This window comes from Calypte anna, chromosome 1, assembly GCF_003957555.1.
Source record: "Calypte anna isolate BGI_N300 chromosome 1, bCalAnn1_v1.p, whole genome shotgun sequence".
Taxonomy (NCBI): domain Eukaryota; kingdom Metazoa; phylum Chordata; class Aves; order Apodiformes; family Trochilidae; genus Calypte; species Calypte anna.
Genome location: NC_044244.1, coordinates 171,820,525 through 171,878,366, shown reverse-complemented (window position 1 = coordinate 171,878,366; position 57,842 = coordinate 171,820,525). Strand labels below are relative to the sequence as shown.

The 57,842-nt window shown below is 44.2% G+C and overlaps 2 protein-coding genes across 3 annotated transcripts; one reads left to right on the top strand and one right to left on the bottom strand.

Moving 5' to 3' along the window:
* The first annotated feature begins 7,746 nt into the window (after positions 1 to 7,746).
* Positions 7,747 to 16,865, top strand: LOC103535587 (fibrinogen-like protein 1). The gene is made up of 9 exons (XM_008501654.2): positions 7,747 to 7,814; positions 7,993 to 8,051; positions 9,312 to 9,397; positions 10,684 to 10,894; positions 12,032 to 12,191; positions 13,749 to 13,846; positions 13,927 to 14,015; positions 15,461 to 15,651; positions 16,632 to 16,865. Exons 3-9 carry the CDS (start codon positions 9,323 to 9,325, stop codon positions 16,819 to 16,821), a joined length of 1,014 nt encoding a protein of 337 aa, XP_008499876.2. The 5' UTR covers positions 7,747 to 7,814; positions 7,993 to 8,051; positions 9,312 to 9,322; the 3' UTR covers positions 16,822 to 16,865.
* A 4,157-nt stretch (positions 16,866 to 21,022) lies between these two features.
* On the bottom strand, positions 21,023 to 48,576 carry THSD1 (thrombospondin type 1 domain containing 1). Of its 2 annotated transcripts, XM_030469430.1 has the most exons (5): positions 48,370 to 48,576; positions 41,674 to 41,814; positions 37,616 to 38,581; positions 26,552 to 26,710; positions 21,023 to 23,329 (listed from the first exon to the last, which is right to left on the bottom strand). In XM_030469430.1, exons 2-5 carry the CDS (start codon positions 41,729 to 41,731, stop codon positions 21,966 to 21,968), a joined length of 2,547 nt encoding a protein of 848 aa, XP_030325290.1. In that variant the 5' UTR covers positions 41,732 to 41,814; positions 48,370 to 48,576; the 3' UTR covers positions 21,023 to 21,965. The 2 variants fall into 2 exon arrangements, with proteins under 2 accessions (XP_030325290.1, XP_030325291.1); XM_030469431.1 differs by lacking the exon at positions 26,552 to 26,710.
* Positions 48,577 to 57,842: the final 9,266 nt, after the last annotated feature.

Here is a 57,842-nt window from a genome sequence, read left to right as displayed (position 1 = left end):
GCCCATAGCATTGAGCGTTTGTGGTTTTTTGCAGAATTCGGAGCTCAAAGAATTAGGAATTTCTGACCCTGTGCTCTGCTTCACACCCGCCTCACGGCTCACCGACAGTCAAACAGCCCCTGAGCAGGGATATCCCGGCTGCTGGAGAAGCCAGGGATGCGCTGGGAAGGGCTTCCGCAGGACGGTGGGCAGCAGAGGGAGCTCAAAGCGAGCTTTTGGGGGCTGCTCCCAGGGATGCTGGAGCTTGGTCAGGGATTAACCGATGGCGGGAGCCTTTCTGGGTGCCCCTTGCCCAAAAGAAAGAAAAATCTTCCAGATGATGCTGAGAGTAGAGAGCTTTCCTGGGCAGCAGGCTAAATATAAAGTTTCCCTTTCAAGTCGTCATATATATAAAATATACAAGTAGCTGTTACAGCAAGTAATGAGCTAAATATATTCATTCTGTATGTTCAGATAATTATCTCTTATAATGGATTATGTATAGAAGACTATAATCTTCTGTTACGTAGAAGCAGCTAAACATGGATTGAAACTGAGCTGGATGGTGAGAAGAAACATTTGATTAATTTACTCTTAGCTCTGAAAAAAAAATTTACATGTACTGTTTATTTAGTACAGACCTCATCCTGTGGATTACGTGGATATCCTGAGTTACTCTCAGCATGAGCTTCTGCCTATGGAGCACCTTTACAGGGAGGACCATATGAGAGGAGTGAAGAAATACAGGAGTCCAACTTCGCCTGTCCTGGGCTCTGAAAATACCAAGATGTGAAGACACTTTGGGTATTAAAGTGGACTTTTCACAGAATAACCTGTAACAACCAATCAGAGGAGGTGCTGGAAGCAGGAGGCTCCCAGTTTGGCACTCAAACTGAATGCCAGGGCTGTGGATGCTTGCTAGAGCCTGCAGATCCACTTAAAAAGGAAATACAGTTCTTCCCATTTTTCATCAAATAGGTAGATGCTGCATTGCCTGTGATAGCTGTGAACTGTCCCTTTCAGTGCTGCTAATATTAGAACATTGGTGATGCTGCAGAAGATTTGCCAGCTCTCCTGCGTCAGCAAGAGTTACCTGGTGGTTGCTCCATTTTCTTTAAAACTCTAATTTCTGGAGTCAGATAACTAAAATAAAGCCACTGCTTTTTAATTAATAAAATAAAATTTCTAGCCCTCAGGTGGTGGAGAAAAGCATAGAACAAGCTCCAATGCTTATAAAGAAAAAAAAAAAAAAAGCATTGGAAATATTCTGGTCTTAAAAAAAATTAAAGACTTGTAAATATTTTTCATTATATTTTGCTGGTCAGCTCCTGATACTTAAAAATCCCTTGGATTATTCATCAGTGTAGAATGGCAGAACTGTCAACAAAATGCAGACATGGTTGAAATGCTCAGTAAATAATCCCGTTACATACTGGGTAGAGAAGAAGATGAAGTATGCATATCTCAGAGGGGTGATGACATACTTTATATTCCAAAAATAACAGAGAGGGTGGTAAACAGAATCTTTTAACTTGATGGATTTTAAAATCCATAGGTATGGCTCATTTATATGTGATATTCTTAAAAAAGATAGCCAAGAAAAATAAGTTTATTTTTATTATGTCTTGGGATAGCAGAAGTAGAGAGTTAAGTGGGGAAAAATATCAATTTTCTGCTGATTATTAAAAGCAGGTGGATCAGATGATAGATCTTTCAGCTTGCTCCCAGAGGAAATGAGAGCAGAGAGGCTTCAATTAATAAAATATTAAATAAACTTGGTGATGATAATAATGATGATGATGACTATGATAATAATTTTTTTTTAAATAATGATGATGTAATCATTATCAGCATGCAAATCAGCATGGGTTAGGGAAAATAATTCCTGTAAAACATTTATTTTCTATAATAAGAAAAAAGTTTTACTGGTAAAATAAAGTATTTTGTGGCTTCTATAAGCAACTGTCTGGCTAAAAAAACACATTTTAACAAAACAGTAGAAGAATATAAACTCAATCTAGTTCAGATTGGTGAAAACTCAGCACACTAGTCTTAAAATAGCTAAAAGGAGAAGCATCCTTAAGCAGTTCATTTCTAGAGAGGCAGGGACTGGGTGGTGTTGTCTTATACTACTTAGTGTTGTGTTGTGTTGTTTTGTTTTAAACCATGGCCCAGATAAAATTTGGAGTGATGAAGTTTGTGGTGACACAGAGGTTGGAGAACTGGTTGTATGGAATGGCTGCCTAGCACTGAGTGAACTCACGTAAGGGCAGATGAGTGGGCAGTATGCACTGCCATACAAGCACTGTCAGTCTCAGAACAAAGGATGGTGCTTTTCAGCCCCTGATACCTGAAGGATTGTGGAAAATCTTGAAAAAAATCCCTGGGTTACTTACAGTGCTACTGAGAGGCACCCACCACCTTCATGGGGTATGTGTGTCTGTGTCAGGGAGCTGACAAGCATTTCCTAACTAAGTTCTCATGTGGTGCAAATCACAATCATCCTGACTGCAGGGAATAACACCATAGCAGGTCAGACTTGGAGCATCAGTGACTGTGTTATGAAAACAGGTAAATCTGAAAGGTCCTGAGGCAGGACTAGGGACTAGTCAGCCACAGGTCACTGTGGCAAGTGACTCTGTGGCAAAAGGGATAACAAGATCCCTGGATCCACAAACAAGAAAGATGTTGGGTTGGAAATCCAGCTTGAGCTCTTTACTTGTGTCCTGTGTGCCTTTAGGTCTCCAGTCCTGGTAACCACAACTCCAGAATAGGGAAGAGCCATGATGTGAGTAAAAGGCTGTGAAGTGCACCTCATGACACCCTGGTCAAGGAGCTCAAAGCTGGCTGTCTTCTGAAAGAAAAGATAAGGAATGACTTAATCATAGTCAGTCTGAAAAAAGATCTAGGTGCCCAAAAGGCCTGTAAGCAGATTTAAAGCTTAAAAATTTAGATCTAGAAATGTCCTTGTTCAGCAGCCGCTGGAACTAGAGGCACTTAAATTGATTTGGCACATTTCAGTGGAGCTGAAGAGATCACTCAAGAAACTGCACTTCTGCTCCTGTGCCCTGAACTGTCCTGGCCACATAGCTCTGCTGCTTATACCTGCCTTTGGTGGATCAGGATCAGGATCAGGATCTAGACAGAGGAGTATTGCATTCCCTTTAGCCCCTTCAGCAAACCCAGTGAGACTACCTCCACCACACACTGCCACACACCACCCACAGCTCTTCTCACCCCTGTGTATGTGTTGTGCATTAAACAACCATGAATAGAATCCCCACAGGAGCAGAAGTTGCTCTTGCCTTTCTTCCCTTGGTTCTCTCCCTCAAGATGTGCTTGTGCCATGGTGCCTGGCCTTGCCCAGGACAAGCAGCCCCTCACTCTCTGCTTGGTCTTCCCCAGCCTGTACACTGGCAGCTGAAGTAGTTTTCCAAGGTTTGTGTTCCCAGCCAGGGATAGGCACAGCTTGTACATACCTGGACCTAGCCTCAAGCAAGTAAAAAGACATTTGGCAGCAGAGGAATCTTCCCCTTCTCAGAGTAAGGCATCAGGAAATTAAAAGGTTGCTGGATGAGACTTGGCAGATTCAGACTCAGGAAAAAAAAAAAATAATAATTAACAAAGTGGGTAATTAAGCAGTGGAAGAGCATGCTAAGGTCTGCGGCTGGTTATTCAACTCTGAATATTTTACACCAAAATGTCTCTATAGCAAAGAGATGCTCTATTTCAAATGGGAGCGAATTAGATCAGGGGAGTCTGACCTGAGGTAGGTAGAAGATCATACAGATAATCCACATACTCTCTCTAGCCTTGTGAGTAATTCCCTTTGGTACAGCTATTCCTGATGTGAGATCCGCTCGGACCTGTGAATGCCCTCAGGAACTTATAAACTAATTACATTTGTTGTGTCAACCTATTAGATATTCATAGGCTGCATGCTGACTTGTTGGTTAGACTGAAGTATGACTTTGCTCTTTGAACGTTATCAGAATATTCAGATCTAGCGTGTTTCATGGTCTGCCACCTTTACTTCTTCTTTGTACACAGATTTCTGTGGTTATTCCTTGCTCACAAACCACAGACCTTCATTCACATATGCTGGTTTCGACTATTTTGTAGGTTGAAACTATGGTAGATGATGTCATCCTGATCTTTTAAATGTGTTCTACTTTTGATGAAGCCCTTTATTGTGAGATTAAAAAAAAATAACTATTTGTTTCATATCTCATCCCTTCACTTTGTTTTAAAAAAACTGGCAGCTCAGATTCCTACAGTAGCTCACCCATCAAGAGCCTGCAGTTCCTGGGTACCTCTGCACCTGCAATGCCTTCAAAGGAGCCTGGTCCACAGCCTCTCCCAGTGAGCAGAGTATTCATGGAATGTGGAATGTGATAGAGAGGTATAAAAATAATGGCGAATGTATAAAACACCTCATCAGTGAAAATGAAATGTTTTGCTTGGAGCTGGCTCTATACTACTCTGATTTTATCATCCAGAGGGACCTTGACAGGCTTCAGAAATATGCCTATGCCAACTTCATGAAGTTCAACAAGGCCAAGTGCTAGTGCTGGCAACCCAGAAAGAAAAATATACCCTGGGCTACACCAAAAGCATGACCAGAAGGTTGAAGGAGGTCATTCTCCCTGTCTGCTCTCTTGAGATCCCACCTGGAATTTCCTTCTGGAGCCCCTAACATAAGAAGTACACGGAGCTGTTGGTGCGAGTCCAGAAGAGGGCCATGAAGATCATCAGAGGGCTGGAGCCTCTTTCCTGTGACAACAGACTTTTGACAGAGAGATTTGAGGTTGTTCAGCCTGGAGAAGAGAAGACACTAAGGTGACCTTATGGCAGCCCTCCAGTACTGAAGGGACAGAATCCACCAGGAGAATGTGAATGAGAAGGGACGGAGAATCCACCACCTCCCTCGGCAGACCATTCCAATGATCACCCTCTCCGTTAAGGAAATTCTTTCTAATATCCAACCTAAACTTCCCCTGGCACAACTTGAGACCGTGTCCTCTTGTCTTGCTGAGAGTTGCCTGGCAAAAGAGACCAACGTCCACCCGGTTACACCCTCCTTTCAGGGAGTTGTAGAGAGTGATGAGGTCTCCTTGGAGCCTCCTCTTCTCCAGGCTGAACACCCCCAGCTCCCTCAGCCCTTCCTCACAGGACTTGTGCTGGATCCATTCACAGCCTCCTTGCTCTTCTCTGGACCTGCTCCAGGACCTCGATATCCTTCCTGAACTGAGGGGCCCAGAACTGGACACAGGACTCAAGATGTGGCCTCACCAGAGCTGAGTACAGGGGCAGAATCCCTTCCCTGGACCTGCTGGCCACGCTGTTCCTGATGCAGGCCAGGATGCCATTGGCCTTCTTGGCCACCTGGGCACACTGCTGGCTCATGTTCAGGTTCCTGTCAATCCAGACTCCCAGGTCCCTTTCTGCCTGGCTGCTCTCAGCCACTCTGTCCCCAGCCTGGAGCTCCCCGTGGGGTTATTGTGGCCAAAGTGCAGGACCCAGCACTTGGCCATGTTGAACCTCATCCCATTGGAATCAGCCCAGCTCTCCAGTCTGTCCAGGTCCCTCTGCAGAGCCCTCCTGCCTTCCAGCTGATCCACACTCCCCCACAACTTAGTATTGTCTGCAAATTTGCTAATGGTGGACCCAATCCCCTCATCTAAATCATCAATAAAGATATTGAACAGAACTGGGCCCAACACTGATCTCTGGGGGATACCAATTGGATTCAGCCTGGCCCTCCAGCAGTTCCTAACCCAGGACAGAGTGCTCCTGTCTGAGCCGTGGGCTGACAGTTTTTCCAGGAGAATTCATGCACATTTATCCACCAGTTTGCATTCTTGCTGTGCTGGCTGTGCATTTAATGCATGAATAATAGTTTGTATGACTGTTATTCAGCACCTACATGGTTTTTGCTGGAAGGAGGGTGGAGGAGAGCAGGGCGGGGAGGTTTTTATTTAATGAAACTGTTCTTTGCTGACAAGATCACTGAGTATCTTAAGAGAGGGAATTTGATCTCCTTCCAAGTAACTAAACAGGAACTTGCACTGCACAATTTGTGTGAAGCGTGTGTATTCCAGGGAATAATACAAGAAGATCATTACAGTCCCATTGCCTAGGGACTTCAACATCTGTGAGGAAACAACATCAGTGGTCACAATGTCCACATTCTTTATGATTACTTCATTATTTTAGCTCCAGGCCAGTGGAGCAGTACATGAACACACCCTCCCGATAGACCCACTTCACGTGAACTCAACCTCATAGTAACCTCTCTCTTGAGCTTGGTATTCCCAAAACTTCATTTACCCTGGGAAAACAAGTTCATTGTGATGCGGGTATGCAAGGATCACATTCCAGCTGACTGGACTTTTCACATGCAGACATTGCTGAGGATAACACTGGTGGAGTCCTTGAGAGAGCATGAGTGCTCCAGGTGTCTTGGCTCCGAGAGGCATTTGGGGGTCCCTGAAAGAGAAATTAACTGAGTCCTGCTCCTGCAAAATTCCAGTCACATAACATACACATGTGAGTCCCACCAGGACTGCAACTCCACTGTTCCCTCCTACCCAGCAACCAGCAGGAGTCAAAGATGTGTGGCCTGTTGCTCCCATGTTCCATATATCCCTGCAGACAGCCACAGGGGCTGACCATGATGCACACTGTGACCAATGCAGCCACCCCAGACCCAGGCCCATCATCAGTCCCAGCCATGATCAGGGCGTGCTCGTTGGTCAAGGAGGGTTTTGGACATAAAGGCAAGCGCATAACTTGTTGCCCAGTGTCCCAAGCACTGTCTTGCTGGCTGCAGTTAAGGAAGGGTCTGACAAGAATGAAAGCCCCAGGGGATGGTGTGCAGCCTCCCGGGTGCTGGGAGCACAGGTACCAAGCACCCTGCTGTTGGCTGCAGCTGCTGACCAAAGGGATGGAAGAAAGGGCTGAGAACCTACTAGGGAGGAGAGGAGAAGTTTCACTCATTTAATTTCACAGCTTCCAAAAAACAGCCTGAAACTGGGGATAGAAAACAAGTGAGAAGAAAAACCCTGTTTACATAATCCTTTGGCAGTGAACTGGGTCAGTGGTTCTTGTGGGAGAAGAGGAATGCAGTTTTTAAGAAATAAAGAGCTTTGTGGGACTTGGAAATAGCTGGGCAGTCTTGCTTTCGTGGCAATAAACACAGAAGTTTACAATGGGATTATATGCCTTGTCATTTTGCCTTATGGTCTCTCCTCTGAACACAGCTCTGAAAAATAGAACATTCCTGCTGTTGTCCATAAAATAATCTGTAATTCCTTGGCCATAATGCAAAGGGAGGCACCCATCTGCTTGGGTATTTTTTTTTTCTCTCTTCCACAAATGTGTTGTTTGTGTTAACCAGTAAATTTAATCATCCAGCTCAGAGGAGAGTTACACAACTGCAAACCTCCTGAGATTTTAGTTGACTAGCAAATCTTGCTTAATAGCCCCGTGTTTGCTTCTTGCTTCAATTTTGCTGCTCCTTTGGTGTTGCAGCTGTGCTGTGCTTCTACACATAAACCAGATAAAACAGCAAAAAAAAGGAATGCTGAATGGTTCCACTTTGCAGGACTTCCTGAAATGAACCTGGCTGTATTAAAAGTGAGATAAAACTCCCACAGGGAGCATTAGTCTGAGTGATTCATATAAACACTTAAAGTCAGTCTTGGTTGAGCTTCCTAGTCAAATAAGGTGGGTAATGGTGTGCACCCAGCAGAGCCCCTCTTCTTGGGAGAGCACTGGGGACAGAAACCCAGCTGTTGTTTATCCTCACTGGGAAGAAGCAGGATAAGAATTGGGTAAGAACAGATAACCCGGAGTTTGGGCAGCTCCTTCCTGCAAGGAATTGCGAGTGTCTTTTCTGTGGAACTGCCTAGTGCTGTGAAACATTTGCATGCTTGATGTGGGCCATCTGGAGAAGAAAATCTCACCAATGCCCAGAAGCACAGCCAGGTTTATGATCACTTCCTTTTGCAGTTGACTTCTGAGGGAGATAAACTTCCCAGGACGAGCTCTGAAGGGAAGACGAGTTATAGGTATGTGCATTTAATACGTGTTGGTAAAGGTATAAATGAAGTTGCTTGCTTTCCCTCTGGTCTTCTCTGCCTGGTTTTCAAGAGCCATCACTCAAACCTATCCTTCCTGTTAGATTTTTGCCTCCACCCACATGCTATAGGGCCCGGCTGACCTCGGTGCTGATGCTGCAGCCTCCAGCAGGGCTCTGAGGGGCAATGCGCTGACTGTCTCTGTATGAGCTGAAAAAATGCTGCATGTTGGGGCACCTGCTTGCATGACAGCTTTCATGGGTGACTTTCACAGGGCACGTCTTTTTTCAGCTTGCTTTGGGCTCTGCCTGCCCAGCTTGGCTTGAGAGGTCCCCTGTCAGAGTGGCTTTGCTGGCTCTGGAAGCATCAGCCACTGCGGGGATGCTAATAGAGCCCTAGCTGAAACTAAGCTGAAACAAAGCTGCAGGCATGGAGCTCAGTAGCCAAGCTCCAGCAGCACTTCCAGATGTGAAAGCAGGGGAGTTAATTTCAGCCTATTTTACAGATTTTTTTAATTCTTTCTCATTTATTTATTTATTTAATAAGCACTATGCAAGCACATTGTGAACAGTGTGTACTGTTTGCTCATGTTCAGCTGCATGTTCCCTGTGGCAGTCCCTTAGCATTTTTTCTAGCCAAGACTCTGCAATATCTCTGCAAGGCATCTGTATGCTGGGGCAGGTTGGCTCCACAAAGACATCCCTGACTGAAATTCAAGCACAAACCCATGCCCACTCTGTCCTATGTGTGACTTCTGCCATCCACCCCAAAGGGAATCCCACCCTGACAGACTGTTCCATGGGTTGATGAGGGGCAATGCCTGCACTCACTCAGCCAGAAGGCAAAATTCCTTTTAGCTTTGGGAACTTTGGGCTGAATAAAGACTGTGTGATTTTGACCAGTTTGGCAAGGAGAGCTCCAAGGAGACATTACTGCTGAGTAACTTCCTTTCTGTGTGGGCACATGAGAGAAAGGGCAGAGGCTGCCAGAGAGTTGCACTGAGTATTTATTTCTCCAGGGAAGCAAGAGCCTGGGTCACTCTGTCAGCACACTGTACTGATGCTTCAGCTTCTCCTTAACATGGATTTTAGGGATCCACATCACCAATTTTGTCCCGCCTGCAGTTTCAAGCAAACCCCTTAACACGTTGCAGCATTTTTTCAGGGGAATTAAACATGGTTGTGAGGGGTGGTTGAGTTATGAGAGGAATTAAATAAACCTTCAGTGCAGCCTGTCAATGCTTCTTTTCAGGTGATAAAAAAATGAGCATGATGATGCCCTGGTTGCTGCTGCTCCTTTTCCTGGTCAGCTTCAGTTCACCTGCACCCAGGCTGCCGGTGCGTATCTCTTAACCAGTACAACTCCTCAGTGGTTTATCCTTCCCAGACATGCAGAGGTAGCTGCTCCCCTCTGCAAGAGCAGAGCAAAAATTTGCCTGCCTGCACCTAAAGGAAGGTCACTGGTGGTCGTGATAATATGGGGTTTTCATGGCATTACAGGATGGATTGACACTACCAAGAATTAAAAACAGAAACAAAACACCCTAAAAGAAAAAAAAAAAAGAAAAAAGTTATTTTATGGCCACTGAAGAAATACTCTGCTCCATTCCCTCATGGAAAACTGGCTGCATTTATTCATAATGATTTAAAAAGAAGGAAAAGGAAAAAATGGTTGGTGTAGTCTGAGGCAATGTTCTCATCAGCAAATTACTCTTTGGGTCATCCCGAGGAAGTACAGAGGAAGAGTTTGGCCAGCTTGGGGCTGTCTGCAGCTAGGTCTCTGTGTGCCTCCAGCCTGTAAATCCTCTTTAGAGGAAAACCAACAGGCCTAGGAGGAGGAGGAGGCAGCTGGGGGGCCATGTTTCAGCATGCTCATCAGCCTGCTGTCCTGAGCAACTCCTTTTGTTTATGCTAAAACGAGTCCTGACCTGGTATCACTCAAGCCAGATTGCTCAGAGCAAAAATAGCAACTGATTCTTACTGCATGGATTTGCTTGATTGTCTCAGAAGAGATTTTGCTCCGTTTTGTTATGTTTTTAATGGAGTAGCACCAGCCACAGGCTGAAAGTATTTCTCCCAATCTGTGTGGGCCTGATTCTGGTCTTGGTTATGGTAAGGCAGCTCTGAAGTTACTCTGCTGATCCTGGTAGTCTCACTGCTTTCTGCTGATTTGCACCTAATACTTGCTCTTTTATCTTCCAGTTTTACAAGAAGATGTCTTTGAAACCTCACTGCTCTGGCCTGGCTGCAGTGCAAGAGCCAGTTTTTCCCCTTCTTACCACCCTGAGCAGTTTCATAGTCTGCAAACACTCCCTTTAACTTCACTAAATGGGAGTCAAGATGAATGATTTTTGTCCAAAGTAATTATCTGTGTATGTGATCATTTTCTGGGATGCTCTGTGCAGCACAAGATCATTATGGAAACCCCTTTTCCACTGAATTCAACTCCACAACCTGTGCTGTGCATGGTTCATGTATCCCAGAGGGACACCATCATCAAACCATCCTGATCCACAGAGGAAACGTGACACGATAGGATCAAGAGAAGACAGATTTTCTCTTTGTCTCACTTTTCTTACCACTGACTGAAACCTAGGCTTTTTTTTGTTTTATTTTCCCCACAGGAAAAAGATATCTGCCTCCTAGACAACAGTAAATTAAGACAAAGGTTAAAAGAGCTTCAAGACTTGCTTTACTTGTATGACCTGCAACTGAAGGACATCCTGGAAAACACTTACCATAGAACAAAAAGTGGGCTGTTCTCAGGCAACAGGACTGTGCAGCATGGGATGCTTTTACCCACAACCAGTGGAAATTTGATAGTCTATGATGAAGGTACAGTTTGGAGTAGCATATGTGGAAATCTTAGCTTGCCATAATGTTTATTTCTCCCTGGAGTGCCCCATGTGTAGCACTTTATTTCCGCTAAAAGTATTAGAATTTTTAGAGTGGATTGTGTTTTAAAATGCAGTCAGATACGGAAAGGAGAAGGGAAAAGTGGTGGCCCTAGTACAGGAAGATATTCCCTGGTGTCAGCTGGCCAAGCTACAGACAACTACACCCCAGATACCTGAAGCTGGGCTTCTGACCTGGCACAGAGAGGAACAGGCACCTTTCAGATGTGTTCCAACAGACCTCCTTTAGATACCTGCTTTAGGAAGGGATGGGTCTTGCTCTTGTTGAGCCCATTTTTCTTTCCCCACTTGTTTATTGGAGCCCAGAGTACTTGGTTTAGCTGTGGGCACTGAAACCTCTTTGGAGAAGCCCAGCCTCCCTGTTTCTTGGCTCCTCCATCACTTCAGAGACACAGCAAAAGGTGGGCACACTCTGTTTCTTGGTGTCACTTTAAGAAAATAGTCAGAACTGGAATAGTGACCTGTGGCCACGATTTTCTTCTTCATGGCTTTACATTGAAAGTATGAAGCACTGAGGTCTTGAAAGGCACTCTTCTTGATACAGCCCTGCTAGAGCTGGTCACAGGAGCTTATCCTCTTGCTTTAGAAATTTTGGGGCCTGTACTTTTGTAATTTTGTACTTCAAATTGGGCCCTGGTCCAATTTGAAGTACAGCTGAGGTTGCCTTCCACATGGACAGTAGCCTCCCCACAATGACCTTGCTGATAGTACTAGTCCTGGTCCTGGATCATTCCCATGCTATAGCCCCAGCCTGAGCTACAGCCTTGCTGCACCTCACCAAAGATTTGGGAATGGCTCCCTCAGAGGGCATGGCTGTCGAGGTTTTCAAGTCTTGTTGCTCTACATCAGGCCCAGCAGTTTGCAAACCATCACTGCTAGAACATTACTCAGCGATTTGCTTTGGCTTTGTGGGTCTTGCAGAGCTATTCCATGGGCTGACTGAGTGTCCCTGTCTCATACAACCTCCCAGCAATGTCTTCTCTTGGCTGCACATACCCCTTTGCTTCCCCATTCATTTCCCCAACTCCATTTAACAAATGGATCCCATTCTGCCTAGATTGCTCTGCAGTATATAATGGGAAGAAGACCAAAAGTGGCTACTACAGGATCAGGCCCAGAGCAGACCAAGAGCCTTTCCTGGCATACTGTGACATGTCTGATGGTGGGGGCTGGACTGTCATCCAGAGGAGAAGTAATGGCAGGGAGAACTTCAATAGGTGGGTACACACCATGGCTGCATCAGCAGGGCTTGGGGTCAGGCCCCCAGCTCCCACCCTTAATCCTGCTGCCTGCCAAACTCCAGCATCTAAGAAGAATCACAGAATCACAGATGGATCAAGAAGGATGCAAAGTAGCTTTAATGGCAATAACTCTGTGCATCAGTACAAGGAGGGGGTACATGTTAGTACCAGGAGGCCATTTTCAAAATGAACCTATAATTCCTTTCCCATGGCCTCCCTGCACAATGTGTGTCTGTTTTATCATTATTGGAGACTGTCAGAGGCTGCAGATTGACAGGTACCTGATGCCAGCACATAAATTGAGACCCATCTTATCAGTTTTCATATCAGAAATTATGTTCAGCGTGGTGTAACACTAATTTACTTCTTAAGATGATTCAAAAAGATGCCAAACCACTGGTCCAGACAGTCCTTTCTCTGTGCAGAGTCCCAGAGAGGTGACTTTCACCTGGAAATCTCAACAAGGAGAGATGCTCTGGGAGCACAGTAAAGAAGAAACAACCTCACAGAGATTTATTTGCTATCGCAGCACACAAATCCAGGGCATGTCTACGTGTCTGGTGTCTTACAGTGAGTTCAATCCATTGCTAAGCTACCTCAACTAGCTCTAACCTGGCTTGCCCAGGCAATGCTAGCTCTCTAGCCATGTTCATTCAGCTCTCAGCACAAATGAACAAAAAACATCCTGAAGATGAGCCCTGACAAGTATGAAGGCCAGGAAGAATTAAGATCCCTAGTAAGGATACGAGAAAGGGAATAAACACAGTTAGGAAAACTGGAAATGTTGATGCACAGGAAATATTGGTGAGTGTGAAAGGTAGCACAGAAACAACCAAGAAGCTTCTGAGAGACTGAGATTATGAAAAGAATGTAACAGCAGGAGATTCCTCTTAGAAAGGTGAAACCAGAGAATGCTGATGAAAAATAAGTATATATATTTGAAGGGCAAGTTGCCACATCCAAAGTTATTCTGCAAACAACAGAGGTGAGAGTGGTCAAAGAATCAAAAACAGGTTTAGGTGAAATGGGAGCACAAAACAGAACTAGTTATTTTCCTTTTAACTTCATCTTGAAGCTCTTGTTAGCAGATTCTATTCAGTTTCTGATTCTTCATCATACCACATCATACATCCAAGACTGTAGCATATTTTAGACAGCAACATTAACATCCAGCCAGGAGAATTAAGACTTGCTGAAGAACAGTATCAGATGTTTTGCTGAAGACCAATGTGACAGCTGCTGCTTTTCCCTCCCATCCAAATGACAATCTCACTCTGTGAGCACTGCATCTGGCAGCTTGAAGGGTTGAACCCAATATGTGTGTGTGCACAAGTTTAGCAGAAGTAGTAAGCTGTGAGTTGTGTTTAATTCTAAGGCAAAGTGACAAATCTCAGCTCAGCTTGCAATGATTCAGATGCTTTTAGAAAACAATGTATAGATGTGCAGCTGAAGTTTTAGATGTTATCACAGCCAAGTCTCACAAACTGTCTAATTCCTTCACGTGCTGAAATTGATATTTGTATCTCACTGCAGGAAATGGGATGATTACAAACTGGGATTTGGGAAATTCCAGGGCAAGAATGATGAATACTGGCTTGGCAATGACCACATTTATGACCTGCTTGCTAGAGGTGCAAATATTTTTCTTCCACAGATTTCTTTCTAATTCTGGTGAGATGGTTCATTTAACATGACACTGCTCTGTGTTTAGGAGAGAGCTCATTAAAGATTGACCTGATGGACTGGCATGGTGAAAGACGTTATGCAGTCTATGAAAATTTTCAGCTTGCAAATGAGGAGGTAAGAAATGGAGAGAGTGTTGATTTGCTTGTTGTATCTGTAAGAGTGGGGCATGTGCAACATCAGACTTCAGTAGCAGGGTTGTAATTACAGCTCTGAAAAAATTACCTCCTCTGGTTCCCTGGGGTTCCTGATTTGACTGAATGACAAACAGCCCTGGGAGCAGGGATGTGAGCCTGGGACATCTTCCTCACAGCCATGGAGTGCCCAAGCCCCTGGGTGACAGGATCATGTGCTCTCTTGCTGACTCTGCTGCTGCACTGAGGGCACCTTTCTGCCACAGGGCACAAGGTTTCCCAATGGCATTTGCCTCTGCTCATTGCTAAAAAAGTAGTTCATGGGGAAGCAGATAAGGGTTTGAACCTCTGCAAGGAAACTGAACCATATTCTCCTACTTGCTAGGAGAGTGTTTCAGGCTATCACATAAAAGACAATCACCAGAACAAGCCCTCTCTACTTTGTTTTAAAAGAAAAGAGCAAACTCTAATAAAAGGTTTGAAAGATCCGTTTTAAATTCCTGTCTTGAAGAGAAGTACTTTCAGCACTACACTTAGTGCTGCAGACAGACAGCCCAAAGGCAGACACATCCCTGTATTTTCATGTTTGCTTTCTAGCTTTAGATAATGTCCTGCCTTGTGCAGGTGCTGTTCTTTGCAGGCTTGAACACCACACAGCCCCAATACCCAAGAACATGAGTTCCATTCCATGAAACCATTCTAGTTCCAACTCCATCATGGCTCCAAAATGTAGGCAATATGCTCAGTTTGCAATTAGTTTTCTTACAAAATTTTGAACAGCTTCATTTTAATGCCATATTGCTGTTTTTCATAAACACAAATGTAATATGATGACAGGAAAAAACCCAAACCACAAAATGAATCACCCATCTCATACTAAATGTCCCTTAGATGTTAGCTGTGCACAATAGAACTATTATTCTAAGTATTCCTACCACGACAGAGCCATTTAGCTAGAAATCAGATGGCTTCTTGTTCTCAGAGGAGCAAAATTCCTAAGGAGTTATTCTTGCTGAACAATTTTGCCAAGTAGTTGCCTTCATAAACTGATCAAAAGATCGATCAGTTTATGAAGGCAACTACTTGGCAAAATTTCCTAGCAAGTCGTTCTTGGTGAGCTAGGAAGAGCCTTCCAGCTTGTTGTATAGTGTATCAAATGGTTATTGATTGGTTATTGAATGGTTATTGAAAGACAGTGATGCCTGAAGCCCCTTGTGGCAGCAGCAGCAATTAGCAATTCCTTCTGGAAGTTTAAATCCCATAGTGATCTACACTAGGACCTCTAAAGCATGGGGCCAAAAGCCACCCTTGACTCCAATAGTCACACCTTTGACAGGGGATACAATGGCCAGAGCAAATTTTACCTCAGAAATGTGTGAGAGGACAGAAAGAGTTGGTATCTAAGACACATTTCCCATATTCTTGTAGGACAATTACAGGCTGTGGTTTGGCACTTACTCTGGCAACGCTGGCGACGCTCTGTCTGGCGGGAGCAATTTTGAAGATCAGTGGTCAGCTTCACACAGAGGGATGGAGTTCACCACATCTGACAAGGATCATGATCGGTTCCTGGCAGGCAACTGTGCATTAGAGAACGAGGGTGGCTGGTGGTTTAACAGGTATGGAAAGCAGTGGAGAGGTCTCGGATGCATAGGGTGTGGGTGCTTGTACAGCTGAGAGGAGTTGCCTGCCTTACACCAGCTGGGGGTTGCTGTGGGCACATGGCAAATCTAAGGTGCTCACTCTTGCAGACCCTCAAAGGAAAGCAATCTGCTTGCTTCATTAGGAAGCAAAGTGGGTAAGTTGCATTCATTTTAAGAAAACAGGTCAGAATAAATGCACAAGGGAAAATTAACTGGAAGGGAAAGTGCCCAATTAAAATTCCTTAAAGAACTTTGGGTTATATCCCAGGAAAGAAATAATTGAAGTGTGTACCAAGGACATTCTTCTGTGGCAGAGGATGTCTAGGGGGTGAGCTCCCCCTGAACAATCCTAATGGTATGGTTTCTGGTTGGGCACAGCCTGCACATCAGCAGATAGCATCCTCAGGTTCAGGGTCACCAGCCCCAAGAGCATGGGCACACTCAGTTTGATTCTGCTTCAGTGTAGGGCGAGCCTCTTCTTTGACCAGGCTCTCTTCACGTACAAATTTCAGCTATGAAAATGTGCATCTATAGTGGGATTTACCTTAATTAGAAAAATCTGCATTTTTAGTTGTCAATACGTGTTTACACTTGAGCTAGAGCCTCCCAAACTGCACTACACTCCTCTGTTCAGGCAACTGAATCATGGCCCCAGTTAATACACTTGAAGGAGTCAACAGGTTGAATTATCTAACTCTTGGTGTTTACTTCAGGATGATCCTCAGACTTCTCTGGGCTCCATTAAACGTATTAACCAGCTCTCCACAGGCTGCTGTAGGACTTTAAATAATCAGTTCAGTACAGGCAGACACATGTAACTGTCTGAGCCTGTCAAGGAATCCCGCCCTGGTATTTCTAAATGTATGTTGTGTGAAAATTGTACTTCACTGTAATGATGCAAAGCCCTCCCACACTAAACCTTATCCCCTTTTTTGCCTCTTCTACCTGATTAAAAGGTGCCATGCTGTAAACCTCAATGGAAGATACTACAGAACAGGAAGATACAGTGGATCCCACGACAATGGTCTGGTGTGGTCTACATGGCATGGGACGTGGTACTCCCTAAAATACTCAGTCATGAAAATCAGGACTCCATTTTTTGTTGACAGTGAAAGTGGAGATGGTGAGAACACTCAGGGCAGCTGAAACCTGATGCTTTGGGAAGAAAAAAGTACCAGCTGAAAAAAAAAGTGCATACATTAATAGCCAGCTGCCTTCTGCTGTCAATTGCCAAACCTGCACTGTGATAATTGAGTTGCACCTATTCCTACTCGCTGAACCCTAATGTCACAGGTTGGTTGAGCACATCCAGCCAACATTTTAATGAAAAATGTATAGATTTCAGTCATGGAATAACCTGTTTTATTTTTCAGCAGTTTTCAGGATTTCATTGGAAAGTGTTTGGTTAAAGATCTCTGGCCCTTGAACAATCAAGATTCTTTTAGATAGCTCTTCAAGGATTAACTCTTATCTTAATTTTAACTGTTGGTGTTTTGGTTATGAGAAAATAATATTAAACACGAGGTGATGGGGAATTTGGCTTCATCTGGCATGCCTTCCTTAGTGCTTTGTTATGGATAGGAGAATATTTTTAAGTAACTCTCTCTATGGTCCCAAATTGCCACATTTCAGTTGCAGAATGCTTCTGGAGTGTGTGAAATCAAACCAGTGGATGGAAATGTTCCAGCTGCTGACGTGCATCCAGACTAAAGCTACTTCCAAGCAAACCCCCCCAGCATGGACAGCATGGACACTGGGACTCACTGCCAATAGCTTCCTGCTGCAGATCCACTTCTCCAGCACAATGAAAAACATCAACACAAAAACAATGCTGACAGCCAGATTTAAGCCTCAGATTAGAGTTAGGAAGATTTTACTAAATTAAAATGAACACAGATATTCTTAGGAGTTTACAAAATAACTCCTTTGTACATTCTCGTGTAATTTAGCTGACGACTTTGAGTTAGTGAAGAGAAATCAGAAAGCAGAAAGTGACTGAACCAGAAGGCACATTGCTTTCATTGTCTCATCAGAGTGAAATGAAAGAGCAACACAAATGGCTGAGAGAAATGGAATACTGAAAACTTATTTTCCACGAGCCATTAACAACAACAATTAAAAATGAACAGTAGAATCCGCTTGGTGCAGATCATTTAACTATCATGTTGTAGAATGAATGATTTTTTTTTTAACTGGCAGCTCTTTTCCATTTGTTTGCTTTTAGTTACACATACTGTAATTTGTATTGTATATCCATAGTGTGAAATAAAACGTCTGAGGAGGACCTAATTCTTTCTGTCTCTCTTTCAACTGTAAGAACTTGAACATATATTTAGATTAAAATCTTGAGGAAGCTCATAATGCAAGAATTTCATTATTCTAGGGTTGTCTCTGGTGCTTTTGCACCCACTGCCCTGGGTAGCTGAGAGGGTCTGCAAGGTAAGTTTAGTTTTTATGGCTCAAGCTGTCCTGGAGATGATGCAGAGTCATGTGCAGGTTCAGTATAAAATGTGGTTTGGCTCCTCTGCTTTGTTAAGAGGTAAATCCTCTTATCACTTCTTCGTAGACACCCCAATGATTGCAAACCAGAAACCAGAACACAAAGGCAAAGCACTCCAAGGAGCCATGTTCCTAAAGCCTGTGCCCTGGCAAGACTCCACTTCTGCCCTCTTCCCAAGCATTGGCACACACCTACTTGCAACAAAAATTGCATAGAAAATTTCTGAAATGAGGTTGCCCTTGTGAAGAAATGGCTGCCAACAATCAGCACTTATTATTTCCTTTCTGGTCATGAATTCTGCAGTTTACTATGGTAAAATGTTAGTCTAAGGTTGTAACTGCATGTTGGGAACATAAGGAATTGCTCTGAGCATCTTATAACCATGTGGCTACTGATGCAATGCTTAGGGCAGGGAGGACAGAGAAATGTGAGTGAAATGAGCTAATGCCTTCTGGCAGATGATGCTCAATCTCATTCTTCAGCAGGGGATCTGGGAAGCAGGGTGAAGATTACAGACTGGTGATGCTCAACTCTGCATGCTGAAAATCAGCTATGGCATCAAAGGGCCAGCATTACTGGTTTGACAGTCCACCAGGCAGACGATAACCCATCTGATAATGGAGTATCAAGATGGAGATAAAGTCAACAGGCCTCAGTCAGACAACTACTGCCCAGTCCAGTTCCCCAGTGAACAAGCAGCGAGTGCAGAGCCTGTTTTGCCCTGTGTCAGTATCACAGAATGTTAGAGGTTGGAAGGGACCTCTAGAGATCATCCAGTCCAACCCCTCTGCCAGAGCAGGGTCACCTAGAGCAGGCTGCACAGGATGGCATCCAGGCATATTCTGATTGCCTCCAGAGACTGAGACTCCACCACCCACCTGGGCAGCCTGTTCCAGTGCTCTGTTACTCTTACAGTATAGAAGTTTTTTCCTTATGTTTCAGTTGAACCTCCTATGTTCCAGCTTATGACCATTGCCTCTTGTCCTGTCACTGGACATGACTGAAAAGAGGATGGTTCCATCCTCCTGACACCTGCCCTTTAGGTATTCCTAAGTATTGATGAGATCTCCTCCCAGTCTTCTCCAGGCTGAATAGTCTGGGCTCTCTCAGCCTTCCTTCATATGATAGATGCTCCAGTCCCCTGATCATCTTAGTGCCTCTAATATAGAGGGGCAGACAAGGTAGGTGGGCTGCCTCCAGCAGCGTCAATGTTACGGAGTTTTGTCCTCTCTCTGAGAAAGAAAGAGGCCAAGATCTGACAAGCTGGGAGGAAAGTGGTCTACATTGCTGTCTTAGACACAAGATGTACCTGAGTACATTTGATGCATTACAGTAGCTGTTCTGCAGGCAGCCCAGCACTGAGACAAGGCTGCAGAAGGCATCGTCCAGCTAAGAGCAAGGCTCCCCCTGCTCTGCTCTCCTGTGGTGCAGAAAACCCCCCTGAAGATGCAGGGTGCACAGGTCTTTGTGCAGGCCTTCCACAGCAAAGCCTGGGAAGTGTTTCAGAACCATATTTACCTTAATAAACAGGGTAAAATGACACTAATCAAGTACTTGTTTGATCTGAGGGCTACTGTCAAGCTCAAATCACTCCCACAGGGAAATGCTTGGTGAATGTTGCTGTCCTGTAGGTTTGATCTCCTTTTTCTCTGGGGCTTCCCACGCTGAGAGGTTCACCACAGCTGTAAGCAGACACTGCAGCACCGAAGGTCTAACACTGACAGATCCCTGCTTCAAGGCAAACACACTTCATGTGGTGGAGTTTGCCCTAGCACAAGGGTGGTAAGTAACCTGAGCAGAAATTGTTTCAGAGGTCTTGATTTCCAGCTCATTAAAGTCAATTTCAGGACTCATTACATTTGATTAGCCCTGGATCAGCCCTCAAGTGTGGACATGTTCTCAAATGCTTTAAGGAACATATCAAGCTGTCAGCTTAGGGGAAGGCATGGCTGGTACAAACACTGTGCTGGGCCCAAGGGCTGAGCCTCATCAACAACATGGGGTGCTGGCACAGCTCCTGGGAAAGGGAGAGCTCACATCACCCTGCGGCTCAGATCCCGTGTTCCAGCAGCAGCTGCAGAACATTTACCCATCAAAAAGGCCGCTCAGCCAGGGGCTTGACTCTGGTGGACAAATGCTGAGTGCCTGGCTCCTCCCAGGCTGCCACAGCAACCCCTCTGGCAAACGCCTGCCAGGTTACCTGTGCATGGGCTACCACTGGTAGCTGGTTAATGCGCAGGGAGGCTGCTCCCCCTGTAAAACTGTTGTTTAAAAAAAAAATAAAAAGTGAGATTGGGAAATCTACCCACTCAGAAAACCAGCTGAGAAAAGATAGCAGTTTACTGCCAGGAAACTGAGCACATGCTAATTCCTCCTTCACACCCACAAGGGGGGTTACAGGGCATGCAGGGTTGAGCTTTTTATAGAATTGTTTTAAGACTGATAGTCTCTGCCCAAATCTCTCTTCTCTCCCTCCATTGTCCACAGGCAGCATCTCCTCTGCTCTGGTTGTCTTCCAATAGCAGTGCCCCAGTCTTTGCAACCCTCCTTAAGAGATGCTTATCCTGAAAAACACCAAGCAAAGTCTCTGAGTCATTCTCGTTGGCCCAAGCTCTCTCTCTTGTCAACTGGGGTTCCAGCCCAGCTCTGAATACCTGCAGTAGTGTGTAATCACCAGCTTTTGTTCTCTGGTTTTAAAGTAAAAAAAAAAACCCAAACAAAATAACTCTTGTACTGCGCCATAAGATTCGTCAGGAATCATCAGATGTTGTCAAGCCATTTTACTTTTAATTTTTGTTTTCAAAACAGGTATTCATCAAATAAATTTGTTGTTTGCTGGTTTTGTTCAAAGTTTATTCTATGATTGCTGTAGTAGTATTATTGTTGGATTATTTACATTAAAAAAAGCTGAATACAGGCAAAGACAATTATGGAAAGGACGAATGATTTAACAGTTCTCTCATTGCCTTTTACAGGTGCTTAAATGCTGCTGTAACATTTTTGTCAGGGCTAAAATGTAATCATTAATTTTCTCTGCCTTCCCAGTAGCATGCCCTTTTCTACTAATTTCCTGCATTTTTTGTACATTGCTGTTTTCTTGGTATAAATGTTAGCAGAAAGAAAATATTAAAGTCTTCAATGATGAAAAATGCCCCCTCAAATTTAAATTAAAAAAAATCTGGTGTTCAGCACCAGTGGTTTCTATTTTCATGCAACCAGCTAAAAGAACACCATCACATGACTTATTTGAGCAAATACAATTAATTAACACAGTTTAATAACAACTACCAAAAGTCCAATGAAAACTGCTCACAGCTTGAGGTTTGTGTTTTCTAAATGGGAAACAATTCAACAGTTAGGACAGATGGCTGAGGATAGTGGACAACGGATGCTTTAGGACATTATAATCTACTTGTAGATGGTCCACAAGGTAAGAAAGGCTAAATCAGTGGCATTCATTATTTATGATTTATGCACAAAATTTGACTGCTTTATGCAATAAAATCTATCATGCCTTCACTGACATGCCCTTTCCCAGGGTATTTTTGTGTGTATTTTACACAAATACATAGAAATACATAATGATATGGAAGCCGTTTCCAGTCAATAGAAAGCAATGTGTTCCCACAAGCCAGACTTGGGGCGTTACTCCCTCCTGCTCCATGGAGAGGCAATGCAATTCCCACTGCTGCTCCATGAAGAGGCAATGCGATTCCCACTGCTTCTTCCACCAGAAGCCAACAGATCCTCTCCAGCACATGCCCCTCCTGCAGGGCTGCAATGAAGTCACTTAGATCACCAGCTTCTCAATGCTCAAAGTACTTGTATCATCCTCTTCATTTGAGCCAAAGTATCCAGGGAGGTCGATCATCTGCTGCTCTGCCTCTGTTAAGCCAAAAGTAGTATTATCATAAAATGCAAACTCGGGGTCCAAGGGGAAGCTCTGGCACTTGTCCCTGCGGTACTGGGCAGGGCTCACACTGAGGCCTCTCTGGGAATTATCTTTGCCACCTGATCCCAGTTCCTTCCGCCACACCCCCCTGGGGTTAGGTGAAGGGCCCCTCTTACTTCGGCTGTCAGCTGCCTTTTCCTGGCCAGCAGGCTGGCGGTCAGTGATCAGGTCCAGCTTCTTCACCAGGGGACCTGCCCTGTGGTGGCCCTTTGTGCCATGGCCCGGTGGTTCAGCCCCTGGCACGGTGCTGTGGGCCTGATCCAGCTTCTCACACGTTGGATTGGCACTTCTGGATTTGGGCCGCAACCTGTCCTCCAAACCGTGGTCCCACGTCCTGGTCCTGGAGTTGTAGAGAGGAGTTTGTCGGGGGGTAAGGGTGGACATGCTTCTCTCTCTGAAAGGCCTGGCCTTTTTAGTTTCATGGAAACTGGCCGTTCTTCTAAACTGTGGGTTTCTGTGACAGCCCTTCTCAGACAAGTCCCCTCTGTTATCCTGGTGCTTGAAATGACCTCTTCTTACCAAGGTTTGGGTAGGGCTCGTTGCAGGATTGACCTGCGAGAACGGAAAATCCAGCCTAGGGTGACAGCTTTCCCCTGGGAATTTGGGCTGACCGGCTGGCTGGTCCAGAAATGGAGATTTAATCCTAAATTTGTTTGCGGTTACCTCCTCTTGGCTTTCCCCACTGAGGGGAAGCATCGTGGTGGCACCAAGGACCGTGTCCGTGAGGGGATTCTGAGATACATGGTACACCTTGGTGGTCTCAGTCAGCCCTTTCTTCTTCATCTCTTTCAGCTGCTGCTGTGCCAGGCGGTAGCTGAAAATCGGAGGGATTATTTTTTGGGCATTTGGCTGAAAGTTCTCACTTCCAGAGGCATCATCTTCTTGAGCAAACTGGAGGCTTCTCCTGTAGGTAAGAGGAATGTTAACAGGGGCATCTCCTCCTTCTGCGAAGCTGTCCCTCTGCTGGGTGCCTTGGCAAATGTTCTCTTCATCAGAGTTTTTCCGGAATCCGGGGGAATGGACGGAGTTTCGGCGGACGGCGGTGCTGCACTTCTGAGTTCTGCAGAGCTTCCTCCAGAGGGTGATGAGAACGGTGGCAAAGATGATGAATAAGCAGAGGGAGATACCTGTGATGGTGACTATATTATTTGCTTTCTGGTCCTCTCCTGGCTGGACAGAAGGTGGGGTGGGAGGCTTGGGAGCTGTAACAAAGAGCACAGGAGTCTGTCAGAGCTGCACTGTCATCAGCACTGCGGTTCTTCAGGATGGATACTTTGCTACAAGTTAAAAATAACCAATGAATACAGTACAAAAAGTTACCACTATTAAAAATGACTCGGTGTAGAGGACTTGCTACTGATCACTTCAGACTGGCAGGAACAGATCTACTTTAAACCAAGGCTCCCATAGACCTTTTCAATGTAACCATTACTTTTGCCTGCTTGGCCATTTTCAGAAGGGACTCCTAAATACATGTAAAATGAGATATTTGCCCTCCTTTGTGAAATACATTAAGATTCCCTGATGAAGAATGCCACAAAAGGGGTAAAAATAACCCAGTCCAGGCCAGTACTTCGGGTATCACTTTAAAATTATTTCAGGATAGCTTAAGTAGGTGTGAGAACTGCAGTGAGTTTGAAGAACAGAGAGGCAGCACTAGCAGGGGAAGCGTAATTTTTCTAAGCAGCCTGTGGGTTCTTCTTCCACCACTGCCCATCAATACAACTCCAGAGGACAAAACCTTCCCCTCTACAGCAGGCTCCTAACTTGGAAGAAGACCATTGCTCTGGTGCTCCTGGCATTCTGGTGTTGACACTCTTCAGTCATAGACCGGAGATGGGCCTTGAAACGGCAAAGAATACCCTGCAAACTGCTGTAAACTTCTCAGAGCTTTCAACAGCCCTATCTAAACCTCTCACCTGCACATTGCACCACTGTACAGACAGCTGGATCAATGAGAGATTAATAATTCTTTTTTTAGACAAGGTCTCCAGCACCTCAGTGGCAGCAGAATACAGCACAGTTGATGGATGAGTTGGTCCAGCAGCTAATCTTAGTGTCACATAACCCTCACTTCCCAACTCCTGGTGGTGAAATATTAGCTTCAGAAGGCCATGAAAATGCTATTGGAGGAACAGGCTGCTCAGCTGTGGCTGACAAGAGCTGGCCCTGAATCTGTTAGCTTGAACAGAACCATTTAACAACCTTTTCCCAATCTCTAGTTTTATCCAGAACCCAGAGCCTTCCATCAGGATGATGGAGAGTCTTCTGCATAATTTGCCAGGTGCTCCTGCCTGCACCACAGTGACTGTCCAGCCTTAGGAAATGCATCTGCAGAATAACAAGAAGCAGACACCCTGTACTTCCCAAAATCCAGAACACTCATTCAACAGTGAGCTGGTAGCATAGCTCTTAGGTATGCAGGACATGCAAACACACTAATGAACACAGGCCAGAAGGTCCCAGGCTGCTACAATAACAAACTTGAAGGGTGCTGGGTGATCCATTTCTTTGACTGAGGGCTACCTGAGAGCCCCAAGACTGGTGAAATATCCTGCCATGGGATTAACTTTGAGCTTCATAACACTCTGAGAGATCACATCAGCATAAAGACCAAGACTTGCTGAATCTTTTTTGGAGCATCCCTAAATATTGCATCCAACTAATGCCATTGTGCCTGGAGTACAGAGAACTGCCATTCTGGGGGCCTGGGTAGGAATTGGGCACACTGATGCCAGGGGAGAAGGCAGGACCAGCATTTGCCCTGTTCAGGACTGACACAGCAGAACAATCAATTCATTGCTCATCCTTCTCACAACTTTTTTCTAAACACTTTTTTCTACCTGGAATGCACACTGTGGTTGTATCATTTGGAGTAGAAAGTCAACAGCCAGCAAACAGTGAAGTGTGAAACAAGGCTTAAGCCACTTAGGTTTGCTTCTCTCCATTCCATCTATCTCTGCCTCTAGACTGTGCTGGTTTCATGTATTCAGCCATTTGCTCCATCTGCTGGACTAATGACTGCATCATAGTTATGCTGAAAAAGTTTCCCTGCTTCAGAAAGGTGTGGGCAGCTGGAGGCTGTGAGGAATGACACTCCCAGCCTGAGATCAGACTGCAGATGAGCACTGTAAGATCACAAAGTCATTTCTTGAGAAACCCAAGATTCAACGAGAAGAAATCAGGTAGGTGGTTTTGTAAAGGAAACTGCCTGAGGTGGCAGCAGAAGAATTAGAAACCAAGCACGCTGAGATGCAAGGTAGTTTGAAGATCCCAAGGCATGGAGTGAAGATGCAGGCCTCCTGGGCATCTGGGTGCATCTATATATAAACCCTCTTATTAAGTCAAAGATTTTACTGGAATTTGAGGACTGTTCAGACCTTCTGAGTGCTATAGAACAGTATCTCCAATTACACGCACTGGTCTGTACAGGACAGGTGACCTCTCTGGAAACCTTCATGATCTTTATACAGCTGCAGATCTGAACAGCAAGCGTGACACCCCTGAGAAGCACCAGAGAGGCCTGTCACTTCTGTGCCTGTAAAGCAAGGTGCACACCCAAACCACGTGTCCAGCAATGCTCCAAGCACACAGACCCCACTCTAGGGAGCTCTGTGCGCTGGGACTGCTCTCTGAGCTCCAGAGGACTGGGGTGAAACCAACCAGTGAGGAGGCAAACCACACACCATGCTTATGGAAAAACAACTCCAGCAGGAAACAGCAGGCACAGAATAGCACAGCTCAGGACTAGCTTTAGGAAAACACCAACTACCTCACTGGTTTTTGCTGGTAGCATCACCGCTTGACAGAGTTTGGTGTAAAGAAGACAGCTAGCCCTAAAGCAAGCTTGAAGTAGGGCCCCTAAACATCTGCCCCTTTCAACCTCAGCAGGGGCCAAGTGGTTGCTGTAACCCCCTCTTGACTTTCAGAAGGCTCAGGTCTCCTGTATCCACACCCACTCATCATTTACCAGCACTAGACAGCATGCCCTGTCACTGGCCAACAGCAGTGGCAGGATGGAGCAGAGAAGACCTGGCACAGCCACCTGAAAAAACTCCCAGAAAAGGTTTCCATTGCCTGGAGTCTTTGGCCTCCAGTATTGAACATGTCTCATTGCCCTGAGATCTCCCCTCCAACCCTTCCACAGACCCTGGCCATGCTGGAGATTCTAAACCCTTTCCATGGCACTCACAGCATGCAGAAAGCTTCTTAAGCCTTGGAGCCCTAACTCCAGCTGTCCCACAAACGTGTGGAGGCTCCCACCCTACTCCATCAACCTCAGGAATGTGATACCCCTCCAAAAGCAGTATGACCAAAGGAGAGATCGGATGCTTCCATTTTTCAAAGCCCTTCCAAGAAGAGGTCCTTTGCTTCTGCCTGGGCAGGCATGAGACCCCAGGGATGAGGACAGCAGAGCTACGTACACAAACACTCCTCCAGAGAACACAAGGAAGTCTCCCTCGGCGATCCAGCACAGCCTGGGTTTGCAGGAGAGGAGGTGAGACACTCTCGGAAGCGCTCCCGGACACCATCCCCACAGGTGACACTGCAGAGGCTCCAGGGCTGCCACGGGCTCCACGTTTCTGCAAACACACAAACTCACAGCAATGAGGAATGCACCTGACTCTTTACCTTTAAAGACACACTCATACGTCTTCTCTTAAGAAAACCTCTTCTTCTTAAGAAAATGCCTTCTTCTTAAGAAAACCAGCAATAAATTACCAAACTATGCAAATGGCAACACCAAAAGAGCATGAACCTTCCAGGGACCTGCTCCTTTTCCCATTAAAGTCTGAGGCAACGTTCCCATGTTGGTTTTTTTTTTAACTTTTTCCAGTCCAGTGCCAGCCAGTGACACAGGTCAGTCAACTGAGGCTGCCAGGCCCTGCCTGGAACAGCAAATGGAAATGAATCTACAAATCTTGGAATGGGTTCTTAATTTATATATTAATCCAATTCCTGCCTGACAAATAGTGCTTTTACAGCAGGCTGCCTTCATTGACTTAAGAGTAGTTACTCCTGATTTATGATTGTGAAAGAAGGATAAGCCCACAAGGCCTAATGAAATGGCAATATTGGGTTTTCTCTTTATTATCTGCTCAGCACACAAACGTGTTATTGAATCATTTATTTGACAGCTTACAGATCCCTATTTTTTTATTGCTTATGGTCAGACAGTTAACCCAAGATGAAATTCTGCAGGTTCATTTATTTTAAGTGGAGGCAGGCTCAGGTTCTAATGCTACCTCAGACATTATCATTTTTAGTATGTAATGAAATCCTTCTTTTTCTCAGATAACATCCTCATCAAGCATTCAATACTCAAACTTTACAGTAATGAGAAGCCAGAGAGAGAGAAAGGGACCATTCCTACCCATATCCAACAGCTGTGACAAAAATGCAGGATCACAACTTTAAATACCAAGCCAATGCACAAATCCAGGTGCAACCTTTAAGGAATAGATACTCTGTGGACCCTCCTATGGGTCAGCTGACTCAGTGACCTGTTTTTGAAATGTGCCAGAAAAAAAAATAGTAGACCCCTTATTCCATTTCACTGCTCACAGATAAAGTGGAATATCAGCTAAAACACAAACTATAGATTATATTTGCTAAAGTTTGCTCCTTAAAATAATTCAGGGTGCTCTTACTGCTAACACAGGTCACAATCTTTAATTTTCTTACACCATTGCTTTGCTGCTAGCATAGCACCAGGTTCCTGATCAGTGAACAATTTATGATGTTAAAGGATTATAAAGTGTTGTGTGACTGGAACTGGCGTGATGATTTCATGTTAGATTGGTTGCTGTATTGTTCACAGTGTGTTATTATTTCTGACAGCCTTGAACAAAAATAAATACAGCTGTGTTTTAATAAACATGAAATTTTAACTGCTTTGGGCCCTGTCCTACAAATTTTTGTGGGCACAGCATCATGAATGATGTTAATGTGAGCAGGGGAACAGAACCTGTGGGGCTGCTCTCCTGCCTGCAGGAACTCACCTGCAGGAGCTCCAGGATGAGGCCCGGGGAGCTGAGCTCACACTTGAGCTGCCAGCCAGGGCTGCAAAGTGTGTGTGTTGCACACACGCAGGCACATCTGTGTGCAGTATGCTCGAGTATGTCTGCCTCTCCTAATGCAGAGTAGAGATGGTAGATACCTCAGTGGTGCTGCAGTTTTAAGCCCACACTACAGAAAGTGACCTCCGTGGCCATTTGCCACTGACTCTACCATAATACTGTGATATCCATAATCCCAGGCTCTTTTTCACTTTCTGCTCTTTGTGCACCTCTCTGCTTTCACCCCTCTGCCTCCAGAGCTGCTCCAGCAGGGGAGAAGAGCTCAGAGCCAGGCTGAGCTTTCCATCTCCTCCTTAACTTTACAGCCACACCAGTTCCCAGTAAAGTGTGAAATGGAGTAAGACTGGATGGTGTGTGGTCTCAGGAGGAAACAGTCAGAGGATGCCACAGAGGGAGGAATAGGGGAAGTTTGTTAACTTATGGTTAAGGAAACCCTCAAGAGTACAGACCTTGGACAACTGAAAAATCACATCAGCTTGCAAGAAAAGTTTTTAGTGAGGGCAACAAGAAAAACAGACATAATCAATAGTCTGTCACAGCTTCACTGATCCCTCCTCCAAAAGACTTCATGATATCACAGTACATGGAGAACTCAGGACACCTTTCTTTATATCATTATCATTTAAGTCCCTAGCAGTGTCCCCCATGACTGGCAAAGAGAGGTGGGCTACCAATCACCACCTCCTTGTGGACTACTTCATGTATGCAGCTTGGTGAGTCCCTGCTGTAACTTCCAGGGACTTACAATTAAACTTCTATTAATTACATTCTGATATAGAGCCAGACCCAGAAACATTCTGGTTGCCTCCAGAGTTAACACTGGTGATAGCAGAAGGCACGAAGCATCCTCCACATTGATGTCTGTGGACTTCAACATACAAGAACATTTAGGATGAATAATTTCCTGACTTTGACATCAAACCTACGATGTGCCCAATGCTCCAGGGCACTTTTCACCGACTTAAGCTTCAGCTGAAGGTACTGAGTTCCTTAGCAAAAACACTTGGCATCCATAGCTTTGGGGCTAAGAATACAAGAAGTAGCAGAAGAACAGGAAATGTTCCAGTTCCCATGAAAGACCAGAGACTTAAACTCCTGCAACACGCTCCACAACCTCCTGCAATTAACAGAATGTATAAGAAAATGAAGCATAGTTTATTCTGCCCCAAGGAAAAGAAATTATTAACCTCCATTTAAGACAAAATGGCTCCACAGCACCAGGGGAAAAAACAGAAGGTATTCACTGCAAACTAGCTCTAATAAGTGTGAATTTTTTTCACACACAATGGAGGAATCAATTATCAACGTGAAGACATCTAACTGATGGGTTAGTTTGAAATAGCTGACAGCTGGCAGATCTGCCAACATGAAAGATAAATGCAATTAACTGTGTTAATTGTTGCTTTGCATAAATATCTCCCCTCAAAACTTCTGTGTTCCTAAGACTTTGAGCATGCAGTGCTATCTGATGGTGCAGTCAGCTTCAGGATCACCCTTCCAGCCTGATTGTCCTAAACACTTCAACAAGACCAGTGATATGGGACAAATTCACTGCTTATTGAAAGGCTCAAGTAAATGCCTATGGTAGTCTGGGGAACTGCAGGGTGATTCATGGAAGTTAAGATCAGTTTTTAGGTCTTGAGGCTGGGTGTATGCACATGGTATTGGTATTGGTATATATAAGACCTGGGAAAACACCCTTCTCACCTGTTCCATGTTCCTGTTTCCATGGAAATGAAGCCTGGGTGTACTGAAATGGTGGCATGCTCCAACAGGTTACTAATTCAGACAATGAAAGCATGAAGATCCTTTTAAAGAAACCTCACCTAGACTCTGCCTGGGCAAATTACAGCCTTTTCCCAACAAACAGGTATCATTAAGGATTGCAGCAACATAGCCTAAATTATTTTTTCAGAACCTAGGAGTTATCCTACTGAGTCTGTAGCACCCAATTTATTCCTAAAGTGCCAGGGGTGTGGAGATGAAGCATTCACTGACACAAGAGATGTGCATGGGGCACAGCAGCCCTGGCATACCCAGATCCCCTGCATGTTTCTAAATAAATGAAAGCCAGGTACAGATTCAGGCAACAGAGCTAACTGGTTCCTAGATTTTCCTACAGATAGGCAGTTCTGATTCAGAGCCTTATTCATGGAGCAAGAATTTGATGGAAGTTGTATATACCTGCCTGATTCCTAGATACTCATCTTACTTTTCTCCTTTACTGACCCTTTTTCCTTTCAGAGGGTCTTGCCCTAAATTCCTCTTTCCCTTTGCTGGCAACAGTTGCACTTCTTATGCTCTGCAGACCTCCCAACAGCTTTTTTTTTTTTTTTTTTTTTTTACAGTCAGCAACTCTGATGAACAAAACTCATCTCTGCTGTCAGCAAGTGCCAGAGATTTCACTGAGAGTCACACTGAGTCTCCCAAATGTAACTAAGAACTGTAACAGACAGTCAATTAACACTGGAAATATGAAGAAAATATCCCCATTGCTATATTATAGCATTACTAATTCATTGTATCAGTTTCTTCCTGAAAGTTACATGTGGGACACAGACTAGGACACAGAACATCCTCCTAAGGAGTGCAGAAGTCTCACTGCTGGGGACTCTTAAATCCCAGATGAACAAAGCACGGGATAAAGGATTGAAAATAATGAGCCTGCAATGCATCTGTGGCTGGGTAAAATGATCTAACCATGTTTCCTACCTGACATTCAAATAATCCCATCCAACACAGGGGAAAAAATAGCTGCACGACTCTCTAAGTCACCTGTGTGAAACAGTTAACACCCCACTGAGATGAATGCAGTGACTCACATCTCACTGCTTTTTTTCCTCAGGGTCTCCAGCTGGAGTCTACAGAGAGCTGCACAAGTGCTGGCTCACAGCTAATAGACCTATTCCTCACCCTTAACAGATATAATCACACTCTTTGACAGTACAAGCTTTTTTGTGACACTCATTCTGAAGCTGATGGCCTGGGCTGGAAGAGCTGCTGTCCTGGCTCCCCCAGAGCCACCAGAAGCCTCCTCTTCCCTGCTCCAGAAACAAGCCAGATGCCTATTCCACAAGCTGGACTAAACCTGGCTGGGATGAGAAGGAAACAGCAGGATTGATTAAGGGTCAAGAATAAAACTGATGCCTGACCTATGGAGAATAGATGTGGCAAAACAGAGATCAGTCCCTCACTACAAAAAGGACATTGTGTTGCTGGAGCATGTCCAGAGAAGAGCAACTAAGCTGGTGAAGGGTCTGGAACACTTGTTTTCTGAGGACAGGCTGATGGAATTGGGATTGTTTAATTTGGAGAAGACCAGGCTGAAGGGAACCCTTATTGCTCTCTACAACTACCTGAAAGGAGACTGGGGTGAGGTGGGGATCAGCCTCTTCTCCAAGTAATGGTGATAGGACAAGAGGAAATGGCCTCAAGTTGCTCCAGGAGGGGTTCAGATTGAGCATCATGAAAAATTTCTTCACTGAAAGAGTTGTCAAACACTAATAACAGCTGCCCAGGGAAGTGGTAGAGTCACCATCCCTGAAGGTGTTCAAAAAACGTGTGGCTATAGCACTTCAGGACATGGCTTAGTTGGCATGGTGGTGTTAGGTTAGTGGTTGGACTTGATGATCTTAGAGGTCTTTTCCAACCCTAATGATTCTATGATTTTATGAAAATAATCTTTTATCTCATCCTCTGTGGTTTGGATGAAGATAATTTTAATGATTTAGGAGCTTTGATCTTTTACAAGACGGTATCTCTGCTTCATAATAATAAAGAATATGTTTAATGAAGTAAGAACTGGCTGAATGACAGATTTGATATGCAACTGTCAACAGAAAACCATCACCAAGTAGGAATGCATTTGGAGAGATTCCAAAGGGATCAGTATAAGTCTCAGTGCTGTACAAGGCTTGCCAAGTTGACAAGAAAATAAATATAAAACCATTACTGAGAAAATATGTCACTCCTGTATTGACATCAGTAGATACTGCAGTTGTATGAAGCAACACAGGTTACTTGCTAAGCTAGGATAACTCAAAATAGATTGTAAATCAGAAAACTGTAAAATACAGGAAGAAGGTATAGAAATTGTATTTACAGGTAGGTCTCTCTATGACTTGAAAGGTCATATGCAAAGACACGTCAAGAGGAGCTTACAGGGCAAAATTTACAGAAAATTAGATAATGCAGTTGGGGGAAATTAAAGCAGGGGAGCATTAAGTAGCTGCTCCAGGGGCATCAGTGAGGAGGACATCAGAATACAGCACCCAAAGCTTATAACCTCATCATCAAATAAAAGGACCATTCAAAAAAAAATTGAAATTGAGAAAAAAAGAGACAGAAAATTAACCAAATACTGAATAAAATACCTTCCAACAAAAGACTTAATTTTTCCAGTTTATTAAAAAGAACATTGAGAATATCTGGAAGGACTGAAAGGATCTGGATGTGCAAATGCCTTTGCAGGGGGAAGACAGTGGATAGGAAACAGATGCCTTCTCTAGCAGAGAGCAGCAGAGTAAGAGCCAGTCACTAGAGGATGAAGCTAGATGAACTTTAGTTATGTAATACACAGTTTCCCTCAAAAAAAAACAACAGCAAAACCAACAACAACAACAACAAAAAAAAAACAACCCAAAACCAACAAAAAAGCCCCCCAAAACAAAACAAATAAAAACCAAACAACAGAGTAGAGTATTGAGAGAAGTAACTAGAAGGCTCTCTGTTTGTGGTGCCTTCAACAGAAGACTGGAAGAGCTCTGGAAGATAAGTAGCAGTCAAATGCACACACTAGTGGGACTGGATGAAAAGTGATGGCCCATGATAAGCAGGAGCCCAGACTAGAGGATTTATCACCTCTCCTTGCCTTAAACTGAGGGAGTTCAGGAAGTCCCAGGCAGATGATGTGTGGAGAGGTGACTGTGATGCAGCAGCCACACATTTTAGATGAACAGGGAAGGGGGTCTATGCACAGTGCCCTGCAGTAGGGTGAGAGACACTCCTGAGCCCAGGAGAGGGCTTCCAAAAAGAGCCGGGATGTGGATGGCCATCGCAAGCAGCACAGGTTCATTCTGCCAGTCGTGGCTTCAGGCTGCTGCACCCCTCCCAGAACACCCCACTCCTTTCAAAAGCTGCCTGCAGGCTTTGAAGTCTCACAGATAACAGGCATGAAGTCAAATGTGCTGCACTCTAATTAAGTTCAGGCTGACGTTTTATTTACGGCTACGAGGTGAGGTTTCGCTTTCATCGGCTTTATACATTTGACACTTCTGACTTGGCAGCTATTGACTTCACTCTGTTCTTCACAGGCATAGCCTGATTTTTTTGACTGTAGTAGTAAGCATAGTGCTACAGGGGAACCCAAGGAAACAAGGCAGATTGCAGGGAGTCATTGCTTAAGGTGGATTTCATCAATTAAAAGAGTCAAACAGAAACATCTCTACGCAGTACCCGAGGTGTTCATCTGTCAGGGCAATTATCCAGATCACATCGTTGTAACATGCCACCCAAACACAGAGAAAGAATTAGAATGCCCTTCCTTTTTCCTTGAGAATTATCTCCATTAATAAGAAATAGCATGCTTTCATTTTGATATAGATGTTTTTATGCCAAAGGAAGGGATAGAGTGCCAACTGAGAATGCAGATGGAAAGTAAAGATGAAGAGAAGAACTCTGTACCAAGTTTGGCATATGGTGAAGACAGAGGTTTTTTTTAGTAGAGTGTTAATTAGAGAGCTAACGGTTTTCAAATTTATGAAATAGTACAAAGTAAGATCACATGACACTGGGAACCTAATTAAGGTAGGCTGCATCTGGACTGTGTTCTATGGAGCATGTCCTGCAGCTATGGTCTTCTGATGACCCTGCCAAGAGACCAACCCATGAAGTGCAATCACCCTTTTTTGGCTCTTCCATTTCAGGGAGACCGAGGTGCAGAGGTGTAGAAAATGGTGGACATTTCAAACCTTTCAACCCAAACTCTTTGAAGTGCTTACATAGGAAACACTAATCTGTTATGTATGGACATAAGCCTGCTCTAAATGAGACCATTTACTTTTCCATTCCAGGGTGTAGGAAACACAAGCTAAAACGTAACCTCCTTATGCACCTACAGTCCTTCACTGTAGTTGCCTTCCACAACTGAAGGATGAGAAGGACGTTTGGCTCCCCTGCTCCCCTGCCATGCTGCTGTGATTTGCGGACTCTGCTAAACTGTAGACTGCCACCTCCAAAGCAACATCTGCATAAGATTTACAGATATAAATAGAATGTATAGATATTTCCTCAACAGGGCTGAGCAATGTGCTCAATCATAGAATCATAGAATCATAGAATCATAGAATCATAGAATCATAGAATCCTAGGGGTTAGAAGGGACCTCGAAAGATCATCTAGTCCAACCCCCCCTGCCAGAGCAGGGCCACCTAGAGTACATCACATAGGAACGTGTCCAGACGGGTTTTGAATGTCTCCAGTGAAGGAGACTCCACGACCCCCCTGGGCAGCCTGTTCCAGGGCTCTGTCACCCTTACAGTAAAAAAATTTTTCCGGATATTCAACTTGAACCTCCTATGCTCCAATTTACACCCATTACCCCTTGTCCTATCACTGGTCACCACTGAGAAAAGCCTAACTCCATCTCCCTGACACTCACCCCTTACATATTTGAAAACATTGATGAGGTCACCCCTCAGTCTCCTTTTCTCCAAACTAAAGAGACCCAGCTCCCTCAGCCTTTCCTCATAAGGGAGATGTTCCACTCCCTTAATCATCTTAGTAGCTCTGCGCTGGACTCTTTCAAGCACTTCCCTGTCCTTCTTGAACTGAGGGGCCCAGAACTGGACACAATACTCCAGGTGCGGCCTCACCAATGCAGAATAGAGGGGGAGGAGAACCTCTCTTGACCTACTAACCACACCCTTTCTAATGCACCCCAGGATGCCATTGGCCTTCTTGGCCACAAGGGCACATTGCTGGCTCATGGTCATCCTCTTGTCTACCAGGACCCCCAGGTCTCTTTCACCTACACTGCTCTCCAGCAGGTCAGCCCCCAACCTATACTGGGACATTGTGTTGTTCTTCCCCAAATGCAAAACTCTACACTTCCCCTTGTTGAACTTCATCATGTTTCTCCCTGCCCAACTCTCCAGCCTGTCTAAGTCTCTCTGAATGGCAGCACGGCCTTCCGGTGTGTCAGCCACTCCTCCCAGCTTAGTGTCATCAGCAAACTTGCTGAGGGTACACTCTATACCCTCATCCAAGTCGTTGATGAAGATATTGAACAACACCGGTCCCAGTACTGACCCCTGAGGGACTCCACTAGTCACACACCTCCAACCAGATTCAGCCCCATTGACTACAACTCTCTGACTCCTTCCTTTCAACCAGTTCCTGATCCACCTCACTACCTGATCACCAAACCCATACTTGGTCAACTTATCTACAAGGATGCTGTGAGAGACGGTGTCAAATGCTTTACTGAAATCAAGATAAACCACATCTACCGCTCTACCATCATCTATCCACCTAGTAATTTCCTCATAGAAGGCTATGAGGTTAGTCAAACATGATTTACCCTTGATAAAACCATGCTGACTGCTCTTGATGACCCCCATGTCCTTGATATGCCTGGAGATAGTGACAAGAACAAGTTGTTCCATCACCTTTCCAGGGATGGAGGTGAGGCTGACCGGTCTATAGTTACCCGGGTCCTCCTTCTTGCCCTTCTTGTAGACTGGGGTGACATTTGCTATTCTCCAGTCCTCAGGCACCTCTCCTGTTACCCATGACTTACTGAAGATGATGGAGAGTGGCCTAGCAATGACCTCCGCCAGCTCCCTCAGCACCCTTGGATGCATTCCATCTGGACCCATCGACTTATGGATGTCCAGATTACTCAGCTGATCCCTAACCCAATCCTCATCTACTATGTCTAGCTCCTCATCTATCTCGACTACTTCTGGGGCTAAATGAATCTGGGGCTCATGTGGAAACCCTGCAGGAGTAAAGACAGAGGCAAAGAAGGCGTTCAGCACCTCTGCCTTCTTTATATCCTCTGTCACCAGGGCTCCCATCTCATCCCTTAGTGGGCCAATATTGCCTCTAGTGTTAGTTTTGTTAGCTATGTATTTGAAAAAGCCCTTTCTATTATCCTTAACCTGACTTGCAAGGTTAAGTTCCAAGGAGGCCTTAGCTTTCCTAATTGCCTCCCTACATCCTCTGACGACAGTCCTGTATTCCTCCCAAGTGACCAGCCCCCCCTTCCATGATCTGTAGATTTTCCTTTTCCACTTAAGTTTTCCCAGCAGTTCCTTTTTTAACCATGCTGGCCTCCTAGCTCCCTTACTAGATTTCCTAACCATAGGGATGCTCTGATCCTGTGCTTGCAAATAGTGGTCCTTGAATATTGACCAGCTATCTTGAGCCCCTTTATCTTCTAACACCCTGTCCCATGGGATTTCTCTTAACAGTTGATTGAGGAGGCCAAAGTTTGCCCTGTACCTTTACTCAGCCTCTACCTTTCCATCATACTTAGAAGTGGCCTCTCCTTAACCATGATCATTCATACTCCTGGACATGGTTTTGGCTTATGTCCACCAACACTCTCCCAAACCATGCCTGGTCATGGTGCAAAGGACTATATGGACCACAGTCTGTTCCTACTTGGCACTCTGTATGATTCTAATACTTTCTGGAAAGGAAAGTGTAGTTGTATGAATATGGCCCATGATCTGCTAGTGGCTTTGTGGGTCTTTTTTAAGCAGCAGGCACATATCTTGAAAGGCTGACTGAAAAACCTGCATGCTGTCCAAATGGCATGACAGTGTCTATCTCTATGGCCAAGTCCTTATTCATCTCACCAGAATTTGTGTACCTAACACATAGGACTCAATTCCTGCAGCAAGTGGGATACAGAAAGAGACATTCCAGTGAGGATTCAGCTCATTTATCTTCTATATCCATGAACTACCATCATGAGATGTCTCTCTTGACTAAAAAGCTAGACAGCTACTTAATGTTGGACCCTTGGCTTTTAAACACTTAGATGTGGGTAAAACTAATCCTAATTTTTTTATTTCTAATGAGCCAGATCTATTGCAGCAGCTTCTTACATCACTGAGAAGGCCACATTTGAGTTTTACTCATTCTAGATAGATATTCAGTACAGTTTTAAGCTACCACAGCAGCATATGTTACCAAATGTCCTTGTGTATGCCTCTACGTAGCAGTCTACTCCATCTTGTTCCCAGCTGCATAGGACATTACAATTATTTTGTCTTGTGTAGGAGACCCAAAAAATAGCTATTCAATAGAGGACACCACAATCAAACCCACTTATCATTACCCATGCTGGCTGGGAAGAGTTCTGACTTTGGCTAAAAGAGAGCAAACAGCAGTACAAACCCATATTCCTCTGGATCATCACACACTCCTTAACTCTTGTTGGGAAATAGCTTCGGTTTGAGAAATTAAAGAGGTCAAAGCAGTATTTGTTCTTCCCCACATCAAACAAAGTGCAGTTAAATTCTGTCCTGTTTTCTCCTGGGTGAAGGGTGTTTTCATACAGCCAAGTTGTTCTCTGACTTGGGTGCTTGAGAGCTTCTTTATAGACGACAACTTTTCCATTGACAGAAGTGCACGGGGGAGAGACTACAGAGACCTGAACCAAAGTTTTGCACGTTGCTTCTGGTGCCACAACCAGTCTGTAGCCAAATTTGTGGAGAAGATCAATGGGTCCTATGGAGGCAATAATGGAATGTGTTTCTAGGGATTTCAGTAACACGGTGATGTATATTTCTTGACCAACAGGTGGGCAATCAAACTCTACCCACTGGGACCTAGAAAGTGGGATTCCTTTCGTAGTTCTAATGCCCAAAGTCTCATCCGAGCTTAGTCTTCCAAATTCATAGAGGGTGCTGGTGAATATCACATCCAGTGAAATCACCGTCTCGTTCATGGCACACAACTGCTCATTTGTAAAAAGTCCAACCTGAAGGGAGCTCCCAAGCACCTCTGAACTCTTGTTCAAATCAATGTGAAACACAGGCCATTCCACATGGAGAATGGACATGCTGCTTCTGCTCCCCTGGGCATCACTGCTGTTATCACTGGGAGAGGCCATGCTGAACAAGAACTCCCCCGCACTCCTGAAATGGAAGCACTCAAACTCCATCTTCCCTTGGGATTGATTTGCTGGAAGCTGTTTTCTTGCAATTATCTCATTGGTGCTGGCATCCAGCAATAGGATGGATAGATGCTCTGCTGTCACATTACCACCACTATAGTACTGATATTCCACAGATACTGTGTCATTGCTGAAGGCTACATGACCTGGGCGCTCCAACAGGAGATATTCCACTTTGCCAAGAACTGAAAGGAAATGTTATGCAACAGTATTAGGAAACAAAGAGACAACTGATTGTTTATCTACTTTATGGAAGAAAACAAAGATTTATTAATCGCATATTTAAGAAATGCTCTCAAACTTTAAAATGAATCTGTACACACACACACACACACAAAAAAAAAAAACCAAAAAAAACCCAACCAAACTAAAAAAAAACGCTCACCACCTCATCAAAGCTCACCACCTTTTCTTTGTGCAGGGACGTGGTTTGGAGCAGCTCAAAGTCCACTGCAGTAACATGTTCAGGAAGGCTAAAAACAACATCAAAAAACCCAAAAATCCGGCAACCCAAAAGATTCAGAGAAAACTGTATTTGTCAGGACAGATTCTCAGACTTCTCACCTTCTTTCACTTGCAGATTCTTAAAGTCCACTTCGCAGTGGCCAGCTGTTGCTCCATTTACTTTAGCCATAATTTCATAAAAAATGGACAGCAGTTTCTTAATATAGAAACATGAAAAATGTCCCTCAAATTAAATAAAATAGGAAGTCTGCATGATGCTTTTTGAAGCCTCTTCTCTTGCTCTGTCTTATGAATCTTTCATTTTGCTCATTTGCATCACAGAGACACTTGAGTGAAAGAGCTGAAAATAACAGTGGATGGTGACTGCAGCACTTTTCTTGTCTCAAATGTGGTGCAACATGTCTAAATGACATCACTTCATTATAAATGGAGAAGTCTTTTTAAATGCACTTCTTGCATGACCATGTTTGTGCAAGTTGCCAAATTATCCTGAAACGTGCTCGAACTAGTGGGGATAGATGATATCTAAAGCAATGGATTGGGAAGATCACGTTTCCATTCTCAGCTCAGTAGCTTTTTTATCCTGCTTGAAACTTAAGGATTTCAGACATAGCAAGGTTATCTGAAAAATGGGAACCCGCACATCTATTCCAGATAAAGAATATGCTGTGAGACATCTTTACTTAATTATTGTCTGGGAAATGGCTTCTGAGTCTTGGATGGAAGCTGCTACGGAAGTGTAAGACTTCAGTAAAAGCAATCCTTTCATAAGTAGTATCAACTAACAATACTTTCACTTGTTAAATCTGTTACACATGTCTTAAGATTACCTTAAAGAAAGCTTTGCTGGAAAAACACTGTAACTGCCAAGGCAAGCACTCAACAGTCAGGAGTAGCAGGACTCATCTCACGTATAATATTAGACGCCTACCACTCTAAGCTTCAATTTGAGTTAGTCACCTTGGCTCCACTTTCTTGTCAGCAGGGGAAATTTTGAGGAAAAAATTAATCTGACCAGCTACAGACATTTGCACCAGGGTGAGGTACACAAGAAGAGCCCATTACTCTCCATTGGCTGTAACATGTCCTGAAAATACCTAGCTTCAACAACATCCATAAAGTCCAAATGAAGGTGGCACACACAGACTTATGCATATAAATCATGCATATACTCTTATGTATATGTACTATAACTCAGTCTTTATTTGCATTTCCAGAAAACACTGCTTCTTTTGGCAGATGGGTGGTGCTCGTTATCAGAGGGCTCTTTTGTTCTCTTTCTTCCATGGGTGGTCCCATGTAGCATTGACTCACCATCCAAAATCCATCCTGATAACACAGAATTATTAATTTCCCCCATGGATACTTCTATTGTGCTCTTATCCTAGCATATTAGTGCATTAAAAATATTAACGAGTTTACGATCTGTGAAAAATGAGAGGATATCACTGTTCCTGTTTAGTGAGTCAGGACCCAAGGCATAGACACAATGGTGAAAACTGTCAAGTATCAACTATTTGTGAATGCCCTAAGAAACCCAGGACCTGATTTTAAATAAAGTGGTCCTTCAGACATCCAAAGCAGGATCCCATCAACCCCAGCTGTGGCGAGTGAATGCTACCCCAGCTAACCTGATGTGAACTCACTCTCAGAGTAGGAAACACTCCGAATGGCTGTGAAAAATGTCCCAGCAACACATCCTCTTTGCTCTTCATGTTCTGATTCTGTCATCTGTGCCTGCCCACATTTTTTTCCAGTCCCATTCCTACCATCACCTGCTGTCAGCATCTCCTGAGTACTATCCTAACTTCATTACTGTTAACACAGTTCCTTAAACTCCTGCCCTCATCTCTTTGCCTTACAGTGTTTCTGCCTTCTCCTGTTCTTGGACCTGACACTAACTCCAGCATGTTCCCACCCTTCTTGCTCACTGCTAGCCATCTTCCACTGCAAGCTCCTTCACCTGCCCTCCAGCCCACTGTGCACACATGACTGTGTCATGTGCTAAAACCAGGTCCCAGTTATTTGGACAGCTTTCAATGCATCTGCATATTTTTGGTTGTCCTTACAATGGTCTCTCATTGAATGGAACCCAGCTGTGGTGCCAGCAACCTGCTGAAGTCTTTGCAAGAACTCATTTTTAGCAACAGCAAAAGATAAATCCTTGTTTTCACTCAAGAGCAAGAATTTTTTGAGAGTGCCATTCTGATCTGTATTTATTTTTAATCGTGTTTGAGCCAACTTGGGTTGTGCTGTTGGCTTGTCAGCCACCAGTAGCACAGACCTAAAAAGTACAAACACACCAGAAAAACTAAGAAAAGGGACTACTGTTTTGTTGTATGTTAGAGCTTTTTTTAGCATTACAGATATTTTCCAGAGTGCACTTAGAAAATAGTCTTGGTGTGAAACATAGGAGTACATGAGTGAAGTAGTTATCTAAAACCTATGTGCACATGTGATATTCAAAGTATACGCAGGACTGTTTAGAAGCAATTTTCTGAATTATGGACTACCCCTTCACAGGAAATAAGGCAAAATATGATGAACCTCAAGCCTGCTGCACAGCTTTAGCTCTTCAACTGCACCTTGTAATTACTGTGCCATGCTCTATAAGGTTCAGGAATAACAGCTTTTACCTCCAATTCAACTAGTTGTGAATGCCTACAGGACTGGCTAACCAAGAACTAGTGGATATTGCAATTATTTTGCCTCACTTCTGGGGTTAAATGAATCTCAGACTTAGTTTCACCACCATCCAAAACCACGGTGCAACTACACATCTCAGTTTTCCCTTGATAGCTCTGATACTCACCATAGTCACAGAGCACTACTAACAACAGATTTGAAAAATCTTTCAACATCTGTTTCATTCTGACCAGTGAGATCCCAGGTCCTTTTACTCCTCATGTCCTTCTTCAGCTCTGAAGTGCAGGCACTTTTTTTCCAAGAACACCTGAAAATTAAAAAATTACAGCTGTGTTGATTGTTTCATAAAATACAGAAAAGAAGACATCCGACTAATAAGTAAAAAGATCAACTTTCCTGGGCAACTTGTTCCAGTGTCTCACCATCTTCACAGTAAAGAATTTCATCTAATATCTAATCTGAATCTACCCTCTTCTAGTTATAAATGGTTCCCCCTCAATCTATCACTACATGCCCCTGAGAAAAGCCCTTTCCCATCTTTTCTGAACCCCCCTCAGGTGCAGAAAGGCTGCTACAAGGTCTCCCCAGAGCCTTCTCTTCTCCATGCTGAACAGCCACAACTCTCTCAGCCTGTCTGCATAGGAGAGGTGCTACTTAACATCAACTGCTTGCAAGCATGAAAGAGATTCGGTAGAAAACTATCATTTTAGTCCTTAAACCACCATGCTACTCAGGTCCAGTAACATATTCAGTTATCTTACTCAATTTATAACAGACCTATACAAACCCTTTATGTCATTCAGATTGATCAGATGGAGAAAGTGCTAACTATAATTTTTCTTCCACCATTTCTTAAGTTTACATTTTTGGCAGACTTGGTTAAGCAAACAAACAAACAGAGAAAAAAGAGTTCTTTTAGGTAAGTTTCACAATTTTATGTCCAAGAGCTTCAAACTAGTGTTTATGAGTCTTGGAAATACTGGAAGCACAATGATATCCACAAAACCAACAGTTTGCTCCAGAAACAGAGGTGGGGGGGGAAATCTGAAAAGAGAAGATGTAGCTCATCAAGGGAACCATTCTCAAAATGTAAGAATTGATCTTTTGTACTGCATGGGAGCATCAGCAAGTCAGCATAAGTGGGCTCACCATCATACAAACATGCAAGAAAGTTCTTGTTCCACGAAGTTTACAACCTAATTTTATGAGAGAAATCTGGCACTGGAGCAGGCATAAGTTAGGAACAAACAAAACCGCAGAGCATAAAGATAAAGGCACCGCAAAGATCAGGTATGTCTTTAGGAATGACAAATGAGATATTTCAACAATTACAGTGCTAGACTTGAACTAAGAGACAGCAGTCATGTTACTTGAAAGCTTTTTAAATTGTTCTCTGTGCCAAGTGGCTGGAGAGGATAATTTCTAAGAAAAGACTAACATCATGGCTTTGCTCAGTCAAAGCCCATTACAATAATAGCTGTACATGTCTGAAGGGAATAATCATCATCCTGCCCACAGACTTGGCAAGGCTCCAGAAAGAATTAGATAGGGACAGTGATACTGCCACCACCCACAATTTTGCTTGATATGCTGTAAATTACAGGAAGACAAACCTTATGCCTCGAGACAGGGGTGGGATGCTAGCAGAGGGTGGTGGGGAGCCAGGCTGCTGCTCTGGGTGGCCGCTGCGTTACTGATCCCGGCTACCAGCAGCAGGCATGGCATCACCGTGGGAATGTCATTCTTTCCATGGATCACTGTGGATCATTAATTGGTTAGCTGAAAGAGTGAGCCAGAGGGCTGCAAGGAAGAAAAAGCAGGTTTGATTTAAAAAAAAAAAAAAATTGCAATAGATGCTTTGGCCTCTAGCATAACTGCTTGAGGAAAACAGAAGAATTTAAGTGGTGTTGCTGTAAAATCCTCTGAAATAAAGAAGGGAAGAAATGCTTTATGGGTCACAACCATGATTGTGCTGGATGATTTAATGGGTCCTTCCCATTTTTAGCTTTCCTAGCTGTGTATTTTTCAAATGGCTTTTACAAATACTTCTTTCAGAGAGTCACACACTGACAGGTGAAATTTAAATGATTCTAATCTCAGTCTAATGAGTGACACACTGCAGAGAGGAAACAGAGCTATGGAAGGGAGAATAAATCCTCCAGAAGAAAGAAAAATGCCTACATGGAGAACAGTCACAATGAAGACAGCAACCTTGCATCTTAATTTGTGCCAGCCAGCTGATGGAGGCAAAAGCAGTGTGGTGCAGGAGACAGGGTGCCAGCGGGAGGCACAGGAGACCCAACTTCTGTTCCTGTTCCTGCCATCACCAGGCACACAATGTCAGCAAACTGCAGCATTAATCTGCTCCTCTCTTTCCCACCCCATCTCTCATGCTTGGTGTTTATAGAACAGACTTTTCAGGACAGAGACTCTTTCTGAACAAGCCGACTGACAGAGCCCAGGGCCCCTGGGGGGTTCAATCACACTGGTGATCATCTGTCAGACCAAAACCTCCTTCCCTCTCACCCTTCCCTCTGCGTTATCTTGGCTCGCTTGGGAAAAAACTCCAGCATGCGGCATGGGCAACACCCAGGCTAGAACTCGAGTATTTGAAACGGTACCAAAACTAACTTCCAGTTAGTGAGATCAGGTACTTCTGGAAGCCTAGCCCGGGGCTACTTCACCCTCCCAGCCTCTGCCGTCACTGTATCACTGCAGGAGCCCTCACACCCGAGTGCAGCTGCTCTAAGCTACCCCTGCAATACAGCCCTGCCTCAGAACAAAGCTCCCATTAAAGTGCCTCCACCAAGACCCCCTGGAGTTTTTGCACCTTTGGTAGCTCAGTTCAATCAGCAACTTTGAATGCAAGAATTGCTGACACATTTCTGGTGTAATATTGCACGCTCCCCCGCCAGTCCTTCTCCTCCCTTTCCCAACAGGTTTGTCCCTCTCCTCAGTTTCCTCTCCTGTCTTGCCTCAATTTTGGACAGGCCTCACAATGACCTGTAAGTTCAGTTCAGCCTTGTCTCCTCTCCTCTCAGTCATCATAGAATCATAGAAAGTTAGGGGTTGGAAGGGACCTCAAAAGATCTTTGAGTCCAACCCCCCTGCCAGAGCAGGGTCACCTACAGCAAGTCACACAGGGATGTGTCCAGGTGGGGTTTGAATTGCTCCAGGGAGGGAGACTCCACAACCTCCCTGGGCAGCCTGTGCCAGTGCTCTGTCACCCTCACAGTGAAAAAAATCTTCCTAATATTTATATGGAGCAGCAAAGCTCCAGTGTATAACCATTGCCCCTTGTCCTATTGTTAGTCTTCCCTAAGCCAACTTCTTTCTAGACTTCTTCTCTTTATTAGGTCTTCTTCAAAAATCTCCATATTTTTGACTCCTGCTCCACTTTTCATACTCAGACAAAATTTTGCTTTTCAAGGCAGACAGTTCATCTTAAATGGTTTCTACTCTATTCAGATCTTCTATCTCAAGTTCATTAACTTAATGAGATGAAGAATTATTGAACAGAGAAGGCTATCAGCCTTTGTATAACTGGCTTTTTAATGTATTGCTCTCATGGACAAGAATGGACTGAGGCTCCATTGTGTGAGACTCAGCAGAAGCACAAGCAACATAACAAGAGGCTTTCTTCTTCCAAGAGACAGTGCAATGGGCTGATTGGAGGTGGAAGACTTCCCCTCCAAAAGGAACTGGAAATGACAGATGAGGAAGGGGTAAACCATAAAGGGCCTTGGAAATGGAGACCAAGAGGTTTCTGTAACATAAATGACATAGGAAAACTTCAAGTCCCTACCCTGCAACACATTTCCTATGTGGTCTTGGTCACATCACTTAGTTTTCCTGTGTCATAGCTGTCCACTGGAAATAGCACCTCACTGTGTGGTCCAGGTATTATGAGAATAACCCCACCATTAGCTGCAAGGCTTTAGAGGCACTACTGCAGTGTTGGGAACCATTCAAGAACCAAAGAAGCAATTTACAATTTTATATACAATATTTTTCACAAATAAATAACACAACAAATTATACAAAGTATCAAAGTTACATATGTTCCTCTATTAAAATAATATCCCTATTTCTGTATGTTGTTACTATCATAAAACACTATGTGATCAGTTCAGTTTTACAAAACAAAACAGGCAAACCAACCAAAAACTGCAACAAACCACAAGCCATCTGAATCTATTACTCCCAGCATTTTTGCAGCAGTACCAGTGGCCACAGAACAGACATGACATTTCACAAACCAGCCACCTCTTCCAAGTGCTGTCACCTGCTCACTTGGCACAACTAACCAGTTACTAGCTTCATCAGCTGCAACAGCACAGTATTCAGCTGCTACTCCCCCTGTGTAAGGAAGAGGAGAGGCAAATGAACCCTGCAGTTAAGAAAGGACAATCAGGAATTATTCAGCTATTCCACTGAGTTAAATGAGAACACAGAATCACAGCACTCCAAAGCCCTGCACTCTGGAGCCCCATTCACACAAAGGGGAGTGCCTGCCACTGATGGATTCTGTATTTTACCCCCCAATTCACCCCCCTTCACACCTTTTCTTTGCAAATCTCCTATAAGGGCTGAACCTTCCCTTGCCCTCACTCAATCTTCCTTCAGGAATCAGGAAGAGGCTTGACCTCACTTTTCTCCAGGCAGATCCCTGCTCCCTCCTTGTTCCCCAGACCCCACAGCTCCAGGGAAAGGTGGACCCAGCCACGGCAGGGGAACACTCCTGACTCAGGGGACACATGAAAGCAACACAGGAGAAGGGCTCAGGGAAGAATTAGGGGATTCAGGCTGTGGACTGATCCTCTTTGGAGCCAGCCCACCTGCCCCCGAGCACTGCCCTAAGCAGCAGCATGTACCCCAGCCCCCCCCCCGATGGGCCCAGGGAACCTGTCAGGGTCTGGAATGGCAGAAAAAGAAAATTAGCTACTGGAATTTAAAAGAGGGAAATATTGCCAGGATGTAAAACAAAGAAAAAAACCAAAGAAACAAACAAACAAACAAACAAAAACAAAAAAACCCAAAACCCCAAAAAGGTAGATAAATTCTATTTCTTTAACAGCTGTCAATTAGTAAACATTTTCAGTCGTACATGCAATTCCAAATTTGCACAATTCTAGTTATGCATTGAGAGGCTGACAGTAAACTAGGCTAGAGATGGAAAAGCCTGAAAGTCCTTAAATCTTGCTCTTACATTTCACTTGAGGGATACCAAGCAGCATGAACAGCAAAAAGAATTGTGTGTCTGCAACATTTCCACAATTTTGAGATATTTTATCTGAAAGGCAGGAAAGAGATTAATTATTTTCAACCAGCATTTGCTTATTGCAGTATGGGATTAGGCAGCTATTGAAGTGTTACCACCTGCTGGGAATTTCAGAACTTCCCGTATAATCCTTCCCCTTCAACATTAAATAGGGAGCACCTCAGGCATGCATCACATTTTATCAAAATCTAATCACTGCTGACCAGTCAGAGTGGTCAGGGCCAAAAATATGCTACTTCTCTGGAGAGACCGAGTTTAACAAGAAAAGTGTATATGTGATGCCTGCCACAGCAGGGGGTTAGAGCTGACATCCTCAAAGGCATCTTTCATTCTTATTTACACATCAGACAATTTTACATTGTTATCAGATAATAGCTTTATTAAAATTATGCATCTATATTCACTAGGCTGAAACTGACAGCACCAGATTCTCTGTGTGCAAGAAAAAAAACCCCACACCACATTAATTAGCTGGTAAAGCTTATTTTGATCAACATTTGGGGTCTGATCTCACAAAATCCTGGGATTTTTCAGCTCCTTTTGATATCAGCTCAGTATTTCAAGAACTAGCTGGCCAGCAACATCTGTCCTTTGAAACCTAAGGGCTACAATAACCTGAGTATATGGATGAGTTTACTTTGTAAAATGTACAGTGAAAATAAGTTTATTAAGCATAAGGAGATCTGGGCAGGTGCCCAAGCGATAATAAATAATGAATGCAAAGAATGCAATGCATTTGGTCACTCCTTATGGCATAAGGGATAGAATGCCATCATCCTTTTTATTATTTCCTTTCCTCTCTACATTTATATATATATATATATATATAATATATTGACTACTGTTTCTGGAATTCCTCTGTCAGTGAGCTTTAGAGATGATTGTATGCAGAGTACATATCGCACAGCTGAAATAATCAGAAGTATGTTTGAGAAGCAGGTCTGAGACATCACAAAGTATCAGCATTAAGAAGAACTGGGAAGCTGCCTCCTATGCTTTACACGGATTCTGTCGTATACCCACATGGTTTCCCCTGGTCCGGCGACTGATACAAAGTAGAAACCACTAAACATACTGAAACCCGCTAAAATTAATCTTACTTGTCACGGTCTCGGAGTGACAAACCCATGACAATTACTGGTTGTGCCAGTGCTAGCCGCACTTCGGCAGTGCCAAAACACCAGGCGGGACGGTCCCTGCCTTAAGGGTTAGAAGCGATCACAGAGAAAATCCGGGCACAAAACCAGAACCCGAAGTCACACGGGTGTATTTTTAAAAACCTGAATAACCGACCTTCACGGCAAACGCAGCCCGGGCTTCCTGCTCCAACCCCTCGCAGGCGATCCACGGGCTGTCCGGGAGTCGGTGCCGCCAGACGCCACCCAGCCCGCCCCGAGCCTGCGGTTGCCCCACGGCACCGGCCCCACGGCACCGGCAGCGAGGCCAGGCGGGTTGCGGCAGCCGTCGCCCCGGGGAACCCACCCGCGCCTCGCGGACGGCGCCTCAGCGAGGCCCGGGAGCAGCTCCGTCCGGGCGGCGGGGCAAGGGACGCCGTTCCCCCTCCGCCCGCTCCACGCTCACCTTTACGCCGCCGCCCGCGGATCTGCGTGGCCGGAGTGGCCGCCGCACCGGCGCCGCTGGCGGGACGGGGCGCAGCAACGAAGCGTGATCCTTCCCGTGGAGGAAACACCGCCGGGCGGGCTGGCGTTCACTCAACCTCCGGCGGCAGCAGCGCCCAACCCGGCCCGGCCGGCGGCGGTGGGAGGGTTAAATGGCGGCGCGGCGCGGTGCGGCTGTCAGGGCGGCTGTCAGCGGGGCGCGGGGCGGCGGCGGGCGCCGTGCGAGGGGAGCCCGCGCCCCTGGCGGCGAGGCGCGGCGAGGCCCTGCCCAGCCCAGCCCAGCCCGGCCCAGCCCTGCCCTGCCCCGCTGGGGCCACACCGCCCTCACACGCCCTCCCGCCCGCCGCCGGGGCCCGCCGAGCCCCGTGGGAGAGGGGCGGTCGGGAGGGACGCGCCACCGCAGCCCGCCGAGGGAAGGGACTCGGCAGCGTCCTTCGCCGTACGCGCCCCGGGCTCAGCCGCCGCGCTGGGCCGGCTGCTGGCTCTGGTGCAGACTTCGGCCACCCAACAGTTCTCCTCAGGGTGCGGTGCGGTTTGCGTGGCCCCGGGGTGTCCCAGGATACCAAGGTGACACTCGGGACTCGGGCCCGGCCTTTTCAACCTGCCCAGGCTGCTGTTTCTCCATGCCTCCACCTCTGGCACGTCTCCTCAAGGTTCCTTTCTGGTCAATAGCAACTCCTCACCACAAGATCAGTAAACTGATGGGCGTTGCTGAAGTCGTCCCTTCATGCACCAGTTTGCATGCTGGGGACAAGTGTTGTTGGTGGGTGTTGTCTCTGGAGGAAACAGCAGGCAGACCAGGGGACAGTTTTCAGAGTCAGCTTGCAGTGGTGGACACAAGACATCAAATTGTCCCATCAACAGCAAAGAGCAGTGCCACTTCCCTACCATGCCCATCCACAGCCATCTCTCCAAGGGTATTTGTCATGTCCAATGTTCACATATAAAGTTCAGGCCTGTTCTGTCAGGATCAAACTGTCTTCTTGCAGAGAGACTTCTTTAAAATAAAAGTTTCAATCTGTTTTTATGCAACAGTCATCCATTTATCTCAAACCACAGATAAATTCATTTCCCTGACACAGAGTCAGCGATTTAAATACCGACAGACCATTGCATACCCACCCGCCCACAAAACTACCAGAGGATTTCAGGGGACATTTAAGTCAGCCAGTGTTATGTGTAATGAATCTTCCTGCTTTCCCCGATTCACCCACAGTACGTGTGGGTATGACATAAAAGCCCAAGCAGAAGTGATTATCAACTTCTGGTGTTCAGAATTAAAACCAAACCAAGCCCTTGCCCTTAGTTAACTTGTATAAACTACACAACCAAGGAAATACAACTTCAACACAACACGAGCATCCCTGCCCCTCATGAATGCTGGGGCCAAGCAGCTGATTAGGGTTGCCCCCTCTGTAGCTTCCCATCTTCCACTTTCACTCGACTCAACCAACCTGTGCTCAAACCCTTTTCCATATGCTTGCTGGGGTCTGCGGTGCAAGGCTCCACAGGCACACTGCCATCTGGAGTACTGTCAGAAACCTTCAGGAAGGCAAGATAAACCCTTGCTGAGGAAAACAGACTCTATTCTGGACAGCAGAGAGTAAGGTGTTTGTGTAGCATAACATTTTTCCAGGCTGCTTTTTTTACATTTTATTTTGAATAACCTGAATTCCTAATATTCTTCTATTTTGATTTAATATGGGTGCATATAGCTGTTTAAACTCAGCTATCTTTTTGCAGTTTGTGAGATTTTGTTCAATGTTTGATGTTTCATGGGAGATGGAATACATGTGTGTCCACTCTGGTAAGTCCAGGTCAGTGGATTTCACTGTCAGACACCACAGAAAATGCAGCTACACAATCTATTCTGTGTCTCACAGTGACATAGCTCAACCCTTCCTTTCAATACCTAAAGGAAGCTTATAGGAAAGTCAAACTTTTTACCAGGTTCTGAGTTTAGTTTGAATGAAACAGGTGAGGGATTGTGTGGTAATAAAGCGTGCAGTGGATGGTTGGCTCCCTGCTCCAAAACATCTGCTGAAGTCCTAGAATGGAAACTCCCGTCTCTCTTGCTGCCTACATTTAACATCTGAAAAGTCTTACATTGGTGAGTATTTTGCCAGGCTTTTTTCCGCTGTGGACACAACTTCTTAAAAATTTAATCATTAAGAAAAAAGACGTCATTCCTCCGTTATAAACCAGATAGGAAAGTAAAGAAATAGGCATAGCAGGAGATAATCTGGAACATGTGGCAGGATGCTTTACTTGTATCACAGTATTTTGCACTTATTATAGTGCCTTTGATCCAATGGCCTTGGAGTATTTTATAATTTATGAGAGATCTTTGGTCTTTTTGTTTCCCACTCCTGATGAAAAAGGCTTTGTCTTCATTTTTCTGCCAGAGTAAACTGATTTGCTGAGACTGTTCTCAAATTGTAAAGCCAGAAACAAACCCAAGACTGCAGCTCAGGTCTCTGTGGTTCCCCTCTGTGCTTTCTCTTAGGCCCATCTTGACTTTGTGTCAACATTTCTAAAACGGGAAACAGTCCAAAAAATAGTGATTAAAATAGACAAGCCAGCCCTTCTGCTTACAGGACAGAAATTGAAAAGACCCCAGATAACAGGAGGATGGGCACAGGATAAATACACAGGCAACATTATTAAACCCTTTGAAGCACACTGGATTATGTTTGCACATAACGCACCTGCTGTGATGCTAAGCACTAAGATCTGTCTTTGTTAACGTGCCATCTAAATTTCATCAGGAACATATTTTTCATTAAAATACTTCAGTGGAGTTGGTCTCTGAGGCATCTGGCTAGCGGCGGATGAAACACTGGGTTCTTTGCCATTAAAGTTGGGTCTCCCTGGAGAGTGAGAAACTAATAACAGAAGGGACAGGAGAAAGAGGGAGCAGACAAATATTCATTTAGCCCATAACTATAACACTGAGAACAACGTTAATTTAGACACCGAAGCATGCAAAGAGAGATTGACCTTTAATTGATGAGCTACAGAACCAGCTGCTGGTACTGTGTGCATATGGATCCCACCTGAGAGCAGAGCCCAGCTAGACACTGTGCTGAGGTGGCCTGCATGGCTGAAGCATTCCAGGTTGGATGGGGCTTTGGACAACCCGATCTAGTAGAAAGCATCCCTGCTCATGGCAGGGGGGTTGGAACTAGATGATCTTTAAGGTAATTTCCAACCCAAACCAATGTGTGATTCTATGATTAAAGGCAGCCGTGACATGAAGGTCAGGCAGGGAAAAGCATCCTGGCCTGTAAAAATAGGATTACCTGTTTTCCAGCTGTTGGCAGCTGTGCAGAAAGCACGTGTGCATGTAGTGACAGGGAAGTGTCAGAGGATGCAGACAGCTGCCCCCCATTTAATCAGACCAGGACAGCCAAGTTGACTCCAGCCATGGGCTGAAACTGATTTGCCTGATTTTACCTGAACTAAATTAAGGGCATTTATATGAAAGGCACAACCAGCAGATTGGCTGTGTTGGTGGTTTTCAGTGGGCATAAGGTGGTATGCTGGTTTGTGGCTCTGCTTCTCCTGCCAGCACAGTTGAATTGGAAAGAAAATGTCTTTTTTTTTTTTTTTTTTTTCCATTGGTATAAAACCAAGATCGTGTAGTAGCACATATTGTCTACAGACCACCAGGTGTGAAAGCAGAATGGCTGGAGACTGAATTCCTTCTCTGCACTGTGGAGGAGGGAGAGATGTGACATTATGTGTGACTTCAATCTGTGCAAAATGTGCCAAAAGTCTCCTCTTGCTGATAATAAAATGACCTCAAGCTTCCTAACAGGAGCAGTAATAATGTCATGACTCAGAAGTGTGCAAGCAAGAGAAATCTCTATTTTCCCTCATCCTCTCTGGCAAAGAAGAATTAATTGTGAAACCCCCAAGGTAGTGATGGCTGTGATACAAGCCAGTCAGCTGTTATGGATGAACAAGGTAAGAGCCAGAACAGTAACATAAACACTTGGTAATTTATGGGGAAACTTCAGAAAACTGGAAACGGTGAAATTGAAACATGTCCTTTTGGAAATGCATTGTTCAAGCAAAAATTTGCACTGGCTGAAAAAACCTGACAGTCTTTACTGGAGAACTGACAGGAATACTAATAATTTAACTACAGAAGGTATTAATAAAAATAAGCAAAAAACAAAAGGTAGAATTGTCAGGAATTGGAAGATATCAGAAGCATTCAACTGGCAAATAACTTAAAAGAAGCTGAGATCTGCAGACAGTAATAAAGATTTTTCTGATTTTAATCTGTACTTGAAACAAAAGAATGGTAGCTATTCCACTGATGTACTGCTGAGTTAAAAATCTAACTTGTAATTGGAATGCAAAAGAAACACAGATGTTCAATAAATATTTCTGCTCTGATTTGGGGCAGAAAACAGATGATAAAGCCATTCTCCAGGATGGTAATAAAATAGTTTCTGTTCCAAGGCAAGCCTGAGAATATAAAATAACACAAGTCTAGTTAAACAACTTAAAATCAGCATCTCTCAATAAACTTCCATCCAACAAAAAATCTGTAATATTTTTTTCCAGTTAGTTATTCTGGAGATGCTGTGGAGTGTTCAGTCCAGGGGATGAATATTCATGTGTGGGATTTTGTTAGTTTGATTGCCATGTGAAGTGGCTGATCTGTCAGCCTTACCTTGATTCTTGATTCCACAGAGATGGAAAAGCTGATAAAAAAAAGGGAGAGTGCCATCACCAATGCCACTTGGCAAAGATTGGTGGAAAATGTATTTTAGATAAAGTTACAAGTTTGGTGAGTAGAGGTAGCAATGTTATAATATAATACTTTACTTTTCCTTAAAACGTTTGGTTTGGTAGCCTCTGACATTTCTACCAGGGACAATTATGCAAAGTTAGCACAGAATGCATTAAAAGGCTTAAATGCTGAATGATTGGTCTCAGAAAGTCCTTTTAATGTGTCATATTCATGCAGGATGTATTTACCTAAAGATTTAAGCCTGGATTAGACTTTTGTCCCTTAAAACTTTTATCAGAGACCTAAAAGAAGATGGCTGCTCAAGTTTTGAGATAACACACAAATTGGGAGGATGCCAAACCCTGATGACAGTCACTACCACTGAGCAGTCTCTGAGTAAGCTGGGGTTTAGCAAACAATGCATGTTTTAATATAACACACATAAAATTACATATCTAGGAACAAGGACTGCAGGACACACACTATAGGGTGTGCAGCTTCCTCCTGGGTACTCATTACTGTACAAAGATTTGGAGATCATACTGAGTTGTTAGCTAATCTTGAGCTCTCACTGTCACATCAGTTCGTTCATGCTGCTGCCCACAGGTTTTGAGCAGAGAAAGATGTCACCTTACAAGCCTTTTGCCACTATTCCACCTGAAAATATCGTGACCAAGTGCAAGAAGTATCACCTCAATCAAACTGCTATGAGGAAACTCAAAACTTGCAGGAGGATTGTGGAGACAGTAGTTACCATTGGTAATAAAACAAAGAGATCATCAAGTGAAATTCATCTGTCACTATGAGAAATAATCACACAACTGTAGCACAAAAGACAACCCCTGAGGAAGGAAATCTGCAGGAAAGCATCTGTAAGCTGCAGCTGATGGCAGATATGTTGGTCAGGGTCTCTTGCTTCGTTTCCCCTAGAAAAGGGGAGGCTCTGCTCAGCAGGATGTAAGTGGTGACATCGGTGGTCCATATGTCAGCCTCCAGCCTCAGGGGTTCATAATTCACAATTTCCAGAGCTACAGACTCCAGGGTCCTAAATACAATCTTGAGTTCATTCCCAGCTTCAATCTTGGGGGTGATCCTGAAGTCGAGGAGTTTGATGCAGAGCAGTCTTTATCAGATGAAGCCCTGAGCCTTTCCATCTACACTGTTGATTAATAACCCCACTGGGATTCAGGCTGAGTTTTTATGCTGTGCTCAGGAAATGTCTGGCTTTGGACATCCACGGGGGGAACTAGGCTGCTGTGCACTTATCCTAGTGCAAACCCCACTTTTCCTCTTTCTTAAGATACTCATGGAAGTGAAAGCATGTCAGAAGTCTGACATGGGAACTGCGGTAGGGGTGAAGTGAGTGAGCATGAACCCAGTTTCAAGCATGTTTGATAGTGTGGGCATGCAGTCCACATGAGATGTGGCAAAAGTGTAAAAACTGGGGAAGATAATTACCTCAATTAGCAATTAGTACTTTTGCAAGAGCTTTCCGTGGTCCAGTGCTGGTGTTCACAGTTTAAGATGGCTATTAGGTAACTATGGAAAACTTTGGGAAGAGCAGAAAATAAGACAACGTGGTGGGCAGAAGGACCCCAAATGATTTATCTGTCAAGGAAACAGTTACATTCCATGTAACTGAACACCTGGCATGAAAGGAACTCAACCTTAGTAGAGGACTTATTAAATATGAGGTCCAGTGGCTAGAGGCCAAAGCAAAAAAATATTGTGTACACTGAAAACATTTTTACAACAGGTAGTAGTCATTGGAATAATTTGCCAAGAGCTGCAGTGGGATTTCCCAGAAGTTAAAATCTGTTGTTGTTCCTCAAAGAAGAGTTCTACATCAAGCACAAATGAAATAAGGGAAGTCCTACAGCTTCTGTTACCCAGGAGGTCAAGCAAGATGGTCATAATAGTCTTTTCTGGCCTTGTAACCTATAAATAGAGGCCCTGGGGAAAAAAAAATTATCCTTATCTCAAGCTTTCCCAAAACATTGGCAAAAACAATAGGAATGCAGAAAGATCAGAAAGTCACTTTGCAACAGTTGTGCCAAGTTCAGTATTTTTACAGAAGAGACTCAAACATTTTGTGGTCTAATTCCAGAGCATTTTATAAGCTCTTCCTTTTTGCTGTTAGAACTCAGCCATACCCAGTACATGCATTTTCAGAGCTCTGAACTATAATTATAACAATAATAATAATTATTACTACAATAATTATTAATAACAATTATTACAATTATTATTAATTGATAATTATAATAAAGTTGGGGTTTTAAGTTGGTGGGAGTTTTTGCCATTCTCATTTCATAGGTGGGTCAAACCAGAGTATCTTTGCAATTTAAGGACACACCTCAAATTCCACATCCAGTCTGAAATGAAACTTGGGAGAATTACACCACACACATGCAACTGCTGAGTCTGGCTGAAAGAAGTTTCTCATATGCCATGTCAAACACTGTTATATTTAGGCAACATTTGAAAAGAATTCTACCTACATGAAGGAAGTCATTAAAAGCCACAGTACAAATGCCATACCAGCAAGAGACACAAATTTATTCTGTTCAACTGTGCTGCTTTTATTGTTCTTTGCAAAAAGAGTGTATCTCACACAGCATGTATCCTTCTGCAAATTATAAAAGAATTCTGCAACTTAAAAAAGAAAACAACAAATCCTTTCTTTTGTTTCTGTAAGTGTTCTACAAGGGAAAGAGAAGCACCGATTTGTTGTGACTGTTGACTTCAAAAACAGAGTGGAACAGCATTTAGATTGTATCAGTCCCCTCCTTGACTTACTTTCTCCCTGAGATAATTTTGATAATTCACCATCAACCAAATCAAACCCTCCAGCTACATAAAATACTCTGAATTGAACAAAACAATGCAAATTTAAATAGTCTGAGCCCCATGCTTAGAGCAGGCCTAGATTCACACAAGTTCTGTGTCTGTTCCAGCAGCACCAGCCCCCCTCTACCTGGACGTTGCTGTCCATCCTTGCTATAACCATGGCAGAGAAGGGTTTAATGCACAGATCCATCAGTAGGAATTTGAAATCATGGCATTCAAAGTCCAGTGGGAAAGCAGGACACCCAAGATCCTACCTGCTCTTTGGTCTGGAACAGGGATATGAGGCAGGATGGTTTCTGTCAGGTCTGCCTCTCAAGACTGTGTACTAACTAGCAGGCTATGGGGGTTTTCCTCACTCACTCCTGAAGTTTTTGTATTTTGGTGAGTTTTTTACTATTCATATAGTACTTGAATTCTGAACCACGAAGAAAAATTACTCTCAAGCCTCCTGGCCAGGAGAACTACCTGGAAGACATGATACACCTCTGCACCAGGAAGTATTTAGGTATTTCCTTAAAATAAAGACAAATGTCACCAACAGACGCGCCCAGAGCATCCTCCTAGCATCAATACTTGCAGCTCATTTTTGGGAGAACAAAGTTGAAGTCTTCCCAGCAGAAGACAACCTGGAACTAGAGTGTATTGTACTTCACATGAATGCCTGAAGCACTGAGAATTAGGATGAAATGGGAGCTGCTAGAATAGGAGAAACAACCTAATAGTCAGATTTTTGAATTTTGCTCAGAAAAACAAACCAAAACACTTCATTGGGAGTGGGTTTCTTCTAAAAAAACCAATTATTTCACATCAGATCCATAAGTAATTTTGAATCAGTCATTCCTGTATTTTGTGTGTATTTTGAAAGAACTTTCTAGTTGCAAAAGAGAACTTCCCAGGCTTGAGGAAACTGAAAATTCCCCTGTCAGCAACATGCTCCTGCTGTCTCCCACTCCTGTCTTTATGAATTTGCTGACAATACTTTCACTAATTTTACAACAGGCACAACCAGGCCCTTTGTTCAAACTATAAAAGTCCTCTTAGAAGAACTGGGCATCGAATGGTTAAGCTCATCAATATGCATCAATAGTAGTGGTTATTAAAGACACACTTCTAAAGATTTCCAAATTCAAATGCATACATTTATATCTTTCAGGAAAAAAAAAAGTTTGTACTTCAGCAATATGGTTCATATTAGATCCATGTTTCCATAGGCTGAATATAATATTCCTGAAAACAAAGGCAAAGAGAAATGGAAAATATGTAGAGATTCCTGAGCAGCATTCTTTTCCTCTCAGTGGTATAAAAATTTGTCAAACAAAAACCATAATCACCATTGAAGACTGTGCCACAAAAACACAAATGTTTTTTGAACAAACCTCTGTTCAAAGGATTGTGGTAATTGGACAGCCTTGGCAGAACGGGATAATGTTCATGTATCGTGATACAAATATTCTATGAATAATCAAAACATGGAATTAGGTTTATATAGGCTACCTTCTGTATTCAAGTGGGATGATCTGTGAGAATGGCAGCTCTTACATTCTCCCCTCTCCAATAATCCTGCTTCAATGCAGACATTTTTTTTTTTGCTTGTGGCACCAGTGGGAGAAGGATTGGTCAGAAATAGTTTAGGACAGTGTGATGTACTGATTACCATGACACCAGACACCCATAATTCATAGAATCATAGAGTGGTTGCAGTTGGAAGGCACCTTTAAAGGTCATCTAGTCTAACCTCCCTGCATGAGCAGAGACATCACCCACTGGATCAGGTTGCTCAAAGCCCCATCCAGCCTGGCTTTGAACATTTCCAGGAATGGGGCTTCTACCACCTCTCA

Coding starts and splice junctions, on each gene's coding strand:
- LOC103535587 (XM_008501654.2), top strand. CDS start 9,323: ATGAGCATGATGATGCCCTGGTTGCTGCTGCTCCTTTTCCTGGTCAGC. Junction 12,192..13,748: donor GGCAGGGAGAACTTCAATAG/GTGGGTACACAC, acceptor ATCTCACTGCAG/GAAATGGGATGATTACAAAC. Junction 13,847..13,926: donor TTATGACCTGCTTGCTAGAG/GTGCAAATATTT, acceptor CTCTGTGTTTAG/GAGAGAGCTCATTAAAGATT.
- THSD1 (XM_030469430.1), bottom strand. CDS start 41,731: ATGAAACAGATGTTGAAAGATTTTTCAAATCTGTTGTTAGTAGTGCTC. Junction 38,582..41,673: donor AGTAGTGCTCTGTGACTATG/GTGAGTATCAGA, acceptor ATTTCCTTTCAG/TTCTTGGCAAAGTGGAATAT. Junction 23,330..26,551: donor TTCTCTGGAGGAGTGTTTGT/GTACGTAGCTCT, acceptor TCTTTGTTACAG/CTCCCAAGCCTCCCACCCCA.